Genomic DNA, 66,526 nt, shown 5'->3' on the forward strand with positions numbered 1-66,526 from the left:
GGTTTTTAAAGCTTTTAAAAGTTATACGAGATGAACTATTTTACTTGGTATTAATTATATTATACAGACGTCAGCTCCAATAATGAAGTAGAAATTCCCCCACGCTCTAATTCAGTGGTCTTGTTACCATCTCTATATCCCTTGATGGGTTTCGATGTTTCAAAGGCTTCATAGTTCTCTCTGCTCACTTCAAGCACGAATCAGTTTTGTTACCATGTTTGAACGCTGCAATAAACAATAGTTAATACACTATGTCCAAGCCCAAAACCATATTACTAGCCCAAAAAGCTCCAGCATTTCTGGGCCCTGCAATGGTATTATTGATCCAAAGAGGGCGAATAAAATTGAATATTAAAAAGTTAATGACAATCTCGAAATAGTTCTTTTGAAGTTTTTAAAATAACAAAAATCCCCATATGATAATTTTTAAGTGTTAAAATCAACGGTGGAGAACAATTATATAAATATATATCAACTTATAATATTGTATTTCCCAATGACTCACTAACGGTTTGCTAATGATAAGAACATTTTATTATTAAATAAAACCTTTGGGGGTCAAGTAACCCTAAAAGTACAACCAAAAATTCAATTACCTCTCTAATCTTTGCTAAATAATCACTATAAGTCAATTATTAATATTTTAATCAAATACTTGTAAAAGATTAAAAAATTTATATTGACTATCTCAAGCTTCAACTTTGTTAATTTCTGTTACTTTCAAAACGGTAAGATTTTTATTTTTTGTATTGAGTTTGGGTTTGATGGATTGAGAAGGAGTTTGAATGAAGGATTAGAAGTTTAATAAATTGAATAAGATTTGTTTTTTAGGAACTTAAGATTTTAGGGTTTCTATAGTATTTTAATTTTTTTTGGTCTTAAATTTTAGTTTTTGATTTGATTTGATATAAATATTTTAATTTTTGTGTTGAATTGTTTTAATAATATCTGTAAATACTTGTATACATACTATATGTACATTCTAAATTTATAATATATTTTATGATAATTATAATTTATAATTTATTGATATTTTAAATCTTAAAATTAGTACTTCATTAAATATTTTGTTACATCTTATAAAGGTCTAGGAGAAGTTTGATTAAAATGTGAGTAATTGGCATAAAAGCGTGATTTAACAAAGATCTGGGAGTAAATTGATTTTTGGCCTTAAAAGTATTATGCCAAACCTTATCATCAAGGTCAACCCTCGACACATTGTACGTAGCCTTTCATTTTTTCTAATAGTCACTGTAGACGTAAAAATCTACCCGTACGGAAGGGGGGTCTGATCTTGTGAGGTTGAGGCCACCAGCGATCTGCTGCACCTGCACACATAGAGAAACAAACGCATGAAGCGAACGGGAAACACCAGGATGGTGTTTGTCGTAGGCACTCCGACGCTCAAGTCAGCAAGGCTGAAAGAGGCTAGTATAGTGAGGGCTAGGGAGTAGAGAGGTTGTCGGAAGTCTAGTCGGGGACTGTGACTATGGCAGTAATGTGAGGCTCTCAAGTCAGAGCTTCGGGTGTGAAGGTGTAATGTAATGTGTCCTTTGTGATAGGGTTGGCCTCTATTTATATAGTGACTGTCTGGTCTCTCAATCCTGGTAGGAGTAGGAGTCCGAGTGTAACTCTGATGCAAACCCTAGAAAAGTTAAGGCGGTGGTGAGCTGTCTTACTTGCATCCGAATAGGAAGGTGATTTGAACAAGAAAGTCACTTTGAGTAAGAAAGTGACCAAGAACAGGAAAGTCACTTTGAATAGGAGATTGAACAGGAATAGAAAACGATCAGTGGGGGCCATGGGCTCTGAACTCGCCTATAGGCCCATGAAGTGAGCTGGAACTTGGAGGCTCGTGCCCCGATGGTTTGGGTCGGCCTTCTCTCGTATCAAATGGGACTAATTTGGCTTGGGCCTCTTTAGGACTGAGCCTGGCCTTTTCTTCACTGGTGGTCCTATTTTCCTATTTGGGCCAAGGACGATTTTTGGCCCTAACAGTTTGTCCCCCACTCTCTGAGTTAAGAGTTTCTTAAGTCTGAGAGTAGGTAGCGCTCGAGGCAAGCTCAGTCTTCCTTCGTGGACGAACGATTGTCGGCGTGGATGATCTGACCGTTGCAGGTGATTCTTGGTTGGACGTCGTTCGGTATCCATTCCTGACCTAGAGTATGCCATCATTGCAGTGTGCCTGATCAGTGCGACAAGCCAAAGGGAAAGAGACAACTAGGCCCTGGTGCTCATGTGCTCGTTCGATACGTCCGTCCGACTAGCAAGGTGAGTTGCAATGTTAAACGGGGTGTTCACTCGTCATGCTGAGTCGAATGAGTTAAGAAGTTTATTAAAAATCTTCGCTTGGTCGGGATGCGGGGACGATCAAGTGGATGAGATAAACCTCGACTAATGATTGTCCACTCGTTTGCTACAAAATGATGAACGGGCGAGGCCTCCAGCCTTGTTTTAAAGAGGGCTCGACCCGAGCCGTTCCAAGCTGATCGACCGATCGACCAGGCCTTCCGGGCCGACGGAGCATGGGACACTTGGAGTGCCTCTGGAAATTAAAGGCTGAGTCGATCGGGAGGATCAGGTGACCGAGTGGGTGTGAAATGCGGATCTAGACCAGGGGTTGACCACTCGTCCGTTACAAATAAGCGATGCATCCTGGGTTGGTCGTCTGGAAGAAGAGCGCAGGCCGGGCCATTCGAAGCTGACCAGCCAGTCTGGAGGATCTCTTGGGGTACGAAGATTGGATGCGCGTTGAGCCCATTTCGGAAGACACGAGCTGAGTCGGCCGGGAGAGCTGGGCGGCCGAGCCGCTGCTTCCGTACAGGGCTACGGTTTCCTATGTGATCTAGATCGCTGCCACGTGTATGGTGGCGATCGATCCGTCGTTTCAAGAGCAGGAAAACGAAGAGACTCTGGACCACCGGCCAATCACAAACTGCCACGTGTTCGTTTTTTCCTTACAAAACTGAGGAACATACTGTTCATCTTCCATTTGCGTTTGTCTTGTGTTTTCATCCCAAAATTTTTTTTTTTCTTTCCTTTTTCTTCCTTCTTTTTCATCCCAATTTCTTGAGCGACAGTGGTCTCTTTCTGCAATCTTCCAAGGTAAACATTTTTTCTCTTTAGGCTGATTTTCTGCTTTGTTTTGGTTGTTTGTTGAATCTTTGGAAGGTAGAGTGAAGTTTTTGAACTTTTGAGTGGGTTTTAATTGGATTTCGAAGTGTTTTGGTATTAGGATTTTTAGAATAGGCATAGATTTGGATTTTCCAGTGGATATCCGACGACAATTGGCAGTTTTGGGTATTTTCTGGATTTTTGGATGGGATCAGGAAGACGAAGTCGTGTTTAGTATCGTTTGGTTCGGTCGGTCTATCTTACCGAGTGGTGAGGGAGTACGGAGTGGATTGAATAGTTGGTCGGTCATCCAAACCGAGTGGGTAACATTAAGTGGGTGCATCGGTGAGCAAGGGCGAGTAAACTTAGTGTTGAATCCAAAGGCGAGTCGACCACTTGGGGTGAGCGGAGAAAGGCTTGAATCGAGGTCTGGGTCGGTCGGTAGGGAGGGTCGATCAAGGATTAGGAGTGACCTTGTTGCCGGGTATGTCGATTGGTGTTGAGGGACGATCGATAACTGGGTTTATTATCTTCATTGGGTCGGTACTCAGGGCGAGTGGTTCTTTGATAGTTGAGAATTCCAAATCTAGGACCGAGTCGATCGATCGAGACGGGCGATTGGGCCGTTATGTCAAACACTGAATCAGCAAGCTCGAGTGAAATTGTGGTGGATGCTGGGGATGAGTATGAGCGTGCCCCCACCATAGTGATGATGCCCGAAGAGGGCGTCTCGATGGGGTGCCGACTGGAGTTAGTGTAGCTACCTCAGGCACGAGTACTCCCAGCCCAAGTGGTTCGGGTAGGTATGGGGGAAGTGGGGAAGACTCCAAAGGAGTTGGTAGTCCATCCCCTTCTAGTAGTGGCTCTAAGGAAGACCCGAGCCAACAGGGCAGCGGTATTTTGACCACAGATTATCCGCCCGTGCTGAAAGATAGTGATGTGTGACGCATCCGGACCTTGTATCACATTCTGAGTTCGGTTGATATCTGGATGTCGCGGTCGTATGAGCAGGTTTATTGGGAGGCAAATGGCTGGATCAGTGTTTACGAGAAGTGGTTTCATGATGGGTTAAGGCTACCCGTCCCTCGCCTCATGTGGGAGGTACTGAACCGCTTCATGATTGCCCCGTCTCAGCTTATGCCGAATGCTTGGAGACTGCTAATGGCTTTGAAAGACCTCTGTGTTCAGAACCAAGTGAAGTTCAGGCTGCACGAGCTGATGTATTCGTACTTCTTGAAGGAGAACGATAAGGAGAAGGGTCGATATCTGTTGAACTTGAGGCATGATCGATCTCACTTGGTGACCGACCTACGGTCCAGTGATAAGAACTGGAAGGACTGATACTTCTATCTGAGGGGTCAGGCTATTTTTAGAGAGAAAGGTCAGGACGAGATCCCGATCGGCTGGCGAGCTACTGGTGAGAACTTAGTTGTTTCTTTCGTACTTTTGATTACTAAATCTTGATCGTGTTTTTTATTTGTAGAGCTTGAGTTCAATCGGGCTAGGCTGGGCAGAGCGGAGACGGCTTGGACGTAGTGACCCAGAAAGTCTTAGCCATCCCATTAGAGAAGAGCGATTGGCGAGTAGTGCTAGTAGAGTCCAACCTGAGGACTAGCATTCTTTGGGCCGGAGTAGAGGCGATACAGAGAGGTACTCCCTTCCCTTCGCTAAAGCAGACTTGGGATGTGCTTCTGAGTCGATACTGCAACCATATCATTTTTTGTGAGTCCGAGCTGAACCCACTAACCGTTGGAGAGTTTGCACTTGCAGAGTCACTGATGAAGAAGTTGATCGTCCCAAGCACGAGCGAATCTATCGCCTGATGCCGCGAGAAGAGGAGGAAGGAGTCTTTAGCCAGGGAGGACAGGAGAGCAGAGGATGTGTTAGCGACGCCACCGAGTCAGTAGCCTGCAGCTGGAGCTGGGTCGTCCCAAACCGCGGTCATGGATGAAGAGGCCAGGACGATTATCATCACGATTCCGGCTAATGCATCGACTTACTCTAATGCAACTACCATGAGTAAGCTAGCCGACTCATTTTTGTTCCCGATGGACGAGGCACATCTTAACCAGATGGGTGCAGTTGCTGCGACTGATTGAGGGGTAGCTCGCACCGTTCAGGTATGACAATAGTATTTGATGATTTTGTTCCTGAATCTCGTTCTGATGGCAACATTTTGTTGTGCAAGTACTCACTAGCAGTCTTCATCTGAGGAAGTCTGTCGTGGCGTAGGAGAAACGGATACAGGATGTATCCAAGGCCAACACCAGCCTGTGCCAAAAGGAGACGGCGGCCCAGAAGGCCGAACAAGAGTTTTAGTAGCGTCTGAGGGATAGTGAGCGTGAGTTGGAGCAGTTAAGGCGTGAGTTGGAGCAGTTAAGGCGTGAGTTGGCCGAGAAGACCGCAGAGATTGAGTCTCTGAGGGAGCAGTGTATTTCCATTGCCGATGACGCTATCATCAAGGCCCGCGGTGAACTCATGCTTGAGTTCAAGGAAGGGAAGACTTCTCACTGGGATCCAGACGAAGACATCCAGCTCATGCGGTAGTTGCTGGAAGAGGGAGTCGGTCATCCAGGTTTCCAAGACAAGGAACTAATGCTTGACCTTGCTAGTCAGTCGGGGCCATCGGATGTTGGGGATGTGAGCGACCGGGCTGCTAGGATGGGTACTGGTGGTGCAGACATTATGACTGAGTCGGAGATGGAGGAGGCGACTCGTACTGAGGATAGTTAGCCTAGTTTCTTCCTGTATTTTGGGGCTTGCGATGCCTTTTTTCTTGGCATGTGCCGTTCTTTTGTATTTTGAACTGAGCCCTTTGAGGCCATCTGTTATTATATTCGGTTGTTCTAACTGCTGATGCTTTCTTTATGGATGAATGACTTCATTGTTTCTTTTCTTGTAGATGCACCAGGTTGTGTTTGTTTCTTCAGTGTGACCTAGCGGCTAAGGCATGTAAGCCTTATGTTGGGCTAGGTTGGTGTTTCGCTTATTGCTGGTGTAAGAACCATTCATTCGGTTTGGCCGACCGAGTATTAAGCCTTGGATTGGATGAAGTGAACCCGGAGGTATGAGTTCTTGGGTCGGACGGGTCTGACTCGAAGGTGCGAATCATAGGTCGGGCTGAGCCGATTTGATGGCATCTCTTTGTGGATTGGGCTGGGCCGATCGAAGATGATCCCGTGAACCAAGCGAGGTCGATTTGAAGATGTTTTCGTGAACCAAGCGAGGTAGATTCGAATGTGTTTTCGTGAACCAAACGGGGTCGGTTCGAAGGTGTTTTCATGAACCGAGCTAGGTCGATTCAAAGGTGTTTTTGTGAACTGAATGGGGTCGATTCGAAGGTGTTGAACCGAGCTGGGTTGATTCGAAAGTGTATTCGTGAACCGAACGGGGTCGATTCGAAGGTGTTTTCATGAACCGAACGGGGTCGATTCGAAGGTGCGAAATCGTGGATCGGACAGGGCCGATTTGAAGGTGTTTTCGTGACCCGAGCTGAGTCGATTCGAAGGTGTAAAATCATGGATCGGACAGGGCTGATTTGAAGGTGTAAACAATAATCGATCGATCGGAGTCGATTTGGAGATGTAAGATTTCTGAATAGTACTTTATTAATATTTGGCCATGAGGCTGACTGTCGAAGAGGAGGTGGATAGGCCCACTCATCCCTTTAAAAATAAACAAGGAAAAAATAGAAAAAAGATTAAGTTCACCTAGAAGTAGTAGCACTTGAGGTGAATGGCATTCCAACTATTACCGATGCCTTTGCCCTCGGGGGTCTGGAGTTTGTAGGCGCCCTTCCCTGCTTCTTTAGTTATCTTATACGGGCCTTCCCAAGTGGGGCCGAGTTTGCCAGAGTTGACCTCCTCAGTGTTTTGAAAGACCTTGCGGAGGACCTAGTTGCCTATCTTGAAAGTCCAGATCCTCACGTTGCGGTTGTAATGTCTGGCGGCCTGTTGCTAATAGACTGCATTACGGATGCTAGCCCATTTGCGTAGCTCGTCGATGGTGTCTAGGTTCTGGCAAAGGTTCTGGTCGTTTGATTCCTCGTCCGCTCACTGGAGCCTGGTGGACGGGACTGACACTTCAGCTGGGATTACTGCTTCCGAACAGTATATGAGGGAGAATGGGGTCTTACCTGTTGACGAGCAAGCTGTGGTTCGGTATGACCAGAGGACTCTGGGTAGCTCATCTGCCCATGCACCCTTGGCTTTCTGTAACTGCTTCTTTAGTGTCTGAATGATGGTCTTGTTTGACGACTCGGCTTGGCTGTTAGACGGGTGGTTGCAAGGGGTTAAGAAGCTCAACTTTATCCCCTACATGTCACAGAAATCCCTGAAGCTTGAGCTGATGAACTGGGATCCATTATCGGTGACGATCTCCTTCGGTATCCCGAACCTGCAAATGACATTCTTCCAGAAGAAGGCTTTTACCTCTCGGTCTCTAACTTGTGCAAAGGCTTCGGCTTCAATCCACTTCGTAAAGTAGTCTGTCACAGCTAACATGAAGACTCGCTGTCCAGGTGCAGTAGGTAGTTTTCCCACGATGTCCATTCCCCACTTCATAAAGGGCCAGGGTGTGAGGATGGAATGTAGTCGCTCTGGTAGGAGGTGTGAGATATAAGCAAACCTCTAACAACTGTCACACTTCTTCACATAAGCGGCCGAATCGGCGTGCATGGTCGGCCAGTAAGTTCCAGCAGTGATCACTCGGTGTACAAGGTTGCGTCCCCCAACATGGTTTCCATATTCGCCTTCATGTAACTCAGCAAGGACACGTTGGGCCTCCTCTGGGCTTATGCACTTGAGGTAGGGGCCCGACAATGATTTTCTAAGGAGTTGGCCCTCATGTATGGTGAATCTGGCGGCTCTTGTTTTTAGTCATCGTGCCTCGTTCTTTTCAGTAGGGAGTTCGTCATGTTCCAAGTATCTCACTATCGGAGTCCTCCAGTAGTCAGCTAGTTCAACTCCCATGGGTTCCTCGGGCAGCTTGTCTGGCTGTTGTCCCTCCCAGTTGGCAGGCCACTGCATGATTAATAGAGGAATGACGAGGGGGAAGAGCATTTGAGGGCTGAACCGAGATTGGCAAGAGCATCAGCGTGGGAGTTCTCTGCTCTTGGGATTTGGACGATGGAGAACTCATCGAATTGTGCCTGCAGCTCCTTGACCATGCTCAAGTAGGATGTCATCTTCGAGTCGCGTGCTTGATACGTGCCATGTAGTTGATTGACCACGAGCTGGGAGTCAGCCTTCACTTCTAGTTTCTTTGCTCCAATTTCTTTGGCTAAGGAAAGTCCAACTATGAGGGCCTCATATTCGGCTTTGTTGTTCGTGCACTTGAACCCACACCATATTGCCTGCTGGATGATGTCTCCCTCTAGCGTGACCAGTACCACTCCAAGTCCGCTTCCATTTACGTTACTCGAGCCATCTACTAAGAGGGTCCACTTCAATGGTGATCCACCGTTCATGCATAATAACTCACTTTCTGCTTGGGTGGTGGTATTCGGGGTGAAATCAGCAATGAAGTTGGCCAAGGCTTGGGATTTGACGGTGGTGCAAGGCTAGTATGTTATGTCAAACTCACTGAGCTCTACTATCCATTGCAAGAGTCGGCCTGATAGTTCAAGTTTGTGCAGTATCTTCTTGAGTGGGAAGGAGGTGAGTACAACTATTAAGTGGCACTGAAATTACGGCTTGAGCTTCCTGGATGCATGGATGAGGGCGAGAACTAACTTTTCCAGCTGACTATATCGCGTTTCCGCGTCAAGGAGTGACTTACTTACATAGTAGACCGGCAACTGCTTCGTTTCTTCTTCCCAAACTAGTACTGCTGAGATAGTTGTCTTTGAGACTGTTAGGTAAGAGTAGAGCTTCTCCCCGTCCACAGGTTTGGAGAGGAGAGGAGCGGAGGGGAGGTTAGGTACCTTTTCAACTGTTGCAAGGCTTTTTCGCAGGAGGCAGTCCACTCGAACTTCTTGGACTTCTTGGGGGCATGGAAGAAGAGATGGCACTTGTCGGCTGACCTAGAGATGAAGCGGCTCAAGGCGGTTACACGTCCTGCGAGACACTGGACGTCTTTGATGCAAGTTGGAGACGGTATACCAAGGATTGCTCTGATTTGGTTGGGGTTGGCTTCTATCCCTCGCTGAGTCACCATGAGCCTAAGAACTTTCCTGACGAGACCTCGAATGAGCACTTAGCTTTATGTTGTACTTCCTGAGGATGGTAAATGCCAGGCTAAGGTGGTTGAGGTGTTGTTCGGCCATCAGTGACTTGACAAGCATGTCGTTGATGTATACCTCCATGGTGTCTCCTAGGTACTCGGCGAACATCTTGTTGACTAGCCGCTGGTAAGTGGCCCTGGCATTCTTCAGGCCGAATGGCATCACCTTATAGCAATAGGTTCCCCTTTCCATGATGAAGGCTGTCTTCTCTAGGTCGTCCAGGTGCATCAAGATCTGGTTGTACCCTGAGAAAGCATCCATGAAACTAAGGAGCTCGTGACCTATGGTTGCATCGACCATCATGTCGATATGTGGGAGCGGGAAGGAATCCTTGGGACAGGCTTTGTTTAAGTCTGTGAAGTCGATGCATACTCTCCATTTCCCGTTCTTTTTCTTTATGACAACGACATTCGCCAACCATTCGGGGTAATGGACTTCTTTGATCATACCATTGCTTAAGAGCTTCTCGACCTCTTCGTTGACGATTCGGTTACGCTCTAGTGCGAATTTCCTTCTCTTCCGCTTCACTGGTAGGTGATCTGGGTCTATCTTAAGCTGGTGGACCATTGCTTTCGGACTAACTCTGGTCATGTCGGCGTGGGACCAGGCGAAACAGTCTTAGTTCTGTTTGAGGAATTCTATCAGCTTTTCTCTTGTCTCGGGCTTGAGACGAGACCCTATGTGTGTCTTTCTCTCTGGATCGTTCAGATGTATCTGTACTTCATCCAACTCTTCCATAGATGGTTGATCTGGATCAGTTGGTAGGGTTGGATGAGATTGTAATTGCTACAAAGAGTTACCCTTACCTTTGAAGGCATTTTTGTAGCAATCCTTGGAAGTTTTGGGGTCACCCTTGATCTCTTGTACCCCCCACTTGGTAGGAAATCTGATCGTCTGGTGGAAGGTAGATGGGACTGCCCGCATGTCGTGGATCCAAGGTCAGCCCAAGATGATGTTGTATGACGAGGGGCTGTCGATTACCAGAAAAATGGTTTGTTTATTAACTCCGTCGGCGTAGATAGGGAGGATGATCTCCCCGATAGTATACTTCTGCTCAGAGCTGAAAACAACTAGCAGCGTCGGCCGCCTGCTGATGTTTGTCTCTTCAAATCCCATAGCCGTCACTGTTTTGAGAAATAGGATGTTTACTGAAGAGCCTCCATCTGCGAATACTCTTTTTACTAGGATGTTGGTGACCTGCAGGGAGATGACTAGGGCATCGTGATGAGGAGCGGCCAAGACAATCGACTCTTCATCTTCAAACTGAATTACCTGATGAGTGTGTGACCGCGAGATCGTATGGATGGACTGGACTTCATGGTGGTGGTTGGCTTTGGCATATCGCTTGGCCGATGAGTAGCTTACTCCACTGATCTCTGATCCTCCAGAGATGAGCGAATAGAAACCTTTTGGTGTAGGTTCTCGCGGAGGTGGTGATGGTTCTTTTGAACTCTTATGGCTAATGGTGTTCTTCCCCTTATCGGTTAGCAAATCCCGGAGATGTCCCCTCTTTAGAAGTGCAGCGACCTCTAGCCGTAAGGTGATGCAGTCTGCGATATTGTGCCCATGATTGTCGTGGAACTCGCACCATTTGGTCTTATCTCTCCTTGCCTTGGGATTGAGCTTGCCTGGCCACTTAACAATGGATCACATTCCCTTCATAATAGCGACGACCTGGGTTGGCTCGACATTGAGGCTGTATTCCGATATCTTGTACCGGTTCGATCCGAATTGTCTGCTCTCGGTTCTTGTTGGTTGACGATCATATGGTTTCCTTGCTCTATTCGAATTACATGCTGGGGGTTTGTAGCGGTGCTCCACTGGCCTGTGTTCTGGCTTCATGTCATTCCACCTTGAATCGTATCTGGAGTAAATCGTTTGGTTTATCTCATCCTCCTCCCACCTTATTTGGATCACTGCCCGGGCCAGGGCATCTTTCATTGTGGTGTAACCCAGCTTTGTAAGTTCTTTGTATAGCTCTCCGTCCGGGAGGAGACCCTTCTTGAAGACATCTACGGTTGTCTCAAGGTTACATGCAGGGATGGAGATCTTCTCTTTGTTAAACCTGCTAACATACTCTCTCAGTGGCTCTCCCCTTCTCTGGTATACTCTGTATAGGTCAACCAACAGCTTCTCGAGTTTCTTGCTACTGGCGAACTGTTCAACAAATGTGTCGGTGAGTTGAGCGAATGAATTGATGGATCCGTTCGGGAGATTCGTGTACCATTGGAGTGTTGGGCCAGATAAGCTCGAACAGAAACTTTTGCACATGCAGGCTTCCCTAAGTGGTCAGGGTATTGAGACGGTGAACATCTGCTGCTTGTACGAGGCTATGTGATCATTCGGATCGGTTTCGCCGTCGTACAGTTTCATGTTGGGGATAGTAAACTTCTGAGGCATGTCGGCTAGGGTGATCTCATCCACGAATGGTGAATCTGCATAACAATGGGGCCTGCTCTTCTTAGTTGGGATCGGCATTCCTGGAATGCGTCGCATCACTGCTTCCACATCGGCTAATCTCTTAGCTAATACATGTTCCATAGGAGAAGGGGACACCACTAGGTCATCCCGCATGACCGGGTCAGCCTTTGCAATTGACTTTGGTACATTCTGTTGGGTCATCCCTCGTGGGATAGTCTAACAAGTTGTTCCTTCATGCGTTCCCTAGTAACATAGATCTTCGGTCATTCCTTCTGGTTGGATGACTCCCATGGTAACTGTTCTAGTGTTTCGCCCTACATGGATGGTCAGGGGAGTCCTCTGATAGTCATTCGGTTGGTCAGGATGGATGGGCTCTGGTGCTGTTTGTTTAGTTTGGCCATTCATCCCGTGAGGATGAGCCGAGCCGAGCCGAGTATATGTTGGGATGGTCAACTGGATGTAAGGTGGGATGGTTAGATTGGGCTGGTCTTGTGGATGAGGGCTTTCTGCCACCGGATCGTCTTGATCTTGATGTTGGGATGAATTGGCTAAATGATGTTCTATAGGCATATCTTTATCTCCATGAATCAGGACAGAGTCGTCGACCGTAGAAGGGTTTAGCAGATGCGGCCTTTTGCTGAAGATCGAGGGTCGGTGCTTTGGCGTAAGGAGAGGTTGCATGGACGGAACATGGGTGTGGAACCGATTGGGGGGTGCTTGGCCAGACAGGAACTCTAGATCGTAGAATTGACTAACCTTCTCCTTAAGAGACTTGTTTTCTGACCTGATGGACGCGTTTTCTGTCCAGATCGCATTGTTCTTGGCTTCCAATACGGCTACCTTGTCCGAGTTCTATTGCATGAGAGCGGTTAGAGCTTCCAGTTTGGCCTCGAGGCCGGGATTAGCGTTGTTGGAATTGTCAGCCATGGAAAGTTCCTCTACGTAGCAGGGTTCGTTGAGTCGAATGATTGCTAGAGGCCCCACGGTGGGCACCAAACTGTAGATGAAAAAATCTACCCGTACGGAAGGGGAGTCTGATCCCGTGAGGTTGAGGCCACCAGCAATCCGCTGCACCTGCACACGTAGAGAAACAAACGCGTGAAGCGAACGGGAAACACCAGGATGGTGTTTGCCATAGGCACTCCGACGCTCAAGTCAACAAGGCTGAAAGAGGTTAGTATAGTGAGGGCTAGAGAGTAGAGATGTTACCGGAAGTCTAGTCGGGGACTATGACTACGGCAGTGATGTGAGGCTCTCAAGTCAGAGCTTCAGGTGTGAAGGTGATATGTAATGTGTCTTTTGTGAGACGGTTGACCTCTATTTATATAGTGACTATCTGGTCTCTCAATCCTAGTAGGAGTAGGAGTCCGAGTGTAACTCTGATGCAAACCCTAGAAAAGTTAAGGCAATGGTGAGCTGTCTTACCTGCATCCGAATAGGAAGGTGATCTGAACAGGAAAGTTACTTTGAGTAGGAAAGTGACCAGGAACAGGAAAGTCACTTTGAATAGGAGATTGAACAGGAATAGGAAAATGATCAGTGAGGGCCATGGGCTCTGAACTCGCCTACAGGCCCATGAAGTGAGCTAGAATTGGGAGGCCCGTGCCCGATGGTTTGGGTCGGCCTTCTCTCGTATCAAATGGGACTAATTTGGCTTGGGCCTCTTTAGGACTGGTTCTAGCCTTTTCTTCACTGGTGGTCCTGTTTTCCTATTTAGGCCAAGGACGATTTTTGGCCCTAACAGTCACTAGCTTTATTAAACAACTAACTTGATTCCGTTCTACTAAAAAAATTTATATATCTCCTGATTTATTTTTTTATACTTGTAAATAATCTTGTATATCAATTCACCCAAGATAAATCTCAAGGCCCATTACACACTTCTAATAAAATTTAGAAAAATTTTATTAAACCCCCATGCGTTTGAAGAATTTGAAAGCACCCATTGGTTTCGGAAATTGGACTCTAGCCTCCATTCCATTAAAAATTTCGGTTAACTTAACTAGAAGTTAGATAAACTTGTTATTTTGAATTTAAAGTAAGGGCATTCATGACTTTTCATGTCCCTAACCAAACCCTATTTTTTTCTCACCTTTTCTCCCTTTTTTTTCTTCTTCTTCTTCTTCTTCTTCTTATGTTTCTCCCTTATTCTTTCTTTTCTCTCCCTCCCTCCCTCCCTCCCTCTTCTTCCTCCCTTCTCACCACCAGCAAAGCCCTAACGAGCTTTCCCAAGGCCAGATGAGGCATTTTTGGAAACCCTAAAAGCCCATCAATTTTTCATCTAGATGTGTATTGGTGGTCCAGATTCCACATCAATTTTTCATCTAGATGTGTATTGGTGGTACAGATTCCACATCAATTTTCCATCCTAGGCATTTTTGGAAACCTTAAAAACCCAAGAGTTGAATTTTCAATTCTACTTTCTCGGGAAAGTTAGGTGAGGTTAGCAAGCGGATGATGGATTAGAAGAAAAATGACAAAAGTATCCTTGTTTATATTTTAAACATACATTTTGTGCTTGGCCGAATATGGCCTTTAATTAACGATACCAGGTTGGCCGAATACGACCTCTCACGATGTCAGCAAGCCAGATTTGGCCTCACTTATGCCAAGACTTTATCTGGCTTCTCGACCTCAGAAAAGGCTAGATCCAGCCTCTATGGCTCTAGAAAGTGCCATATTGAGCTTTTGCCAATGTCGAAAGGCCATTCCAAACCTTTTCGCGGCTCTCGCGAATCTCCATGCCTTTATTAGTTGCCCCAAGGCTTATGGTGGCCTCCAGCTGCTTCCCCAAGGCCTAAAAGGTCTTTAACGACAGCCCGAAGGTTTTGAGAGTCACCATGAACAACAGCCACAATGGCTATGTAATGAAAATTTTGTGTATAGGACCAAAGTGTCATTTTTTAAAGTATTGGGGGTTGGGGTTTGGGTTGGAAAAGGTTAAAATTGTCGTTTCTATTGAGCAATGGATGTTCACTATCAGACTTGGACAAAATAGGGGTTGGGTTCCTATTTCTAGAACTAGTTAGCGGTTAGTGAATTCATTAAACACATGGGGGTTTATAGAAATTTCCCTAAAACTTGTTCAACAAAGATTGACTGATAACCTAATCCCACAAATTTTCTCTCACAACCCCTACGTGGCAGCTTGCAATTGGACAGGTGGAACCCTCAATTGGGTAAGCAAGATCTACTGCAAACTAACTAATTATGAGTTGCCACGTCGGGGTTGTGAGAGAAAGTTTATGAGATTGAGTTGTAAGTGTTGTATTGCCCAAACTTACTAAGTTAACTCATTCTGATGCATTTATTGTTTTATTTCTTATGTCATCTTTGTATTTATATTTAAGAATATGAACAAAATAATTGTATAGTAAACAAGATATAATCTAATCACTTAAATTATTTCCATGAAGAGTGTTGATGCTTGATTTTGACACCAAAGACTCACACATGCAAAGTGTTAAACAGGCTTAGAAGTTACATGTGATATGAAAAATGGAGCAAGAGAATAAATAAAAGATGGTTTTTAAAGTGGTTCGGATGCTCAAAAGAGAATCCTACGTCCACTGTAGTTGTATTAATAGATGGTTACAGTCAGGTCGCATGTAGCGAGTTGAGTTACAATCTAGAGAGAATATATATATATATATATATATATATATGGAGAGAGAGAGAGAGAGAGAGAGAGAGAGAGAGAGAGAGAGAGAGAGAGTGTGTGTGTGTGTGTGTGTGTGTGTGTGTGTGTGTGTGTGCTGTTTAAGACTAAAGGTAAGTCAATCCCATAAATAAAAGAGAAGCCCTTTATTTATAGTAGGAGGACTCAAGGTAATAATCATGAGTCTGCAATCCGGCAGGTGTGGTACAATTCCGAACCCGCTTCCCATTGGTTGTCTGCACAAGAGACATCATTAAATTCCGTAGGGCTTGGGCAGGTGGACGATTCCTAGCCACTTGCAAGTCTGGCATTCACCTGCTGCACTGATGAGAACCATACCTCTTTCGTCATTGCGCGACATGGCAACGTCTTGACAGCACAAAGCCTTCCTGAATTCTGATTGGGTCTTGCTGATGAGGGTCCACGTCAGCCTTGACTTTTTAGGCATAACAAAAGCCCCCTAGTTTTTAAGGTTTAAGGATTGAACCTTGAGAACTTCATGATTATGCCGCAACTTGACTTGTCCCAAATGACGTTTGGTCAAGCGAATCGAGCCACAAGGAGGTTGCAGAATAGGTCTCTAAGAATAGCATAAGCGACCTGAGTCGGCCTTCTCCTATAGGTTCAACAACCTGGGTCAGACCCTACTCAGTGCCATACCAACGTGCTTTGAATCTCATCCGCAGCTTGCGACCTGAGAATACTTAGCACATTTTTACCGAAAGCAAGGAATCACATGGTCTCGAAACCGATACACAGTGAAGAGTATTTTACTTGAACGACCTTTTCAGATGTTATCCGTTGCGCTTGACAGCTAGTCTGGTCAATAAAATAATCTTTATTTTGACAGACATGTCTATTGCGCAATAAGTGCTAGCCATGCGCATTAAATGTAAGTCATGCTGAAACGACATTCTCTTTTAGAGCATTAAATGCGGATGAGAGCACATTTAATGTGGAGGAGATAACCGCGCAGATGCTTGGTAGCTCCAATGGAGGGAAGCGTCGATTGGCATTCACGAAGCGTGGAGGTTACTTTTTCTCGTAGATTAACGACACATGGTCACAATCAATGGCAAGAAATATATCTCGCCCAAGATCGCTTGCCTAAGGAAACCAATCGTCGTTTTCCCCCCTATAAAACCCCAGGCTCGCTTCAAGTTTTATCATAGAGCTCATATTTTCAGAGAAAAAACAAAACTCTCACGAAATCAGTCCGTCCTTCTTCCAGTTGATGCGCACTCTCCGTTACGACAGGAAGTTCATTCCCAGAAGCTAAGACATAAAGAGGATTTCTCCTTCATTTTCTTTTATTATTTTGTTAATTGCTTGACTTTTGCAGTAATTGTGGGTATGAACTGTCTGGCAATCTTTTATGGTGCGTATTTTCGGACAGTGGCTTTTTTCTTCGTAAAGAGTGAGAACTTAGGGCACGAATCCTTTGGGATTCATTCCCAAGGGTTTTTAGGGTTTTTCTAGGGGTTCAGGAAGGCACATTAGGGTTTCTTTTGCTCTTTCACGTCATCGTATGAAACACTATATGGAGACTGAGTTATCTCTGCATGTCGTCCCTTTTTCAGACTTTAAGAGTATTGGATACCTCTGCGAGCAGGGCAGCCGAAGGGACAAGGTCACAGGCGTCGGGCACACCACCAGGTCCCGTGTAAGAGACCTTGTCAGTGGCCACCCGAGACGAGATATAGAAAGCAGTAGACCAGTAGGCACTTAGCATGGATGTCTACCAGTATAAGACATATACAACTTGGAATCTCTTAAAGGGAATGGTCGCGATCTCTGAGGCTATCTTTAAATGCGGGGCATTGATACATTTTCACCCCTTCATTAGATCAATCCTCGACCACTTCGAGGTTGCGCCATTACAATTGACATCTAATGTGTATATGATAAATGTCGCTATGTATATCGCATGTGGCGAAAATGGCTTTGGTGAGTTGACAGCGCTGGAGCTCACATGCGCTTATTATCTGAAGAAGAGCAAGGATAAAGACTCTTTTTACCTCTCGAAACGATCTACGATCAAGGGAAAAATATTTGGTTACCCCAATAACATTTGGGCTTATGAGACCAAATTTTTCTTTTTTGAGTATGATGGTGTTTGCCAGTTTAGAGAGCCGAATAAGTTTTCCTTTCCTTTAATTTATGAACTGTTCCTTTTTCTTCATCTTTCATTTCTAACGAACTTTTTTGTCTCATTGCAAGAAATAAGACGACCAGATTAATGGCTCTAACAGATTTCAACCGAATTGTGGCATTCGGTAATCTACCCGAGCAGAGTCGCGATAGAAACTGCTCATGACTACTGCCAACCTAAGAAAGTACAGTTTTTTCATTCCGAAAACATCTCTGAAACCTTTAGTCTATAAGTATCCTCACACTTAGAACTGCTTTCTTTTGTTTGTGGTGACCTTTTCACTAACATGCTTTCATGGCACGCAGCGACCATGCCACACAGGGTTCCAAGGCCGACGACAAGGACCAGAGGGTTCATATTTCCCTAGGTCGCCCCAACTGAGCCAACTGAGGCTATCCCTAGCGATATCTCCACAAGAAGGATACAGATTGGCACGCGAACACCCATAGAGCGACATGGGGAAGCTTCTTGGCCTGTGGTTGCTTGCGCCGCTAAGCAAAAACCCATGGATCAGAAAACTAAGAAAAGAAAGCAGTTGCAGGCTGATGAATGGGGGTCCGAGCTGGAGGGCTTAGGGGTGCAGCCTGGGGGATCGCAGCCTTACCAGGCTTTTCGCTCGGGGATGCCCATGAGGAGCGCACCAGGCACCTCTATGGCCCCTGAAAGCTCGCGCAGAGGAGCGGGGAAGGTAGTGGTTACCCAAAGGAGAGTAGGCAAACAGCGAGTCGATGAGATGCCAATTCCTCCGGGGTCAGACACACCCGTGCTGGATTCCATAGGGCAATTTTCGAAGCACCTACAACCGGTGGTGTATACCTTACTAGAGTGCTAATTGGCTACGACCTTTGAGGAGTTCGTGGCTTCCCTACCCATGGACTTGGTGGCCACTATGCTCTAGCTACAAAGCTGGGAAAAACAACTTTCTTTTACCAAGGATTTTCTAACTTTTATGATTCTCAGGAAAATAGAAGTTAACTCTTGTTTCTTTTCTTATGCAGTCCCTGCTCGCCTTGCATATGGCCCAACAGAAGATCGATCTAGACTCCGCCGGAGGGTTCCATGAGCTTAGGGAAGAGAATACAAAGCTGAAACAGGACTTCACAGCTCCGGACGCAGAGGCGAAGATGATCCATATTCAGGCGAACTAGTATTTGGTAGAGAGAAATTATGCCCTTTGCACAGTGGACTTCCAGAAGGCTGAGCTCGAGAAGAGAGACAAGGAGAACAAAGAGCTTCAAAGGACAGTGGCCAAACTCACCAAAGAGTGTGGCGAGAGAGAGAATGAGCAGAAGGTAAACTTTGAGCGTGCCATAAAGGCAGAAGATGATAGAGCTCAACTGTGGGAAAATTCTGAGAAGTAGAAGAGAGCTTTGGAAATAGACCTCGAGCTGTCCCAAAGGCGGGTTGCTTCATTAACTGATCAGATGAAGCAGCAAAACCTTGAACTCTAGAGGAAGGTCACTGACTGGGCAATACAGGCCATCTACATCGTGCAACCAAGGAATTTGGGGATGGACCTCTCCGACCTCCCGATTGAATATCGGGATATCCTTGCTTCCATGGCCCAGGCTGATGATGCCAAGAAAGAAGAGGGACAAGAGCCTCCTCTAGAGGATGACCAACCAGAGGCATACATCCCCGAGCACCCAGAAGTTGGTTGGATGGTCAACAACCAATCTGAGGGATATATAGGTCACGCTGGCAAAGCTTGGAGGTGGGGACCAGTGATCGCTCTTTCCGTTTTTGTTAGACCGATCGTCACAGTCTAAAAATTAAACCTAAATACCGTAGTAGCAGTAAGCAAGATCGAATCCACAGGGAGCAAGACTAACAACCTAATGTATTTTAAGTAGCGGAAATGAAATTGGCAAAATGATTGATGAAACTAAATAGACTAAATGCAAATAATGAAATAGTGAAATTAAAACAAATAAAGACTTTATAATAAAAATGTTGCCGTTACGGTTTTGGTTCGACACGAGACTAACTCACACAATTCTCCTCACCCTCTACAATCCCCTAAACCTACAAGGCAAGAAAATCAATGAAATGGTTTCGACACTCTAGGTATAATCTATCCTGTCTCACCCGATCACTCAAGTTCGATTGGTTTAAGACATCATTGAACATCGATAAACGCTACAAGGCAATACCACTAGTTGGTACGCAATTAACAAATACAATCTGTCAACACGTAATATCCAATCAACAAATACAATAAACGCAACAATAGTAGAAATTAAATTAAATCCGACACAAACTCAATTACAATCGATGCGAAGTAATGAAAAGCAATATTTATCATTTAATTATTCCAAACCAACGTTTATCATTCAGCAGTTCTATGAAAACATTAAATCATAATGGACAACAATATTCATCACAAGTTATGCCAAATCATATTAAAGTATCGAAATCAATCATGAAACAAAAACAAATATAATCCGAAGCACAATACTACCAAATGTCCTATAAACGGGCTCATCCAACTGTCGAGAGCTGATGAGGAGAGTCGTGGAGTCAATCCAATCTCGCCTATGCCGTAACAGACAACCGGGAGCTTAGTCACTCATGGTGGTGATGACGGAGGCCGAAACGGTGGAAACAGAGCTGACCATGGCAGAGAGGAGGTAACGACAGCGATATGATGTGAAGAAGGGGCGAAAAAACCAAGGACAGCCCAGAATACGAACAGCGCACTTCGCTAGAAAACGTTAATTCGACGGGTCTTCCGGAAAATGGGGCGGAAATGGGATCCGAAGGTACCGATGGAAAGCTCTGGTGATGGGGAGTTCATATCAGGTCTGGGGAGGTGAGAAGTCGCAGAAATGAGCAGGATCGTGTAACAACTACTTTCTTTCTACCAGATTCGTAATATCGATTAATAAAAAGATAGCAATTATCAAAACAAGTTGGGCCCAAAAATTTCCTTTACTTAGTAATCACATTCGTTACAAAACAAAACATCATATGTACAAGGACTTTTGAAAACAAACGAAACAAGGGACAGTGCAGCCAAATTCCCCGCTTGCCGACGTCCATCCAACCAAGTCTTCATATTTCCTGTACAACAAAGAAAACAATGGAGTGAGCACAAAGATGCCCAGTAAGTAAAACAGTCTCTTACGCTATCATCCCCGTACATACTCATCAATTCTCTTTGTATTCTATCAAATTTTAATTCAAATTCCATTTTTCTTTCTTTTCTTTTCTTTCTATTCTTTTCTTTTTCTCAATCTCATACCGCCTTCTCATGGCGAAACGCGCCCTCTCTCTCATAGCGGTTTATGTGTATTCCGCTCTCTCATGGCGGAGTCCGTCTTTCTCATAACGGATCACATGCATTCCGCTCTCTCATGGCGGAGATCGCTCCTTATCATAGCGATTTACACGCATCCGCTCTCTCATGGCGGAGACCGTTCTTTCTCATAACGGTTTACATGAGGGTAACTCTATACTCACGAGTTCCCCATCACACAACCTAGTTTCTTTTCTTTTCTATAGCACTTAAGAATTATTTTTTTTCTAGTGCTAGTTCTTTCTTCTCTTTACTCTAAGAGAATTGTTCTTTTCTTTATCTCTATTCATAGAGTGTTTCTTTCTCATTTCTCATATTTCTTTCTTATGTAATTACTCAATTAAACATATGCATATGGATGACATGCCTAAAATCTTCCGTATATGCATTCATGACATGCAAATATGCCACGTTGCATAAGGTAAGGTTCTCTAATTCTACTTATGTTCTTTTAGGCATTTCATCAAACAATATGGTGCATTATAAAATCTACTATAGCAATGATTCTAAAACTTTTTCTAACCATCCAAAATAGGGAGAAAACCCCTTCACATAACCATAAAACCTGCCAAAGAAAGCATCCCAAAAAGGGATCCACAATACCCCTTCAATTCCTTTCCAACCCAACAACTCATTTCTCATATTTGCAAAGAATAAACAATCACAAGGCATAGAAATCTCTATTTAAGCCTTCATACATGGCATATCACATGTATATCACATACATACATCATTTCTATCAAAACCCTAATCAAGAAAATCCTTAAATCTCAACTTGGGTTGGGGTTTACTTACCTTGTTATGGAGAGACTTCACAACTCTTCCTTTCACTTGTTTGCTTGACTTTTTCTCTACTCTTAACCAAAAGAACAAAAACCCTCAAACTTCAATATAAACTAAAACACAAATCACACAACTTAAGTAGGAATCCTTACCTTAGGAAGCCTTAGGTTGATTTTCTACCCCAAATCACTTCAAAAACCCTTGGAACCTCTTGATCAAAAGAAAGAAAAGTTGAGAGGAGCAAGGATGGAGAGTTGCGTTTTTGAGAAGAAGAATGAGGGGTTTGCTTACTCTTAATTCCTTTTAATGAAATTATACCAAAGCATTCCCATTTTGCCTACTCTTCTTTGGAATTCCTATATATCCTTTGATTCATTACAAAACTCACCCCATATCAACATATTCTCCATGAAAAATCCTTACAATTAACCCCACTTTTCCTGCTAATTAGGGGTAGAATGGTCAAATTGCCAGGGAAAATATCTAAAACTTAACAAACATTTTAATCGGCCTGTCGCCGCGGCAAAGAAACTTCTGTCGCCGCGGCGAAACTGTCCAGAGAGTTTCCCCGTGGTTTCAACACATCTCGCCGCGGCGAAGATATCCTTCGCCCCGGCGAAGTTTGGCACACTAAACTTCTTCTATTTTCAACCAATTTCAGGGCAAGCATTCAACACAACACTCAATCAAACAATATTACCAAAACCCAACTCAAATAAGAGCGAAAGAGGAAACAATAACGACGTACCTCATGTGGGGCGTTACAATCTGGCCTGGAAGATGAAGAGTCGCGGCGGTGAAATCGCGGATTCCGACGGTTTTCGCTGCGGCTGAAGCTAGGGAAGTGTAGATCTGGCTATGGGGAAGGGAGATCGACCCTTGGGGAGCTAGAACGTCATCGAAAAACAGCCAAAACTGGCCGGGAAGATGAAGAGTCTCGGTGGGAAGATGAAACGCCGCGGTGGGAAGCTTGGTTCACAGTGGTGATGGAGGGATGATGGTGACCGGAGCAAGGGGGAGCCGAATCGTCGCCGGAAAAGGAGATGAATCGTCACCGGAGCTTGATCGGAGAAGGCGAAGGGTCACCGAAAAATGATGATGAACAGCCCCCTAGAAAACGCGATCTGCACTTTTCTTTTATAGAACAATTTGTAAAATATCAGTTTAGTCCCTACACAATTGAAAAGTGACAAAATCAGCCCCTTAAAACATGACATTTTACCCCCTAAACAGCATAAATGAGACAAAATCACCCTTAATCCATAAACCACAACCTAATATCAACTCATATACTTTCCAAAATCATTCCAAACACGTTAAATTCATAAGAAAAGTATTAGGAAGCGATTTTCGTGAATAAATTCATAAATTCTTTAATTATCTCAATATACTTCAATTTAATCACACATGGGGTATTTTTATCACCAAAATAGAGTCACTTTCATGACTCTAACAGTTTTTGCACAACTTTTCTTTTCTCTTCCTCTTTGATTACTTTTTCTGTTTTTGCACAGCTTTTCTTTTCTCTTACTCTTTCTTTTTAGTATTTATTTCTTTTTTGGCTACCCACTATACTTATTCGAATCACATATATATAAAAGAAGTATTTTCAGCCATTTGTGATAGCACTTCTATAATTCAAGCACTTCACAAGACTAATGTTACATATCTAAACAGGAAACTTGTAAAATATTGTAACGAACAAGATCATACAAGACAAATATTTGTTCAAGATAAAGCAGGACGTTCTTATTCATAAAGGTTACAAGGAAAACTTTGCAAGCAAAAGAAATGGAAAATTAAGAGCGAGTTCAAAATTACTGGTAATAGGGGGGAAGATGCTCAACATTCCAAGCTCGCGGTACTTCGGAACCATTAAGCCTCTTAAGGTGATACGTTCCAAGTCATATTACCTTGGCGATGCGGTATGGACCTTCCTAGTTAGGTCCCAATACCCCTACAGTCGGTTCCCTTTTATCGAGAAAGACTTCTTTCAGAACCAGGTCGCCAACCTAAAAGTCTCTTCTCCTAACCTTAGAGTTGAAGAACCTTTTCACACGCTGCTGGTAGGATGTTGTCCTTAACCGAGCCTTGTCGCGGTGTTTTTCAACTAGGTCCAGACTTGCACGTAGAAGTGATTCATTATTTGTTTCATTGAATAGGTCTCTCTGGAACAAACCAAACCCTACTTCCACTAGCATCATAGCCTCGCAGCCATATGCTAGCGAGAAGGACATTTCTAAAGTAGAGGTTCTCGAAGTTGTTCTATATACCCATCGAACTTCTAGGAGATCATTGACCCAAGTACCCTTGGCAGCACCAAGCGTGGCCTTCAGAGTGTGCTTGATGTTTTGTTGACAGCTTCAACCTGACCATTGGCTTGTGCTCTTGCGACTGAGACAAAATTTTTATGGATCCCTAGCTCATCGTAAAACTACTTGAATTCCTCATTGTCGAATTGCTTCCCATTATTAGAGATGAGTGTATGAGGAATCCCGTAGTGACACACTATATTCTTAAAGACGAAGTCTTTGAGCTTCCTAGTAGTGATCGCGGCCAAGGGCTCAGCTTCAACCCATTTGGTGAAGTAATCTACCGCGACCAAAACATACTTGACACCCCCTTTTCCAGCTGGCATGGGCCCAATAAGGTCAATACCCCACATGAAGAATGGCCAAGGGTTGTTCATTGTCGTCAGCTGGTGGGAAGGAGCTCGCGGGATGTTCGCGAACTGTTGGCACTTGTCACACTTTTTCAAAAAAATGAAAGTGTCTTCTTGAAGTATAGGCCAATAGTACCCTTGGCAGACAATTTTATTGGCGAGGGATCGTGCAGCAGTGTGATTACCGTAGATCCCTTCATGTATCTCCTTCACAATATAGTTTGCTTCTTCGCCGGTTACACATCGGAGGAGAGGGGCGCTAAACCCTCGCTTGTATAACTGATCTCTGACGAGAGTGTAACGAGCAGCTCTGGTGCGTAGGATTTTTACCTCAGTCTTGTCACTGGGCAGAGTTCCATCTCGGAGATACTGAATGATTGGAGTCATCCAGGAAATTGACTCTATTGCAGCTATGGTCTGCTCGGGTGAGCTGATAGTAGGAGTCTCTATGTACTGAGCTGGAATACTTTCTGGCACATCTGAGTCTAGCGACGAGGCTATTCTTGCCATGGCATCCACGACAGAGTTACTATCTCTCAGGATTGTCTTGATCATGAAGTGCTTGAAAGGCTTGAATGTGGCATTAGCTTTCTTCAGATAGCTGATCATGTTCTCTTCCTTGGCTTGATATTCTCCTAAAATCTTATTAACAACCAGCTGGGAATCGCAGTGAATACTAATTGCACTTGATCCCATTTCTCTCACTAATCGTGGACCAGTGAGTAGCGCTTCATATTCGGCCTCGTTCTTTGTAGCTTGGAACCTAAATCGAAGAATTCCATGGATGCGAGTCCCCTCGGGAATGAGGAGGAGAAGACCTAACCCGACTCTTTTCCTATTTGAGGAACCATCAACATAGAGGCTTCAAGTCGATAAGTTCTGAACAGTTTCCTAGATGACTTCGCTGGCTTGCTGCTCAAATTCCTGATTCGGCTGGTACAAGAATTCCAAAATGAAATCGACAATAGTTGCCCTTTGATGGTTGCTTTCGGTCTGTAATGCAGATCGAACTGACTTAGTTCCATTTCCCATTTGAGTAACTTACCCTAAGCTTCTGGCTTCTAAATAACTTGCCTAAGCAGGTAGTTGGTCAAAACATGGATTATGTGGGCATGGAAATAGGGTCGCAGCTTCCTGGAGGCGATCAGTAGGGCATAAGCTAATCGCTCCATTTCTGGATACCGCATCTCGATGTCCAGCAGTTGCTTGCTCGTGTAATATACTAGTCATTGAACTCTGCCCTCTTCCCGAATGAGAGTTATGCTAATCGCATGCTGAGAGACGGACAGGTACAAGAGTAGAATTTCCTTGGGAAGAGGCTTGGACATGAGAGATGGCTTTCCAAGGTGTTCTTTTATACTTTGAAAAGCCTACTCGCACTCTGGAGTCCACTCGAACTTCTTGTTGGCCCTGAGTATATTAAAAAATGGCAAGCAACGATCAGTTGCTCTCGACATGAAGCGATTGAGGCCACTATTCTCCTATTTAGGCTTTGAACCTGTTTTTGGTTGGTCGAGCTTTTCGTATCAAGAAGTGTCTAGATCTTCTCGGGGTTGATTTCGATTCCCCTTTGGTTAACCATATACCCTAGAAACTTTCCTGAGGATACTCCGAATAAGCATTTAAGAGGATTAAGCTTCATTCTATACCTTCGGAGTACGTCGAACATCTCAGCGAGATGCGCTATGTGATCTGAAGCGACATGCGACTTGACCAGTTTGTCATCAACATAAACTTCCATCGACTTTCCGATATGCTCGAAAAACATATAGTTAACTAGCCGCTGGTAAGTTGCCCCAACATTTTTTAGGCCGAAGAGCATGACCTTGTAACAATACAGTCTCCGATCTGTAACGAATGAGATATGCTCTTCGTCCGGCTCATACATCGGGATCTGATATATCCCAATTAGACGTCTATAAAACTCAGCAGCTCATGCCCGGAGGTGGCATTGACGAGCTAGTTGATCCTTGGCAAGAAAAAATTGTCCTTCAGACAGGCTTTGTTGAGGTCGGTGAAGTCGACATAGGTTCACCACTTGCCATTGGGCTTCTTTACCAAGACCGGATTGGTAACCCAGCTCGGGTAAAGTGCTTCTCGAATGGACCCATTCAAAAGGAGCTTATCTACCTTAGTTTTCAAGGCAACATAGCGCTCAGGGTCTATGGCTCTTCTCTTCTGGCAAATCAGCTTGACTGCACTGTCAATGTCAAGTGCATGAGTCCATGCAAAAACATCGACATTCTCTCTAAGGAAGCTTGTCAGGATTTTGGTGAGCTGGGGGTTGAGATTACTCCCGATTCTTAACACTCCGGTCGGCTCATTTTGATCGACTAACACCTTAGATAGGTCCTCAACTGACCCACTGTGAGGGCACTCTTGGATGCAAGGATCCATGTTATCCTCTACTAGGCCAGGCTGTGGGTCGATTCTGCTGATCGCCATAGCCTGCTCGGGGATGCCTATTGGCCATCCTTTTCCCTTGCACGCCATATGCACTGCTCTTATGTAGCAGTCGTGAGATTAGCGTTGAGATCCTTTTACTTCCCCAATCCCCATCGGGGTTGGGAACTTCATTTTCAGATGGTAGATGGAGGTGACTGCCTTGAAATTTCGTAGTAGAGGTCGTCCTAGAATGCCATTGAAGGCGGATGGACAGTCTACCACCAAAATCTCTATCATTTTGGTCATTTCGTTGGTTTCACCTCACGTGACCGAGAGTGAGATCATTCCCCTAAGAATCAGATGATCCCTAGTAAAACCATAGAGAGAGATAGAGGCAGGCTTCAGGTCTGCCTCGTCCAATTGCATTTTTTTGAAAGCTTGCTGAAACAGGATATCCACAGCGCTTCCATTGTCCATCAACATTATGTGGACTTTGCACCGACTTATTTCAGGCGCGATGACAAGTGCATCCTCATGGGGATGATGCAGTTGCACCGCGTCTTTCTTAGAGAATGTGATCTCCTCTTCCCTATGAATCTTAGTAGGTTGTGGCACTATGCTCATTACACTCACGGGGTCATGCCGAGCTTCCCGAGCATACCTCTATTGGGCACCTCAAGAATTCTCCGCAAGGTGCAGTCCTCTAAAGATGATCCCTACATAGTAGAGACCCTTGCGACGATTGCGCTTCTTCCCTTGTTCCTCTTGATCCTTTTCCCAAATGGGAGTCGGACCATCAACATACTCTTTAAAGTGTCCCTACTTGATGAGGTCTTCGATTGCTTGCTTGAGAGCCCGATAGTCATTGGTGTGATGCTTATTATCCTGATGATAGCGGCAGTATTTTTTGTTGTTTCTGGCTAAGGGGGGATTCTTCATGGGCTCTGGCTTTCCGAGTAGGCTGACCTCCTCTAACTTATCCAAAATAGTAGACACTGAAGCATTCAAAGGAGTGTATTAACTTTTGTCGCGATCGCAACAAGGAATTAAGGCATAAGATTTTTTGGGCTCAAATCGCTGCTTCTTTCCTTTCTGTTGATCATCATTGGCCCATCTGCGATCAGCCCTTCTATTATTCTCCCCCCGGTCGGGAACACTAGTCGAGGGACTAGAGTTGTGGCGATTAAGAGCGGCCACAGAATTTTCGATTCGGAGATATTTCTCAATGAGTTTATAGAAGCGAGTGAGGGAAACATCATCCTCGGATTGCAATTCCTTCCACAAGTCAGTCTGTGGGCGAACCCTCGCAATAATGAGAGTATGAACATGCTCCTCGGGAGTATGAGCCACTTTGTGGAGTTCCCTATGGAATCTGTCTATGTAAGACTGGAGAGATTCATTCATCTCCTATCGTATGTTGCTCAGGTAGCTTAATGACATCGAGAACTTCTTGTTTGCCTGGAAGTGTCTCAAGAATGATGAGCTCATTTGATGCCATGAGATAATTAATCCCACGGGAAGCAACCTGAACTAGCGCTTGGCATAGGCAGTTAGGGTTACTACTAAGTAGTAACATTTGGCCAAGTTGGAGACTTTGTGGAGTTTCATGAGATCGTTGAACTCGTAAAGGTGATCCTGAGAATCTGAATTCCCATCAAATGCCCGCATGTTAGGCATTCTGAATCTCGATGGGAGAGGAGCACCTAAAGCTACTGGAGAAAAAGGAGACGCCTCTACGACCTTCCCACACCCATTCTGCTAAGCCTTAAGCTGATCCAAAGCTCGTTGTAGTTCCTTAATATTAGACAGCGGAGCTGCCTGTGGATCACTTTCCGCAACGTGGGTTTGACCCTCATGATTGCAATTGAGGAAAGACCGCAAATCAGGCTCTTCCTCAACTCAGTCGGAAGCTCTAGCAAACCTTGACACACGCTAGTTGGGGCCGTGTAAAGGCATTGAAAGGCTCGGGGAGTTTTCCCGATCTCCGCGGTGGTCAAATTTGACCCGCAGACTATAGGGGTTTCCCGCATGATGACAGTCGAGGTCATCGTTTTGACGATATTGGGAATCTCCTTGCCTTGCACTTTTGTGGGAGTGCCCATGCGATGTGGCGTGGGACGGCTCATGCTGCGACATGTTGCTGAGTCGCAATGCCACGAGTATTCTACCCGTTGCACGATCGGTGTTCGCTAGTCCCTCGGAGCCCTTCGGTCCACTGCTCGCCACTTGTTTTCCCTTACTTTTGCGCACTACAGTGCTCGCGGTATAGGCTTTTGTCCTTTTCCGCGCTTTTGCGCAACTTGTAGGCGTCTTTGGCGCTGGCACCGCTTCATTGGACTCTGGTGGTACGACTCGATCCAAACGGTCTAGACTTTGGCTAACCGTTTGAAGAGTATTATTGAACCTCTCTAGGTAACTCATCACAGTTGGGTTGAGCTGTGAGCTTGAAGGAATATCCGCCATGATACTCTGTTGGACTGGCGGCACTTCAGGACAAGTGTCATCCTGTACCCAGGGGATTTCCTCATTGTCAAGGTCGATTCGCTCAGTTTCAAAACTGCGAGCTATTTGTTGATGGGTATGACCGATTGATCAGAGGTTTTTGATGAAGAGCAGATACTAAATCAAGCCCTCCTTCTAGCGCCAAACTATTGATGCTTAATTTTGACACCAACGACTCACACGTGCAAAGTGCTAAACAGACTTAGAAATTACACATGATATGGAAATATGTAGCAAGAGAATAAATAAAAGACGGTTTTTAAAGTGGTTCGGATGCTTAAAAGCGAATCCTACGTCCACTGTAGTTGTATTAATAGACGGTTACAATCAGGTCGCATGTAGTGAGCTAAGTTACAATCTAGAGAGAATAGATATATTATATTATCTATATATTATATATATATAGATATATATATATAGAGAGGAGAGAGAGAGAGAGAGAGAGAGAGAGAGAGTGTGTTGTTAAAGACTAAAATAAGTCAACCCCGTAAATGAAAAGAGAAGCCCTCTATTTAATGCGAGGATTCGATAATAATCTGATTCTGCAGTCTGACAGTGTGGTACAATTCCTAACCTGCTTTCCATTAGTTGTCTGCACAGAGACGTCTTTAAATTGCGTAGGACTTGGGCATGTGACGATTCAGCCACTCGCAAGCCTGACATTCACCTGCTGCACGGATGAAACTATACCTCTTTCGTCATTGTGCGACGTGGCAACATCTTGACGGTACAAAACCTCTCTGAATTCTGATTGGGCATAACAAAGAGTAACTTCTATAAAGAAATCTCTCATAATTCTTATTATGTCATATAAATATATGACCCATATATTTACCATCCATATTTATTCAATTGGAATAATTTTTTCGTGTTCTAAACATAAATTAAAAAAAATCAAAATTCTTATTTTCCTTTAGCAAATACAAAATTAAAATAAATAAATAAGTGTAGCCTCACGGTTTTCGGACCAGTTCGAGTAAAGAAACCTTTGGGCTTCGTTTGGTTGGATTTTGGGATACTACTTTTAGTATTTCCAAAAAAGTTAAACAGTAAATACCCAAAAACTCACAATATTATTCAACATTTTTTAAACCCCCTAAATTTGTTAATTCAATTAAATACCCCTAAATATTTTTAATGTTTTTGTTACGGTGACTCCGGTCACCCTCCGAGGGGTGGCTGGCTGCCCGTATTTGAGGGTGGATTAGGGGTGTTTTTGTAACTTTTAATATTTTATTATAAGGGTGTTTGTAAAAAAACAAACATAAGGGGTATTTTATGAATTTGTAAATCCTACAATCGTATACCCACCTAATTCAACTTTTTTTTTTAACTTTTTTCAAAAAACTTTTCCCAAAACAAAAATTGTGAACCAAACGGAGCCTTGAACTTTTGAACAGGTATTGAATTCCTTTTATACAAAATAATAATAAATAAAATTAAAAAGAATTAATTTTCTCTCTTTATTTGCGTTTTACTTTTATTTTCTTTTTCATATTACATCGACGGACCAAAAGCAGAGTAATCAATAATGGCGACTCAGCTCGTGAGACGGTCCTCGGTAGCCAATCGAACCAGATCCTCTCCGCTACAAACCCCAACCCAAGCTCAATTTTACCCATAGCTAGATACTTTTCTGCCGACACTACTCCGATCCGAGCCACTCTCTCTCCCCGGCGACGGAATCGCCCCGAATAGCCGAGTCCGTTAAACAGGTCTACTCCGTTTCAAAACTGCTTTGCTTCTCTTCTTTTTATGCTGTGTTTGTTCTTTTAAATTTCTCCTTTTGATAAATATTGAAGATTATTTACTTTTTCTTGGCTGAACTAAATGCAATTTCGCAATTGGATGACTTCTATGGTCCATCTTGTAACTTAATTATTCGCTGTGTATTTTGTGTTAGGAAAAATCTTTTTCATATCTCTGGCAAAAATAGCAAAGAACTTACTTGAATATGTCATAAACCTCTTATGAAATTCATCAGAGATGTTAATTGAAGTTCAATAAATCTATCAGAACTTCCCTTTTGTGGAAGGCCTTCTGTAATTAAGTTGTCGCTTATGGAGATAATAAAATTCACATTTCTATGTATATTCTTTTGCTCTTCTGCTTGAACGCTTTTCATAAGTTGAAGGTAAAGAATGCATGGTAAATATTCAATATTACAATGGCAGTGTGGATTTGGTTGAATGGAGAGAATTTACTTTATTGTTGAAAAGAAGTGAAAATAAGTGTGAGATTGAATGCTTTTTTGAAAAATTGCATTAATTGTTCATTATAATATGGGTTTTTTTATTTTTATTTATTTTATTTTATTTTTTGTAGTTAAGGTTTTGTTGATGCTCATTTAAATTAGAGGTATAAGGTAAGATTTGACCTTGTTTTGTCGATGGGAATATGTTGTATTCTTTTTTGTGTTGAATTTTTCTTTATATATTTTTGTTTTTCTTTCCTTGCGTCCTATTTTGTAGATTGTTATTGGGGAAGAATTTTCTGCTGCTTTGCTCTTTGCCATTTGTAGACATAGTATCTTAATACTCTTTTCCTATTCACTCATAGCTTTTTTATGTCAATAGAAAGTGGATCATGTTACTGATGACTCTAGCTGCAAACTTCAAGCATTTGTAGTAACATTCTTTGTCAGAGCAACTTAATAGTTGTGACAAATGTTGTCATTTGTACTCATGTAGGTGTTGAACAGCTGAAGTGCCAATTGAATGGGAGGAGCACTATGTCGGAACTGAAGTTGATCCCAGAACTCAAAGTTTCTGACATGGGAAAGTTTAGAATCAGTACGCGAAATGGGGTAGGCTTGAAAGGGCTATGGCACACCAATCGAAAGGTCATCGTTCTTTGAACCTTACTTTGAGGAAAGAGCTTAATTTGTATGCCAATGTTAGGCCTTGCTACAGCCTTCCTGGCTATAAACCGGTATGATGATGTAATCTTATCACTATCCGAAAATACTGAAGGGGAGTACAGTGGTCTGGAACATCAAGTGAGTTCGCTTCTGCAAGAACAGATTTTCTCACTAACAAACATACAGAATATAGTATAAATCTAAAGGAGTTTTTTATTTCTTATGATAGGTGGTAAGGTGTGGTTGAGAGTCTCAAATTATTACCCGTCGGCTAGTTTGAGGGTGGCTGAATATGCTTTTCACTATGCCAAGGCCCATGGAAGAGAAAGAGTGTCTGCAATACACAAAGCTAATATTATGCAGAGAACGGATGGTCCTCTCCTAAGGTCTTGCATTTTTAAGTCATTAATTATAGATTCCTCTCCCGCAATACTATGTATCTGTTTATGAAATATGATTAATTTTTACTTGCAGTGTTGTCGTAGTTGCAGAAAGTACCCTGAGATAGTATATAGAGGAAGTTGTTATTGACAATTGCTGCTGAGATTTTACAATTCCTTATTACTTGTACTCTGTTATGTGAAGATATTTTAGATTTATAATTGATGGAGTAATAAAGAACTGCATGGATGGAACTTTGTTCTTTTTCTGATTATAGTAATAAACAAAATTAGGGGCCACAACTGACTACTTGTTTTCCATGTACAGCTTGTGAAAAATCCAGCACTATTTTGATGTATTGGTGATGCCCAACCCTCTATGGCGACATTATCATTGATTTATGTGCTGGTTTGATTGGTGATTGGGCCTAACACCAAGGTAACTGGGATCTTCTGTCTTCTCCAGTAACATAGTCTAGGTCATCTAACAGCATTTAATTTTGTGCAGTTGCAATATTGGAGAGGGAGGAATTGCCCTTGCTGAAGCTGTTCATGGTTCAGCACCTGATATTGCTGGAAAGGTTGGCCTTCAAACCTGCATCATGATTTCTATCTTGCATTGATCTTATAACTTGCTATTTAACTTTGCCATATGCATATTCATGTCTGCTTGGTTTTCTAATGGTTTTCTAATTGCTTTGGAGTTTCCTTTTTTCTCCTGCCTGTTGTCAAACAAGGAGGTGTAAACATCTATTGAAGCTATTTCATATGGCCTCAGCCTCACTTGGGGTGTTAGCATAAAATTATAATGATTTAGTGTAGCACTCTAAAGTTCTTTCTTAACCTTTATCAATTAATGTAATTCTTTAGTTATCTTGATGTATCAGAAAATTAACTTGCCGAAGCAACATCTAACTTTATTTGGTATGGTATTTAATGTTATGCTATAATGACGAAACAAGCTCCAATCATTGTATATGATAAGATAATAATAGCGTTTGTTTAGTTATTATAGATAGAATTGTTCTTCAGAATTGAGTATGGGAAGGAGGGGGCTCATGAAAGCTTCGGAAGAAGTACTGGTGGCCTTAAGTTGTGGGTTTCTATCGTGTCCTTTTAGAAACATAAAGAAAGCCTGAATAGATCTGGATATTCTCTCCATAGGTTGACAGCTATTTTGATGTGTGATCATGCTTGATAATTGTTTTTTCCAAATTAAGATAGGCATATATACTAGATAATAGTGAGGTGAATAGACATGTATATGAGATATTAGTGAGGTGAATGTGTTGTGTTAGTATTCATGGTTTCTCCTCTGTAAACTTCTCAATTGCTTTAAAGTGGGTGAGCTTGGTGCTCACCAAGTTCCTTTGGATCACATTATATTTTCTACTGGTTGTCGTAATGAAGCACACTTTCATGTCCTATGTCACTATTTATTTACTACTTATTTTTTTATGTGTTTTGACTTGCCCCAGAATTTGGCAAATCCAACTGCCTTGCTGCTGAGTGCTGTGACAATGTTGCGGCATTTAGAGCTCCATGATAAGGCTGATAGGATCCAGAATGCTATCCTCAACACAATCGCAGAGGGGAAGTACCGAACTGCTGATCTTGGTGGCTCTTCAACAACCACCGATTTTACAAAGGCTATTTGTGATCATCTTTGAAGATATGTTGCTACATAGGATTGAGGTCATGTTGAATTGCCAGCTCTGATTTTTTTGAGCCATGTGTCAGATGTTCATTTCTTTAACCAAAGTTTTTTTCTTTAAGGGGAATAAGACCCATCACCTTGATGACTATTTAAAAGTTGCTCTGTTGTCACTGTTCACCCTGGGGGAATATGAGCGTCCTTGAGAAGGTAAATACAGCATAAATAATGTGCGCGATGTCATGTGAAATTTCAAATAATTTTTACTAAAAGATTGTTTAGAGAAAATTGCTCGGCTCTCAGTATTGTTTGTTTTCTTTTTGGTATTCTGATCATTAATATTATAAACGAAATAAAAGCATCATGATGTACTCGAGATGAAAGATGTTTTTATCTTCAGTTAAAGAGTAAGTTTATATGAATTTCTTTGTTTGCCTTATTGCATGTCATTGTCATCTCTTGTATTATAAATGTCGGCAAGCTTTTCCATGTTTCGGTTGGTGTAAGATTGAGTTTTTAATTTTTTATAGTTGATTGCGAAGGTGAACTTGTGCACATGTTTTGCCGACGTACAGGCTGGTGGGGTTGGTTCAGTTATTAAAATCAGGACGGCCGAAAAATATAGCCGACATGCATTTGCAATTCGATGTTTCTTTCAATATAATCGTCATCTTATATGTTTAATTTAGTAGTGGAATATCATTTTAGTAAATGATGTTATTTCTATGCTATCAACCTGGCCACAAATCGTCATCACCCTTTTGATAATATTGTTGTAGATCCTTACCTTGAGTATAATAACTTGTTAATTTCTTTTCCAAAATTAAAAACAAACAAATGGATGAGTTAATTGTATTTATCCTAAGGTTCGGCTTTTAAAATTAGGACAATATCATTTATTTGGGATATTTTGGTTTGTAATCAGAGAAACCTTTCTAATTAATTGATTTTTAATTTTTTTAAACATTGGTTAAATTTTAAGGGAATGAATCTATTATTTTAAAATGTAGGATATAAAGATAGTCAATCGAAACTTTAGGGTGCACAAAGTCTTTCTCTCACAAATGGACTCATAAAACTATCCTCTTTTATCTCCACGCATCTCATCTCATGCCATAGACTGTTAGTTGATTCTGAAACTCATATAAGTTAATAATATCACGTCAATAATGGTTATCAAAAGCATAATAAGATAATGCAAAAATATTAGAAAGTTTTTCATAGAAGACGACGATATTAACCACAATTCTCTCGTTAAAGTTAACAAAGACTTCACGGCGAAATTAGTTAAATGAGCAATAAGCCAATAACATAATTTCTTACCTACCCAAATAGCGGCAAGCAACAAAACAGGAAGCAGTGCCACACTTCCGCCGGCTGAGATTTTCTCAGCCTACGAATGGCCGACTGAATCGCTGAGATTGAGGCACACAGCACTAACACATCCCCTTTTAATTACATCTTCGCTCAAACTCAAATCTTGCTCCTTTAGACCGTTGACTAGACACTCTCTCTCTTTCATCAACCAATGGCTGACTCTGGTGTTCTTTTGGGCATGGGCAATCCCCTGTTGGACATCTCTGCCGTAGTAGATGATGACTTCTTGAATAAGTATCTCACTTCTTCATTTCTACTCAGTTCTAAGAATTACTTTTGACTTTCTTTTTATATTTATAGTGTATTAGTATTGTGACATTTAATGATCTTGCTTGTTATGTTACTAAATTATGTCACAACTTATCAAATTGTCATTAGGCGTGGTGAGAATACTGAGACTGTAGCATTGCCCTTGTTTCAATTCACATTTTTCTTCTGATTATCTGGACTACTGCAGTACAGTAATGGCAAAAATTTGGTGTTTTCTCTGTTGCTGATTATTTGTATCTGCTTAGCTTAATGTTTTGAATGAGAATATGTAGATGTTTTATTGGCTTTCAGAATGTGTTAGGATGCTTCGCTTTGAAATTTAAAGTGGTTGTTTTTGGGTGACAGATACGACATCAAGTTGAACGATGCAATTCTTGCTGAGGAGAAGCATTTAACTATGTAAGCATTCTTTTTCTTTTTTTCTTTAGAGCAGCTTGATCTCTTGTTTTGGTCTCTTGTTCTAATTAGGTTGTTGAAGTTTTTATGCTGATCAAATATGCATTTGTTGCAGCTTTTTTATGTGTAAAAAGATTTCCTTCACTTTACATTTGTTGTAGATAGCATGGAATAGAATAGCATTAATATTGATTCATAAATGTTTATTAAGTTACAATATTACTACTTCTTGTTTTCATACCCATGATGTTACATGAAAATTGAAAATGATTGTGTTATTTGACGTAACCCAAGTTCAATTTGGTAAGCCATGAATTTGAAGTCTTTTATAAAGTTTTCAAGCTCAAACTGACATTTGCGGTTAGTCATTGTCTTGCTGTCTTAACATAGTCTTATAAACTTTCAAGAGTTGTTAAGGCTTACACTGCTACAACAATATGAAAGTTTGATGGTGACTTTTTGAGGCTGAAAACATTGGAAAGAGGAGAGAGGCAGGAAAATATCCTCAACTGGTATATGGAAAATAAAATTTGAATGGTTTGCCACATATGCTATTTACTATTGAATAAACATGTTGATACCTTGTGTTAAAATGCATTCTTGCTTATTTATTTTGGAAATCTGCTCCCATTGGCTTATTATGGTAATGGTTGAGGAAGCTGAAGTTCTGACTATCCCAACTCATCTCCTAAAACGTGTATTTTCACCTTGTTAATATTCGACAATTTCAATGTATTATCTTGTTAGACAATAACATGGTTGGTGTGACACATCTTCTGGGCTAACTGAAATATGGGCCAATCTTACATGGATTTTGTCTCAGGTATGATGAAATGTCTTCGAAATACACTGTGGAGTTCATTGCCGGAGGTAATGCGTTTGAAATTTAAAGAAATTGGTTTGAAAGAAAAATGTGCTATGTACTTTAGTTAGCACCTAACAGTTTATGATGAGTTCTTTGTGATTTTATTATGTGCAGGAGCTACTCAAAATTCAATTAGAGTTGCCCAGGTATTTTTGTGGATTTATTTTGATGGCACTAGAGGAAGCCAGATAGATTTTATCTGATTACTAAAGTGGAGTGAGTTTCCTTTTATGTCTTCCAGTGGATGCTTCAAATTCCTGGTGCAACAAGCTTCATTGGTTGCATCGGAAAGGACAAGTTTGGTGAGGAGATGAAGAAAAGCTCAAATTTTGCTGGGGTTAATGTAAGTTTCTTTATTTTTGTCTCAGAGTTAATTATTTTCCTGTTATTTTCCTTGATGAAACTTCTGCATTTATATTGACATATTTGTTGTTGATGTTAAAAATCAGGTTCAGTATTATGAGGATGAGGCTGCACCTACTGGAACTTGTGCTGTCTGTATTGTGGGTGGCGAAAGGTTAGTTTGATACCGAGCTTCCTTCATGATTTTCATTTTACTGTTCAACATTTGCTATTGCAGTTCCTATATATATATATATATATATATTAAAAAAAATCATTTGCTATTGCAGTCTTTTAGTGTTTCTACGAGTACTGTCAAGAAAGGCAATCTTAATATTCATCTACTGTATTCTGTGTTGGTGGATGTATAGGTCACTAGTTGCAAATTTGTCAGCTGCAAATTGTTACAAATCTGACCATCTGAAAAAACCAGAAAATTGGGCACTAGGTACCCTTTTCACTTCTCCATTCTTCGTTTGCATCTTTCTTATGTGCGATTGTACGTTCTTTAAACTGATTTTTTTTAACCCTTTTCTGGCAGTTGAGAAGGCCAAGTACTTCTATATTGCCGGGTTCTTTCTCCCTGTATCCCAGGAGTCCGTACAATTTGTTGCTGAACATGCAGCTGCGAATAACAAGGTATATCACGTGACAAAATCTCCTCCTGTATGCTGCATATGGTAGCTTTTGAATTTGAATGAAACCAATTTGACATATATATCTGCAGGTCTTCATAACAAACCTTTCTGCTCCGTATCTCTGCGAGTTCTTCAAGGATGTGCAGGATAAATTTATGCCGTAAGAATTTTTTACAAAATATGTTGCTGTATAAGATAATCTATACACATTGGCTTGAAGATTCTGGTTTCGGGTTCAGGTACACGGATTTTGTCTTTGGAAATGAGACAGAAGCAAAAACCTTTTCAAGAGTTCATGGTTGGGAGGTAATTGTTGCCTGATACCAGATACTTTGAGATTCCAAGCTTTTGTTTTATAAATGGTAACCAGTTTGGATCGTTTCCATTGTGCAGACAGATGATGTTGAGGAGATAGCTCTGAAGATTTCCCAGTGGCCCAAAGCATCAGGAGCACACAAAAGGATTACTGTTATTACTCAGGGTGCTGATCCTGTTGTTGTGGCTGAGGATGGGAAATTGGGGAAGTTCCCTGTGGTATTGTTACCAAAAGAAAAACTGGTTGATACAAATGGAGCAGGTATGCATGTATTTACAAATGCTAAATAAGATTATTGTACACCAAATTACTTGTAAATCGAAATCCATACATAAGAATTCTTATGGAATGTTTGCAGGGGATGCGTTTGTTGGAGGATTTTTATCACAGTTGGTTCAAGAGAAGTCCATAGAAGAATGTGTGAGGGCTGGTTCTTATGCATCCAATGTTATCATTCAAAGGTGTGGCTGCACTTTCCCTGAAACTCCTGATTTCAAATGAGCAATGTTGCCGCCTGCCGGCACTGACTAGCCAGAAAATAATTTTGGGCGGGCTAATATTAATAAGACAAGAATTATACACTTTCAACTTAAGGGTCCCGAATGATTAATTGAGGTGTGAACAAGCTGGCTCAAATACTCCAAGGTCCCGAATAATTAATTGAGGTGTAAACAAGTTGGCTCAAATATTCCTGATCACCAAAAAAAAAAAAAAAAAAAAAAAATTGTATACTTGNATTGTTACAAATCTGACCATCTGAAAAAACCAGAAAATTGGGCACTAGGTACCCTTTTCACTTCTCCATTCTTCGTTTGCATCTTTCTTATGTGCGATTGTACGTTCTTTAAACTGATTTTTTTTAACCCTTTTCTGGCAGTTGAGAAGGCCAAGTACTTCTATATTGCCGGGTTCTTTCTCCCTGTATCCCCGGAGTCCGTACAATTTGTTGCTGAACATGCAGCTGCGAATAACAAGGTATATCACGTGACAAAATCTCCTCCTGTATGCTGCATATGGTAGCTTTTGAATTTGAATGAAACCAATTTGACATATATATCTGCAGGTCTTCATAACAAACCTTTCTGCTCCGTATCTCTGCGAGTTCTTCAAGGATGTGCAGGATAAATTTATGCCGTAAGAATTTTTTACAAAATATGTTGCTGTATAAGATAATCTATACACATTGGCTTGAAGATTCTGGTTTCGGGTTCAGGTACACGGATTTTGTCTTTGGAAATGAGACAGAAGCAAAAACCTTTTCAAGAGTTCATGGTTGGGAGGTAATTGTTGCCTGATACCAGATACTTTGAGATTCCAAGCTTTTGTTTTATAAATGGTAACCAGTTTGGATCGTTTCCATTGTGCAGACAGATGATGTTGAGGAGATAGCTCTGAAGATTTCCCAGTGGCCCAAAGCATCAGGAGCACACAAAAGGATTACTGTTATTACTCAGGGTGCTGATCCTGTTGTTGTGGCTGAGGATGGGAAATTGGGGAAGTTCCCTGTGGTATTGTTACCAAAAGAAAAACTGGTTGATACAAATGGAGCAGGTATGCAAGTATTTACAAATGCTAAATAAGATTATTGTACACCAAATTACTTGTAAATCGAAATCCATACATAAGAATTCTTATGGAATGTTTGCAGGGGATGCGTTTGTTGGAGGATTTTTATCACAGTTGGTTCAAGAGAAGTCCATAGAAGAATGTGTGAGGGCTGGTTCTTATGCATCCAATGTTATCATTCAAAGGTGTGGCTGCACTTTCCCTGAAACTCCTGATTTCAAATGAGCAATGTTGCCGCCTGCCGGCACTGACTAGCCAGAAAATAATTTTGGGCGGGCTAATATTAATAAGACAAGAATTATACACTTTCAACTTAAGGGTCCCGAATGATTAATTGAGGTGTGAACAAGCTGGCTCAAATACTCCAAGGTCCCGAATAATTAATTGAGGTGTAAACAAGTTGGCTCAAATATTCCTGATCACCAAAAAAAAAAAAAAAAAAAAAAAATTGTATACTTGATCGCGCGACATTGTGATGAATAGATGAAAATTCTAAATTTTAATTTATTTAATTTATATTTCTTTAGTAATAATATATGAGAAATTGTATAAATAAAACATTAGTATATAGCTCATAATTGAGTCAATTGTTTACAACAATTGCAGTTGTGACATTAAAGATTAAAAGTAGTTACATATCTTTTTTATTTATCTAATTGATGAGGATGCCGTTGAATTCAAAGTATTCTTATTCTAAATCTAAATCAATATTCCAAATCCCACACCATTTACTTTACAACTCAAAACAATTATCAAGTCATGTTGACTTCTACTTCAACACAACCTAAATTTCCAAATTAATTGGAAAAAAATTATTATCATAAATTTTATGGCAATTTTTTTTTCAATTAATTCGTTATTGATGTAATATCTATGATATTGATTACACAATCTTTATAATTTATTATATATTTATAACAAATATATAGTATACTTTTTTTTTTTTTAATGATTAGAGTTGTTCGGGTCAGTTTATATGCATCTTAACTAATTCTTTAAAACTTTGGAACTATCAATTGAATAAGAGCTTCAGTAGTTACTCTTATTAGCAACCGAGGAAGGACTCAAATACAAATCTCCTTGAATAATATACCCAAGAGTCTCTATCGAACAACAACTCAATCACCCAATGATAGTTATATAGTATACTCTTATAATAAGAATGCATTTAAATATAACTAATTAAAATGAAGTGAGATGTTAGTCTCACCAATCAGACCGACATTATCTGGATATCTAATCAAACTCTATCTTTCTTTATTTTCTGTAAAAGCTTTAAATAAAATACCAAAAATTTCTATATAAAGTTTCTCAATACAAATTATGAAAGTTTCCTCTTACTAATCCTGATTTATATCCAACACAATTCACGTCGCGCGTACTATTAACGCTTTGAGAAGCGCGTCATGGGAGATCCCTACTTTCAACCCCCTTTGAAGCTCACACCGCCTCCACCACCACTCTCCATCAAACAAACTCCCCAAAAGCATTGAAAACCAAAACAAAAAACAAAAAACAAAAAACGAAAACGAAAACGAAAACGAAAACACACAAAAAAGTCTACTCCACCACCACCACCACCGCGCGCGCGATGACCGATCAGCCACGGCTGCGCCACATCCGCAGCACCAGCCAATTAATCAAACAAACCACCGCTACCTTCACTGCCAATCTCCACACATTTCTCTTCCTTTCTCTCCTCTTATTCTCATTCCGCTCCCTCGTCGAGAGTGGGTCGTACCTACTCACCTCCTTCATCGACCGCGACGCCTCTCTCAAGTCTCTCCTCTCCCGTCTCGACTTCTCCGATCACCACTCCTCCACGCGCCGTCTCCATCTTCACCATCCTCACCACCACCACCGTCGCCGCCCCTTTTTACATCTGACGCGCGTTGGCACTTTGGACGATGATTTCTTCTCCGGAGATGATGACTTAGATCGCCCAATGTTCAATCCTCTCCTCAAAAAGCCTGTGAATGGCACTTTGGTAATTTTTTCTAATTTCGATCCCAATTTAGGGTTTTCATATGAAATCGTTGATAATGGAATTAAAATTTCGGAAATGGTTCGTCACGGTGTCACATTTAAAATGAGTGGTAGTTTAGAGAAATCTTTTGATAAAGAAGAATTAAGGTATGATGATGATAGTGAACAAGAAGGGGCTCAAAATGGTAAAGAAATGGAGAGAATTTTAGATTTTCAAATGCTTATAAAGGGACTAGAGCTGGGTCGTCGTGATGTGACAGCATTGTTTTTCCTCGTGAGTTTCTTGTCGGCTGCTTATGGTTGGGTAATTTTAGGGTTTACCGCAATTTATTCTTGGGTTTTGGGGATTGTGTTTGTTACAGTCGTAAATGATTTGGTTGGGAGATTTAGTTCATTAGTTGGTGTTGTGTGGGATGGGTCAAGATTGGGGATAAAAAGGCTTACTGGTTTTATTTTAATGAGATGGGCAGTTAGAGATGCATTGACTCAGCTTCTTGGCTTGTGGTTTTTCGGGGAAATTGAGGATCAGTACTCATTTTTTAAGCTTTTTGTGAGGTTAAAATTGATGCCGTTTTCTGTTATGTCACCGTGGATACAAGGGTTTGAGAAAGAGATTTCAGGGTTCTTGTTTACATGGTCTTTGGCAGATACTTTTGTGGCATTTATATTTGCCGTTGATGCCTGGGTTGCCATTGTTGATTCGAGGAGGACTGGAAGAGAGATAGTTAAAGAAGGTTGTTATTTGTTATTGACAATGATGAATCAGGCTATACAGATTAAATGTCTGGAGGCTATACTCTGTGGATCATTTGCAAGGTGGGCTTTGGCTCACTTGTTTGGCAAATCTTTTGCAATGATTTTACAGTCAATTGCGGAGGTTTACTTTATGGTGGCTTGGCTGATATTTTACTTTGCTGCACGGTCTAGGGATGCTAATATGGAGGGAAGGAGGTTCGGGCGGAGGGAATTGGAGGGCTTGGTTGACGGACATAGATGATATTTAGTAGATAATGGCATGATAGTCTCCCTTGCTGTTGCAGGCTTCAATTGAACGCTAAAAATAGCGGTTATCTCTTCAGTGCTCTGTGTCTTCCTGTTTTGCAGTCCCATTGATATAGCACTGCCCCCGTTTGGTGTAATCACCAGCAATATGTTGTATGTACTTTACAACAAGATGATATATTACTTGTGTATATTTTCCACGAGGATGCTTCCTGTGAATATTTTGTTGCAATTATTGTTTTAAATCCACTGCAGTACCTGTTTCTGGTGATGGCAATATAATTGAGAATGGTAATTGATTTACCCCAGTTCTGATATGCTGCTGAGCTTAAGAATTTTTTTTTTGTTTTTTTTTTTTCCTTAAAATTCCATTGATCAGTGATTTGCTGAGATGTATCTATGGTTCCAAATTGATGCAATTATCAACACAGTCAAGCAGGGATATTGCTTACTGCATTATTATGAAAAAAAAAAAAAAAATTCTTTTTTCAGATTGTGTATGTAATCCATGTTATGTGTTTTTATGGTTTATGAGCTTTTAACCAGCAGGTCTTACTTTTCCTTTGGAATTATCTTGATATGTTACTTCGGCGGTAGGTTGAAATTAATAAGTGAGAAATGAGTAAAATAAAGTACTTGGGCTAGAGAAGCTTAGGGAGTGAGTCAATGTACTATGATAATTTAGTGACTTATGGAAAATTACGTTCTTAGGAAGTTGCTAACAAGGGCAGTTATAATACTGCTTTGATGAGTGGAAGATTGTATCACATATAAGTTTGCTATTGGTAGGCACGCTTTAGAGTTCATCATTAATATCCTATCCTTTTCCATTGATAATGGGTTTTAGTGTCCACATGAGGCTGGAAGTGACTTCCAAGATACAACGGAGGAAAGGAGGTGGGAGACAAAAAATTAGAGGAACTTGAAGATATTATATTTATAATATGCATTATGCTTGATCATACTTTATCTATTTTTGCAACTTATTTAGGCTGAATATATTCGTGGATTAATGCCTGGAGATGTCATCAGACTGAACTTAAATTGGACGAAACTTTAGTGTCCAGAGTAGTAACAGTTCTAGACAATTAAAGTCTTTGGGTGTTGATGGTTTGCTGCCTATGATGGGTTTAAATTTCGATTTTTATTCAACATTAGATAAATCCATTTGGAAACCTAAATTAACAGAAAATGGCAGGAATACAATCAGTCACGGATGCCGGTAGTTGTTCCAGCCTATATCTTCAATGTTAAAGTTATTAAGCAGTCAGCCTCCAATCAAATTTGTAAAAGGTCATTTTCTTTTACTCGATATAAAGAGATACTACCAGTCCTGTCATAGATTCCATTGCCATGTGCATCTGGTTCAGAGGGGTTTATGGTCAATTGTGGAAATAGTGGAGATTGTTTATATGAGGATGTCTACATTGGACTATTTGAATGTGCTTTTCAAAATTGAACCCTTTTGATAATTTATAGTGATATGCTTGTGTGTTTTAAAGTTGGTTTGGACTTGTTATAGGAATTAAATTCTCTAAGTCATCTTTCTTGCACTTCTATTTAGATTTATGTGCATCTCCTCTTTTAAGAAATTCTTTTCTGGCGATCGTATCTTCTGCTGATGGTGTTTGTTTGGCTGCTGCTATCTTTTGGGCTCATAGTATCTAAAAATACCTTATTCTACTTCAAGCATACTAGCTCCCCATAGAGATATCTTTTGGCTGGTTTGGCTGAGCTCTTTACTTCGGGATATATCGAGGTGAAGTTTGCTTATATCATATTCTCTTATGCCACCCTGGTATTTTGACATAGATGTCATTTTATTTGCTGTTTTATGCTAACTACTTGTATATTTTCTCTTTGGTTTGGGGTTTGTCATTAGAGCAATTATAGCAATATTCTCTTCGGATTGTTGATACAGATGAATGGTGTGTATAATATGAGCAGCATCGACAACTGAGGGATGTCTTGAATAAGTTAAAGAGCGATTCAGTGCAGTGAGATGGTGCACAAGTTCAGAATGTAGTCAAGACTTAGTGACATAATCGGCAGATTAGGTCTTTCCAGATTTCAGTCAGAGTGCTTACGTTGAAGTTTGAAGTTGGCTGCCTCAACAGACAATGAGTATCTTTACTGAAACAAAATTTCTCAGCCTGGCCTGGCAAATTTAAGGCTTTTGGTGGATGACCCATTTTGTTGTCGTCCAGGTAAACAGATTTAGCGTGTATCCTATCAATCAGCAGCCCTGGTGTTATCTGATTACATTAGCTTTTCCACTGCCTTAAGTTTTTGGTTCATTGGTTCTGTTCGGGCCTTGGGAGTGTGATGAAGTTTTCTTGAATTTTTTTGTTTCTAGTTCACTAGGGCCAAGCTTTCCCTTGCAAATTAGAGCAATTCCGAAACCTCTTATGAGTGGTAATGCAGCCCACTGACTATAAGAAACTATCCAGAGTTTTTTTTTTTTTTTTTTTTTTTAGAGATAAAAAATTGTTTCTGCATCACAATGGGTCAAAGGAAACCCTTTAGGCAGTGCACTGAGTTTCTGACTTCAATTTTAGGGCAATCCAATGGTTGGGAAGGAGGGTAATGTTGGGTGGCATTTTATTAAAAGGTCAAATCAAGTTCAAATTTAATTAAAAGGTTATGTAGTTTGAAAGTGTTAAGTAAATAGTCTTATTATTGATTAAGGTTAATTAAACATGATTAGTGGTTAAATAGGATTAATGAAGTATTGTGTAATCTTTTAAAAATTACAATATATCCCCAAAGAGTCGAAATTCTTGCAAACAAACCCAAACACCTTCTTCTTCTTCCTCTCGCCATTAATGCATTCCTCCCTTGGTTGTTATTTCTTCTAAGCTTTGTCTACATCTTCTTCTTCTTTTGCATCTTCTTCTTCCTGTACATCTTCTTCTTCCTCCTTCCTGTACATCTTCTTCTTTCCGTCATTAACACTATCGTTTTCCTCCGCCTTTAACATCTTCTCCACCACAGATCCTCCTCCTCTTGACAATTTGTTCAAGTATGTGCATCTCCCCTTTCCATTTTATATTTTGATTTACAAAGATTTAATGATGGATTGGGTTTGGGTTTGGGTTATGATTTTTATTTAGCTGTTTAGGTTGTTGGGTTATGTTTGATGTAATGCAAGTTAAAAGGAGTGAAATTTGTTGAATATTTTCTTGCATTGTGGGTAGTTGGGGGTAGTAGCACCGATTGTAGGTGGAGATGACTGAAAATGTGTTCTAGATATGATGGATCGCTTAAGCGATCTGGTATATCTGGTATAATGCAGCAGATCATAGATCGCTTAAGCGATCAGGAATATGGCAGAAGATCACTTAAGCGATCTGCTATAAATCTAGTGTATGGCAGCAGATCGCTTAAGCGACTAGGTAAATGGCAAAAGATCACTTAAGTGATTAGGATTATTTATATCAGATCATTAAGCGATCCAGTAAGCGATGTACTAGATCGCTTAAGCAATACACCAGATCGCTCTAGTGACTCTGTAGATGTTTTTTAAAATCTTTCAACCCTTAATATATCAGTTAATAATTTTTTTTTTTCTTGCAGTATAGGTATTTGGCTATTATTAGNTTTTGTTTCTAGTTCACTAGGGCCAAGCTTTCCCTTGCAAATTAGAGCAATTCCGAAACCTCTTATGAGTGGTAATGCAGCCCACTGACTATAAGAAACTATCCAGAGTTTTTTTTTTTTTTTTTTTTTTTAGAGATAAAAAATTGTTTCTGCATCACAATGGGTCAAAGGTAACCCTTTAGGCAGTGCACTGAGTTTCTGACTTCAATTTTAGGGCAATCCAATGGTTGGGAAGGAGGGTAATGTTGGGTGGCATTTTATTAAAAGGTCAAATCAAGTTCAAATTTAATTAAAAGGCCAAATCAAGTTCAAATTTAATTAAAAGGTTACGTAGTTTGAAAGTGTTATGTAAATAGTCTTATTATTGATTAAGGTTAATTAAACATGATTAGTGGTTAAGTAGGATTAATGAAGTATTGTGTAATCTTTTAAAAATTACAATATATCCCGAAAGAGCCGAAATTCTTACAAAAAACCCAAACACCTTCTTCTTCTTCCTCCCGTCATTAATGCAATCCTCCCTTGGTTGTTATTTCTTCTAAGCTTTGTCTACATCTTCTTTTTCCTGTACATCTTCTTCTTCCTCCTTCCTATACATCTTCTTCTTCCCGTCATTAACACTATCATTTTCCTCCGCCATTAACATCTTCTCCGCCACAGATCCTCCTCCTCTTGACAATTTGTTCAAGTATGTGTATCTTCCCTTTCCATTTTATATTTTGATTTACAAAGGTTTAATGATGGATTGGATTTGGGTTATGGTTTTTATTTAGTTGTTTAGGTTGTTGGGTTGTGTTTGATGTAATGCAAGTTAAAAGAAGTGAAATTTATTGAATATTTTCTTGCATTGTGGGTAGTTGGGGGTGGTAGCACCAATTGTAGGTGGAGATGATTGAAAATATGTTCTGGATATGATGGATCGCTTAAGCGATCTAGTATATCTGGTATAATGCAGCAGATCGTAGATCGCTTAAGCGATCAGGAATATGGTAGAAGATCGCTTAAGCGATCTGCTATAAATCTAGTGTATGGCAGCAGATCGATTAAGCGACTAGGTAAATGGCAAAAGATCGCTTAAGCGATCAGGATTATTTATATCAAATCGCTTAAGCGATCCATTGTATCGCTTAAGCGATCCAGTAAGCGATGTACTAGATCGCTTAAGCAATACACCAGATCGCTCTAGCGACTCTGTAGATGCTTTTTAAAATCTTTCAACCCTTAATATATCAATTAATAATATTTTTTTTTTTCTTACAGTATAGGTATTTGGCTATTATTAGACATGGGACAAGTTGTTTTGGGTGTTAAATATTTTGGTGAGTGGGTGGAGGAAGAAAGTTGTTGGAAGTGAATTGGGAAAAGCAAAGAAGTTATATACCAATTGCTGTGAGCACAGATGTTAGTTTTGATGAATTGATTGATGAAATAATTAGAAAAGGTGATTTGAGTTGCTCACGTAGTGATATAGTTGTGAAGTATGTTTTAAGTAGAGTTCTTGAACATTATAAGGTACCTCCTGCTATATTAAAGTCGGATGAAGGTGTAAAGTTATATATGATTGATGTGGGCAATAATGGTTCAAGGCCGATTTTAAGGGTTTCTTTTGTAGATAAACTGTTGAAAGTTGGTTCAAAAGAAGGGGATAACGAGGAAGTTGGCAGAGAGAATGCTGGTTTTAATTTGCACTACGAGGGCATTGATTTCTTAGTTGAAAAATCAAGAGTAGGCGATGATTTGGGTAGTGAGGAGGACACTGTATAAGAGGTTGGTCATCTGCAGCAGAATGAAAATGTTGAGGAGGAAGCCATCGTACTCCCGCATATGTAGAGATTCCTTTAAATACAGATTATGCAGAAATTGTAGTTTGTGAGGAAGAGAACACTATGGTCCTTTATGCAGGTTTAGAGGGGACAATTGCAGGTAGTAGTGAATCAACTCATGTTTTTACAGATGGATCGGAGTTGCGCATAGGGTATTTATTTGACAACAAAGAGGAAGTGGTAAGGAAGCTAAAACTTGTTGCCATGAGAGGTAATTTTGAGTTCATCACCAAAAAGTCTAATTCATCGGTTGTGACAGTTGCATGTCGTGACCAAAAGTGCAAGTGGCGGGTTTATTTTAAAAGGTTGGCGGAGTTCAAAACATTTATTGTTAACACATATACCCCTGAGCACACTTATGGTTTAGGACATATTTCAGGTGAGAATCGACAAGCCTCCGCTGATGTTGTTGGACAATTTGTCAAAAGTTGGTTCGTTGAAGGGAAAGGTTCATCTCCTAAAGACATTCAGAGACTTGTGCGCACAGAGTTAGGATGTGCTGTTAGTTACTGGAAATGCTGGAAAGAGAGACAACAAGCACAAGATTTTGTGAGGGGCACGCCGGAGCACGAGTACGCAGTATTAGAAGCGTACCATTATATACTTGAGTTGACAAACCAATGTAGCAAGACGACTTTGAAGTGGGACAATAATATGAGGTTTAAATATTTTTTGTTGCTTACGGTTCTACTATAAGGGGTTTTGTAAACATGAGAAAGGTGTTGGCTGTTCATGGTTGTTTTTTTACGGGAAAGTATGGAGGTACATTGTTGGTGGCCACTGCACAAAACAACGAGAATCACATATATCCCGTTGCACGGTGTGTGGTTGACTCTGAGAACGACAAGTCATGGACTTGGTTTTTTCAGTAATTACGTACGATAGTACCTGATTGTGACGAGTTGTGCATAATATCCGATAGGCACAACTCTTTAAAGAAAGGGATTGTCACTATTTACCCTCAAGCACATCACAAATTCTGTATGAGGCACCTTGGTGAGAACATAAAACAAAAGTTTAAGTGTGCTGGCCTCCTTCAGATATACTACATGACAGCAAAAGCTTATCGAGTTGATGAGTTCGAGGAGCACTTCCGGCAAATCTGAATCAAGATGATAGAATTGCTAAGTATCTTGAGCATGATGTTGGTTTCGAGCGATGGAGTAGAGCTTACTTTCCTAGAAGAAGGTTTGATGTCATGACCACGAACATAGCCGAGTCCATAAATTCAAAGTTGTTAATAGAAAGAGAGTTTCCAATAGTTTCCCTTTTTGATGCAATCTAGATGACATTGTCACAGTGGTTCCATGAGTGTCGTACAAGGTCAAATAATTTTACCACAACCCTTGTTCCGTCAGCTGAAAAATTATTGCAAGAACGTATGGAGCTGTCAAATGCACTGTTTGTCTATCGTATTAATGCTCAAGAGTTCACCATGCACGGCTATGTTCCGGATGCCCTAGTTAACCTTGTTAGTAAAACTTACAGCTGTAAAGTGCTTGACATTCAACATTTACCTTGTCCTCATGCACTAGCAGCACTGAAACACCAACGGAAGCCGGATTTTGCTTCAAGAATTTACATGGAACTTTGATCCCCTCTCTATATGGCAAATCACTATATGTTGACTTATTCAGAAACGATATATCTAGTTCCTCCAGAAGAGCAGTGGGTGATGCCGCCAGAGTTAGTTCACATTATCATCCATCCTCCATTCAAGAAGACAGAAAAAGGGAGAAAAAGAGTTAAGCGTATTCCATCAGCTTGTGAGGTTCCCCGGAGGATGAATAAATGCTCAATTTGCAAGCAACCTAGCCACAAGAGAAGCAGTTGCCAGAATCAATCACATGCAGATCTAGAAAATTAGGTTCGAATTGACCAGTAGTAAGAAAGCAAGCAATCTGCAGATAAGATCGGATCGCTTAAGTGACATAAGATCGCTTAAGCGATCAGCTATTATCTACAGCCTTGAATAGCAGATCGTTTAAGCGATCTGATGTTCATATCCGTAGATAACAACTGATCGCTTAAGTGATCCTTGGTAGCTTAAGCAATCTACGCTTATCTGCATATCTGAACATCAGATTGCTTAAGCGACCTGAGATCGCTTAAACGATCTGCTACTCAGATCAGATCTAAACACCAGATCGCTTAAGCGATCCTTGATCAGATCAGATCTAGTGACAACTAGATCGCTTAAGCGACGTAAGGTCGCTTAAGCGATCTTTTCTTATATGCAGATCTGACTAACAAATCGCTTAGGCGACCTCAGAACCCTTAGCGATCTAATGAAGTTATTATGTTTCTCTTTTGTGGTGCATTAAACTGATTTTATGTCCCTGTATTTCTAGCTAAGTCATCAAAAAGAATGATGAAATCGAGAGAGTTGCCAAGGCCAACCGTTCAAGAGTTATTGTTTTCAATTTTTTATGTTTTAAATTTAATTGTTACCTTGAATAAATCATCCTTTACAATGTATTAAATTAAATTAATTATTTTTCATTTTCATCCATTTTACAAAACGTTTAAGTAAGTAAAATTTTGTATATTATCTCTGTACGGCACTGATTGCTGCCCAAAGAAGTAAGACAAACAAAATAAATATTATCAACATAATTGTCGTATAAAGATAATCGATCAATCAGTCAATTTACTGAATTAGTCATGAGTGTGTCAAGTTAGTAGAAACGTACCTCATTTCTCACTCAAACGTGCACAATATCAAAAGACCGGCGAGAAAAGAAGCAAATGGCCTTCGTTGCTTAAACGATCATGAATCGCTTAAGCGACCAATGCCAAAAGTTAAGAATCGCTCAAGCAATCTTGATTTTGCCTTACACTTGATCGCTTAAGCGATCCTATGTTGCTTAGGAACGCTTAAATGACCAAGGGTAAAAGAGAAGAATCACTTAAGCGAGACCTTAAATCGGTTAAGCGATCCTTCACTAGGGTAATTATATACAGCCTTGGATGTGATTGTTTAAGCGATCACATATCGCTTCAACGACTAAGGGTAAAAAAGAAGCATCGCTTAAGTTATCTTGATCCTTACTTGTACGTGATCGCTTAAGCAACTAAGGCTCAACATACATGATCACTTAAGAGAGAGAAAATATCGCTTAAGCGATCCACTATAGCCGAATGACCTTTATTCTGCCTTTGACAAGATTGCGTAAGCGATTTATTATCGTTTAAGCAACCAAAGCTAAATAGACAGCATCGCTTAAGTGACCAAGGATAAATAGGCAATATCACTTAAGTGAAACAATATATCACTTAAGAAAAACAATATATCACTTAGGTGGTTAAGGGTAATTTACTTTGGTATTTCAAAACATTAAAATTTGTATTATATAGAATCATTCTATACTTTAATATTTCTTTTTCATGTTTATTTACCATGTTTATGTCCAGACTTAAAAGAATTAATTTAATTAAAATATAATTTTGACACAAGACAGATCATGGTCCACTGAACTAATCGTACAGTCAAAATTGAAGCTTATTTCAATCTAATTGTTCTCAAATACATCATCCATATTTATGAAATTAGATACCTTGCTACTAGCGTGTCACGCTAGTGCGCTATGACATTTATCCATATATCATACGATTGTAACATTAATATGTGTTAATAGAATTATATTACAAATAATCCTTCTTAATTGGCCTTAATAAGTGTTACTAACCGATATCGCTTAACATTAACATTAACAATCATGTGATGTTGTGAATGTCCGAAATTCACACTAACGTCACTTAATATGGGGTTAATAACATACTCCAAAAAAAAAAAAAAAAAAAAAAAGGAATCTCTTTAGCGATCAAGTGTTTATAAGCTTTCATCGCTTAAGCGATCTTGTGAAAGTCAATAAAAGTAATCAGAATACACTGGATCGCTTAAGTTATTTCATTTCTCGCTTAAGCGATCCTGTGTATTTAGCCTTAGTCGCTTAAGCGATCACGCACAAGCAACAATTAAGACCACTTAAGCGATGTTTCATATTTACCCTTGGTCACTTAAGCGATGTTTCATATTTACCCTTGGTCACTTAAGCGATCACTGATCACTTAAGCGATACTTGACTTTTACCTCCCATCGCTTAAGCGATCACGTACAAGGCAAAATCAATATCTGCCCAGATGCACGATCGCTTAAGCGATTTATGGACTCGTTTAAGCGATACTTCGCTTTTACCCTTGATCGCTTAAGCGACTTGTAATCGCTTAAGCGATCATGTCCATGGCAAAAACAAGTTCTGCCCAGATGCATGATCGCTTAAGCGATAAATGTATCGTTTAAGCAATTCCCTGCTTTTTCCCTTGGTCACTTAAACGATTTGGTATCGCTTAAGCGATCATGTCCATGGCAGAATCAAGATTTGCCCAGATGATTGATCGCTTAAGCGATTACTCTCTTTTGCCCTTGGTCGCTTAAGCGATTTGGTATTGCTTAAACGATCTGGTATCGCTTAAACGATCATGTCCATGGCAGAACCAAATTCTTCCCAGATGCACGATCACTTAAGCCTCACTTTTGCCCTTCGTCGCTTTAGCGATTTGGTATCGCTTAAGTGATCATGTCCATGGCAAAACCAAGTTCTGTCCAGATGCACGATCGCTTATGCGATTAACGAATCGCTTAAACGATTCCTCGCTTTTGCACTTGGTCGCTTAAGCGAGTTGGTATCGCTTAAGCAATCATGTTCATGGCAAAATCAAGATCTGCCCAGATGAACAATTGCTTAAGCAATTTATAGTCTCTTTTAAGCGATTCCTCTCTTTTGCCCTTAGTCGCTTAAGCGATTTTAGTCGCTTAAACGATTTTGCTATCGCTCAAGCGATCAAGTTTGAGGCATAATCAAGATCTTCCCAGATGCACAATCGCTTAAGCGATTTATTGTCTTGCTTAAGCAATTCTTTACTTTTACCCTTGGTGGCTTAAGCGATCATATGTAAGGCATAATAAAGATTTGCCCAAATGCACGATCGCTTAAGCGATTTATTGTCTCGCTTAAGCAATCCTGTATGGAAAACCTTTTGTCGCTTAAGCGATAATTTAGTCACTTTTGGATCGCTTAAGTGATCATGGACAATATATATTTTTTGCATCTTTTCTCTTGAATTTTAACAAACTAAAATCACCAACAAATATTAATTCCATATTTTCTCCTGAATTTGACAACCTAATTGCATCAACACATCAATTCTATGTAACAAGAATACTAAATAAACTCAAACTCAAAAGAGGGAAAGAAACACTCAATTGCTTTTGTACAAATGTGAAATGTATCAATTACATTAAATTACAATATTATATACAACAAATGAATGTCTTATATTTACCCAAAACAAAAGCAGAGCCGCCAGCCTCTATCCCCCCTCTTCATCATTCTCTTTAGCCACTTCCCCATCCTCCAAAATTATCCAACACATCTTCAGCATCAGTAGCAACATCAACAGCCTCTTCGTCTTCTTCTACAGCACCCCTTCCAACATTATCCAGCATTGGCCTTGGCCACAAAGCATACTAACACCACAACCCAAGTATCAACAGCCTCATGCCTAACAAGAACAGTCGATCCAATTGTATAAGACAACCCAATAAGATAGTATCATATAAACTAGTCCAACTTCCATACCTTTTGATAACAGCATCAACAATGACTTGGATTGGGTTTTGGTCACTCAAAAGGGATCCATATGCCCAACGAAGCACTCAATAGCCCAACGCTCCCGATAGTTGCTCATTGTTTCATCGTTCAACCCGTCCATCGTGATGTTGGTCATGTCGAACTCAATAAATTTTAATGCATATGCCCCGCAATCAGCACTACATTAGGAGGAAGACATTAGCATTAGAATCAGCTTATAGAACAATTGTATTCTGTAAGTTTTATATAAAATTTACCTTGACTCATTTGTCGGGACGGGAAGGAGCTTGAGTGGCCACTTTCCCGTCAGTACTTCATCATCGAAGTACCAAAACATCCCACTGTCGTGCAACAGCCGCGAGAACAATATGCACAGTGGCTCTAACTCGGTCTCCAACTGCCTCTGTCGACAAATACTTGGGTTACAGTCAAGGATTTGTAGCAAGCCCTCCTCCAGAAGTGCGACGACAGTTATCCAATGTATATCCTTGATGTTGATGATGTAGTATACTCTTTTATAGGGGTGTTCGGTTTCAGGTACCCTACATTTTTGGAAGGAACCAGAACCAACGATTCCTTGAATTTTGGAACCAGAACCGAAACCGACGATTCTGGTTCCTAGACACCCAAAACCAAAACCTGTAACAACGGTTCCGGTTCTGGTTTGGGTACCCTGTAAAATTCATTACCCTATTCCCCCCCCAAGTCCATATAAAAACTTTTTCTTGAGCATTATATCGAACACATTACGTCTGCATATTACTGAAACTGAGAAATTCAATGTTAAGAGTTTAAATATATTTAAGAAATGCCAACAATGCAATGCCTGAACATAATCTTCGTTGCCACAAAATTAACTTAAAAAGTTGTAATTACAAAATTAAAATAGCACAAGCGGCAAGATCAACAATGGCAGACAAAACAATTCCCTACAATTTCAAGAACAAAAAATCAACAGAACCACACTCCAAGATAATGTTAAAACCACATTTTTGTTTCCAAAAACAAACCAACTTCAACTTCAAACACTGACAACCCTCACTTCCCATTTCAGCATCAACATCTCCAAAGGAAGAAACTTTCTACTCATTAGCCATAAAGAACAAAAACCCACTAAGAAAATACAAAAACAAAACAAAAAAAGAATTAAAAAAAAAAAAACTGACCTGAGTATGTGAGTAAAAGAGGTGAAAATTGAATTGAAGTAAAGTTTGAGAATAGTGTGGAAGTGGGTAAGTGCGGGGTTAGGGTTTTGAGTTAAAAGGGAAAATTTTTGAAGGTGAGTTGAGTTGGGAGTTGAGTTTGAGAGGAGTCTTTTGCTTGTGCGTGAATGTTGTTTGTGCATGAGAAATAGCGACATAGACGTGAGTGAATAAAGAGAAAGAGCAACATAGACGAAGAGAACTGTGAAGGGAAGAAAGAAACAATGAAATTTTTTGCCCTAATCTGAAGTTTTTATATGTGGCAAGTAAATCACAAGAAACCCCCCACTCCTTAATAATATTTCATTTCAGTTCTGGTTCTCGGTTCTCGGTTCCAGTTCTTGACTGTAGGAACCGAAACCGGACAATGTCGGTTCTAGATTTTTGGAACCATAACCCACCGGTTGACGATCAATTCTGGGTAGGAACTAGAACCAAACCCTAGGTACCCAACGGTTCCGGTTCTAGTTCCGAATGGTTCTTTTGAACACCCCTACTCTTTTAACTTTGCCCAACTATGGCCATGTTTGGGCCTTTCCCCCCGTACATACTGCATCATCCTGTCATCAAACTGAAAATCATCAAGGACACCGTCGAAGTCATCTGTGGCCAATCTTTTTCGCTTACCTCCTCTTACTACGCCTCTACCAATGGTCTTTTTCATTAAAGTGTCATATGTCATTACTAGCATTTGGTCAAAGGCCACATCGATGATGGCACAATTAGGATACAATATATCACTATTACTACTCTATCGTTGCCTTATGAGTGCCAATACCTCATTGATGTGCTGCATCAAATAAAAACAACATGATAAGTATACAATACTTCATGGAAAACATAAGCAAAAATAAGGAAAAATAAGGGAAAATAACTCACCGAGTCGTCAAGCCACCTGTCCATCGTCAACATCTTTTCAAACCACTCCCGAGGATAATCCACAGTCTTGCACTTCACATGGGCATCAGTTCCAGATTCATTGTAATAGGCATGGAAGAGTTTTTTTCTTTTCCTCCTCTATTGGCCCATACAAATTGACCTTTAACTCCTCCGTTTTTGCTTGCCCACTTCCTCCCCTTTCCTCCATTTGCACATCCCCACTTCCTTCGCATCCCGCCTCACCCTCCTCTAGTATCACTTCCCCACTTCGTCCACCAACCTGCTTAACCTCCTCTATTTTTGCTTCTCCACTTTCTTGGACTTCCTCAATTTTTTTTTTCATTTTCCTCTTCTTTCCATACGTTACTACGGTGTAAGGAGATTTGACATACTTACTCTTTCGGCTCTCTCTTTTTAGCTCAGGTTGCTCTTCAACTACTTTCAATACTCCACCAACTTCCTCCTCCACCCTACCAACTTTCTCTACCACCTTATCAACTTTCTCCTCCACCCTTGTCAAACCTCTCATAAACAACTGTTCTAAAACTCTCAAACAGACTATTTATGAGGTCAACAACCTCATTCTCCAGACCTCGATGCCTTGTCTAAGCAGTACTTGTTGTACCAGTTTGCCAATTAGGTGGAGGCATCCAAACCACTTCATCCTTCTCCTCCTCCTTCTCCTCTTCCTCCTCCTCTCTCCCGTTGACTGGAGCTTTATCATCCTCGGCGTCAACAACATTCTCAAGCAGTGGCCCTGCAACTGCCCTCACATGCGTGACCCCTTCTTGATCCCGCATTAGCCGTTTTATCCCTTCATCTGCTACATTGTCCAATGCATCGAACGATGTAACATACTCCTCTCCTGCTTCACCTCTACTAGGGGTGAGGAAGGGACGGACCACTCACTGCAATAAGAAAAAAAATAATCAAATTTAAGCACATTTAAAAGCAACTGCATATTCAAAAGATTGATCCTTTAATCTTACCTGAGCTGCTTGAATTTCTATGTCTATTTTGTCGTAATCCCAATGGGTACACTTTTCAATGTGTCACCGCAACATCCTAGGAAATTGTGGTCGCTCATCAGAATTCTTCATCCTCCCCCTACCTTAGCCAGGATAAGGACGGCCTCATACATCCAAGCCTACATTGTAAAGAAACAATCAATATCATCATTAAAACACATATAATACAAAACTATAACAAAAACCTATTAATATTTACCTACATGGCCCATGGGAAGCCAAATAAATTGCACATGCTCGGTCTATTCTTCTCAATAGATTGGCGATACTTTAACACCATGTCTTTTCCTTGTAGGGAGTCCATGGTTAGCTGAAATGATACTCGTCCCTACGAATAAGCATTAAAGAAGTCCATGTTGCTTGCAAACTTCACCCAATCCATATTAACAGCTTTTGTTGAGTCTGAAGTCATTAGCATCGAATGAATGAACCATACCAAGCACATCTTGAACCTCTCTGAAGAGTTAAACCCAACTTCTCCTAGCCTTTCCTCTAAATCGTGTCCCATAATAAACGCCCTCTCCCCAAAACCTTTTTAGCCAAGTTATCGGCTGCCCTACTCTTTTTTTTTTTTTTTTGCTTTTTACTGAGTGTAGAAACATATAATGCACTCCTTGCCCCCAGAAAGCCTTTTTCCAATTTTCTCCAATGTTCACAAAATGACCAAAGCAACTCTCTTTAAATCGGTTCATACCCTTCTTCTGTTCCTTTAAAATCTCCATTATTCTCATAAAAACTTGCCAACTTGACCTAACTGCCACCCTTACAAGGAAGTACAGTACCTTATCACTTACAATCTCCAACCCATAGTCTTTATAATTTATGCTTCGCAAAATTTGCACAAACGATATTAAAAAAAAAAAAAGCAAGAGACCAAAACAACCAATAGGCTGACAATTTGGGGGATATGGCCTTCAAGGGCATCGGGGAGTGGGTGATTTTGGCCTCGACAGGACTGGGGAAGCCAATGCAAGCCCTATAGAGCCTGATGTGGTAGGTTCCATGAGGTTGGAGGGCTAAGGATGGCAGGAGGTGGTAGAATAGGGGGTCCCAACCCTCCAACCTCCCACAAACAACCTCCCTACAGCCTCCCTTGCCTTTCCCGATCCTCTGGAACCCAAACAAAGCCACTCCCCCCATGCCCGCCAACTACTCGACAAAATGCCACAACCATCATAATAATAAAACCAACTACATATCCCCCAAATTCGCACAAATCAATCAAATTTCTCATCAAATTCAAAACAAAAAGTAAAAAAGGTACCATTTCTTCACCGCCGTCCTCTTCCTTGCCTGAATTCTGGCCGGCGACCTCCTCTTTAGAACCATTTCCCGATTCTTCTCTCTTTTCTTGTGCTGTCATTGTCTCCCTTACCTCTAGACCACCTTGACTCGTCGGATGATCTACTGGAGCATCTTCTTCGAAAGCCTTTGAACTACTGGCACCGTCGAAGTCTAGGGTTCAGGGTGGGGTTGGGTTTTTCTCCTCTTTGTGAATGTCAGCCATGGTTTTGTGTAAGGAAACTTTAGGATCGAATATTTGTCGGAACTAAGGCACTGTCTTCGCCGGAAATTGTAGAGAAACGAAATGTGTTCGTCAGTCGTTTTTTGGGTATATGGCTCGATTAAGCGATTTTGAAGTGTGGGGGCTCGTTTTCAAATTTTAAAATTTAAACAAACTTCCGTTAATTATGATTTTACCCACATATGTTTAAATCTTTTCAGTTTAACTCATTTTACATGTTTAATGAATCCTAAGTGTGTCACGCCAGCTTTTCTAAAGTAAAAAAAAAAATCAAAAATATTTTCAGGGTCATTTTTTTAAATGTAAATTTGGGAGGTTTAGCCAGTTAAATTTTCTCTAATGTTAGCCCTCTAACATTGCCATTCCAATGTAACTGTTGTGCATTTATTTGGCTATTGGGCAACATGAATTAACTAGGATTTTAGCCCATTTGATTGATTAGTTTGGTTGGTTCAGCTTTCCTGACGAGGGACATTAATTTCCAACGCGGTAATGGGCCAGTATTTTGTTCTCATCCAGACACATCACACATTCATGCACAATATAGGAACATTGAGAAGTTGCCTTGAACTCCAGAAAGCGATAGTTTTCTTATTGCTTCCTAAAAAATAAGAGGACCACACGACTTTGGCTATTCATTTTGGTCCTCAGCGGGTGCCCGGGTGGGGGTTTTTTCCAACCAAAACAGACTCCATTTTTAGATATCCGAATAACACACATTATCGAAGTTTTGATTTCTGTATGTCTCTAGTTATTTTGCTATAGTAATAATTAATAAAACAGAAATATGACAATGAATTGAACCCAAAGGAAAATCACTTTCTTAGCTCCAATTATTGCCAGGTTACAGAAAGGATGTCAGAAGAACTTAAGTTTTTTGAACTTTTTCGCTGTCCTCGCCCCAATTTATATGGCCAGAAGACTTTCATATAAGCCACTAAAATTCTGGCAGAGCCGCAGAGGTAGAACTTCAGTTAATGGTTTGAATTATTTGGTCAAAATTTCTGGTTAAGCTCCCTTTCCCAGTCTTGTCTTAAAAAATTAATTGCCATTTCCTTTCTCTCATAAAGCTGAAGAAGAAACACCTATCGTCTTTTTCAAGGTTTTTTCTTTACCCTGGAAAAAGGATACCCAAAACTATATATATAGCTTATAAGAACCTGAAATACCGTGAATTCATCAGACCGTTCTCAGCCTGGTCAACTAGAAGTGTATCCATAGAAATTCAAAGACATTCATCTCTTCAGATGGAGTGCTGAGAATAGTATGGCAGGAAACTACTGTGTCAAAAATACGGAAATACCCGGTTCCTTAATTTATATATATGTTCTTACAAACTAGTAAATCACTGTCGGCAATTTGCTATGAGTTGTCTAATTTGTTCCTTCTGGCAGGTTCTTTTTAGATACATGGTGAACCGGTTCCACTTCCAAATCCAGTCGAAAACTTTTTCCCTTTTTTTTTTTTTTTCAATCAAAATGCTGTCAGGCTTCAGCGGGTGGGTCTAGTTTTTGCAGTTGTCCACCCTTCAGTGTTAAGTTGTGATCTGACATAGAGCCAGCTTGCAAACAAGATGAATTTAAGAAGCAAAATAAGCAATTTTTTATGAATTGAATTACATTAATAATTACCATCATCAACTAGAACGAATATGTTACAAAATTCTACACATTATACAACATATTATAGCCACTTGATTAAACCGCGTGTATGCATCAATTAAATTCTCAAAAAGGCTTGCAAATATAGATGAATTGGTTAATTAATTAAAGACACAAAAACATGCTTCGATCCTGACTGGCACAACGAACAACATCAAGGAAAGTATTTTCTTCACAAGGAATGCAGAGTTTTGCGTCAGTGGTGAAATCATATTCATCCCGAGCTTGATCCAGCAATGCCATGAAAAGTGGGTGCTTGAGCAAAGTGATTTTGATCACATAACGCTTGCAATTCTCTCCAACATAAACTACTAAATGACCCTTCGGCACATCTCTGGGAATGGCGTCTCCCTCGCGATGCATGGAAGGCCACAAACTCCACTGACAACAATACTCACAACCTCCAGCGGCACAAGGAATGACTCGACTCCCCATTTTCCTCCACTTGTTTAGGTACGCCTTAAGGAACTTCTTTTTCATTATCTTAATGTGTAACTAAATTCCTGGAGACGCAGAAAGATAAAGGGGATTCTAAACCCTAAAGTAAAGAAGAAAATGAATGGTGTAGTACCAAAAGTGTAAAAAGAGAAGTTTATATAGGCGCTGGAAGGGAAAGAAGACACAATTTTGGAGCATTAAATGTTTGATATGACATGTATAGCTAAGAGAAAATGAGCCCAGTAGTGATATTTCTAAACTTGAAATATACGATAGTTGCTTTTAGGGAGAACAACATTTTCCCACCCAAGGTTTGACGAAATAACCTTTTCTCACCCATCAAGTTTTAAAATGATACTTTCCCACCCTTCGTTAGGTTCTATTATATTTTTCATTAATATTTTACTTTATAAATTTTATATTATTTTTTAATTAGCTAAAAAGTCAAATATTAAAAAATCAAAAAAGAAAAAATAGTTAACCCCATCTTAAAAGTTATGAGTAATGTTATAAAAAATTTTAAAGTTAAATAATCTTAATATTTATTTATAATGTCATCAATATCCCATCACTATTATTTATAATATTTTTTATTTTTACTGATTAACATAAAAAATTAATATTCTTTATTAATTAAATAAACAAAGAAAAAAAATAATTTTACACTTGGACTAATAAATAATCGAATAAAGACTTAACTTAACTAAATTTTAATTTATAATAAACTAATTAAGAAATAAACTATTTAAGAATATTTTTGTTTTTTTTTGTCAAATATTAACATAAAACACTAACAGAACCTAACAAAGGGTTGAAAAGTGTCATTTTAAAACTTGACAGGTGGGAAAGGTCGTTTCATCAAACCTTGGGTGGGAAAATGTCGTTCTCCCTTGCTTTTACTTAAACTTTGCCGTGCCCGTGCCCGTGCTGTACTCGACTTAGCTTTATATATGATTATATATAGTAGAGAAAATCTTTGATACGAAAATGTACGAACATGCATCTGATTCTGATCTGATGATTATTTATATAAATAATTAGTGGAAAGGTCACGTAGGAAGGCAAAGTTTTAAGAGGGCATGGTGCTCGATCAGTGATCTTTCGAAGTTCTCGAAGTTAAGACCCCACTAGTTGAGAGTGAGTATGGAAAAGATAAGATATGAAGAGAGGCATGGGATAAGTTTCTTGGGCAAAGTGCGATCTCCGCTTCTTTTGTAAATATGTTCTATTGGATATTGTATAATATTTATCAGTTTGCTGCAATAAAAGAGAGAGTTATATATATTATTTTTACTTTCTAAACTAAGTTTTGCAAATGTCACAGTACTATATACTCTTGATTTTGTGGAAAAAAAAATGGGGTTTAATTATTTCCCTTTGATTAAGGATTAAAGATATTGATTTAAGGCAACTAGTTAATCAATTAACTATTTTGATTTGATGCTGACTATCTCAGCTGGATATCACAATTAGGGATTGATAACACTATATTTGATTAGCTTAGCAATCACTTTCATAAAATCACCAGCATCTTTGTTGATAACAGCACCATTTTGTTGCTTTTTTTGCTCCCTTATCTAATTGGATCAGCTCTTTCAGCACACAAAAACTATATTAAAACCTTGATAACCAGCTCTTTGATGTGATCGTAGAGCTATATACACGAATTATTATTCTCCATAAAATGTGACAACTGGGGGTGCAGTCAAACCGAGTAGCTCATAAGTTACTTGGGCTCGACTCGTCACGAACTCAGACTTAGCTCATCAAAAGATGAGTAGTTCACGAGTTCGAGTTCACCTTCAAGCTCGCGAAAGGTGTCAAGCTTTTCTGGGTTCAATTCTAACTGCTCGCGATCTTCAAATTGCTAGCGTCGTCATTCGAGTTAATTATGAAGCTCGTGAGCTTGATCGATCGTTTCAGCTTGCATAAGATCATATTTGCCCTAAAATCTAAAACAAAGACACTCGGCCACAAAATCCCTAAAACAGAGACATTTTCCCTTCAAGCTTATTTCACCTCCACCACCGTCATCTTCACTTCTTTACACCGCAAAGTCTGAGACACCACCCTTCATTGAGCAACCACTAGATGGCTTCTTCTTTGTTTGCTTGTTGTTATGTTTTGTGTGCAGGTGGTTGGAGAGGGACAGTAGGCTAGGTGGTTTTGGTGGTGTTGGTGGGTTTTGTGTGGAGTTGATGTCAACCTCTTGGGAGCCTGGGGGTTTTGGTGGGGCTGGTGGGTTTTGTGTGGAGCTGGTTTTTGTTTACTTGTTGTGCTTGTTTTCTAGGCTGGTTTTGTTTTTCTGTTGGCTGGTGTTTAGGGGTTTTTGTATAGAGTTTTGCCTTTTGTGCTCCTAGTGTGGACTGTCTATAAAGAATTTTGTTGAAGTTGATATAACAGCTTGGTTTTTGGATTGCTTTGAATGATTTTAGAGCTTGTTTTTTGGATGAAGGTTTGCACCCTAAGTGTTTGAGTTTTTGCCTGAGTGAACAGCAGGAGACAGAAGCAGTTGGTTTTTGCAGGTTTAACCGAGCTTGGCTCGGCTCAGCTCAGCTCGTACTTAGATCGAGTTGAGCCGAGACGAGCTCGAGCTAAGCTTTTTCCTTATTGAGCCGAGCTCGAGCTCGTGGGCTTGAGCTCGAGCTCGAGCCACTGCCTAACTAATTCGAGCCGAGCTCGAGCCAGCCACTACTCGGCTCGTATGCATGGATGCAAAATTATTATTTATAAGAGTAAACAACATGTTCCCACGCAAGATATAGCAAAATGGTAAGTTCCTACCCTTGGTTCCATAAATTTCAGATTCTTACCCTTAAAGTAACACCGTTAGTAACTGTTGGATTTTGAGTCTTTGACACAAATGCAGAAGGTGCTATTACCAAACTACCCGCCCATCTTTTTCTTCTTCATTTCCCCTCCTCCACTATTACCAAAGTGTTCTTCTTCTTCACTGTCGTTGGCCTTTTGGTTGCCTCCCAAGTAGTTTTCTTCACCAATCACAGCAAGAACTCTTCCCCAACATTGATTACATCTTCCCCAACCCAAACCCCAACTTTCTCGACCTTTTGAACCCATCATCATCGGTTATCGCCCTCCTATTTATGTCGTGCGAACATTCCCCTTTTTCAGTTGATTCCATCGCAAAAAACCTTGAGACCACCATTGTGTTCATCAGCCAATCCCCCATCATCCTCGACCACGATAGCTCACCGTTCGCCAACCTCCACCCCACTTAGGAATCCGCGGTTTTGCCGCTTTTTAGGTAAAATAGGAGGTCGATTTGTTGTTAATTGGTGTTGGTGTTGATTGATCTTGGAAGAGTGTTGATTGTTTGATTGATTTGTTGTGATTTTGAGTTGTAATTGGTTTTTCCGACCACCACCACAACTTTTTTCCCCCAACCCTCCACCTTACCCACTAGTTGTTTGTTAAATTTCCCTAAACAAAAACCCCTCTCAATCTTCACCCAAAATCACGCAGCCTTCTCTGCTTGGGAGCTAGTTGTAGCACGAACAGACTGGAAATGATGAGGAGAATGGCCAGGAGGTGAACCAAAGCAAGTGAGCTACGATTTGATGTCAGAGATCGCACCAAGGATTGCCAATCGCACCAGCTAAAGACCCAAAGTTGAGAGACATGTTTTTGTAGAAATTTAAAATATAATAAATGACCATTTTAGCCTTTAATTGTTAAAATAAACGAAACAGTGTTAATTTAAAGGTGAGAATCTGGAATTTATGAAACCAAGGGTGGAAACTTGCCATTTCACTAAACCTTGGGTGAGAACAATAGTTTACTCCATTTATAATTATAAATAGGTTGAACGACATGCACCCACCCATAGTTTGCCGTAAAGACAATTTGGTACCTAAAAAGTTTGGAAATGAAAAACACCCACTTTTCGCTAATATTTGTTCGTTAAATTTAAATGAAGAAAGGTATGATAGTAAATTCAAAAACAAATAAAGGGTAATTATGTCATTTTAACCTTTTCTTCTTCAGTTAAAATCACATTTCTTCCACCTTTCTTCTTCAAAGTAGTTGCAACCGGCATTCTTGCCAGCTTTCTTTCATTTTTCCTTCACCTTTTTAGTTGATCTCACCTCCCATCACCATCCTCCTCCATCCCTACCCAGATTTGACCCATTTTTGGCCAAAATTTCCTATTTCCTGTGACCCATCTTCACCCTAGCGACCATCGGATCAAGCCAAAACTAGCTGAATTTCAGTGTCAATGGACGTCGCCCTCACTCCCATCTGAATCCCCACATCACCTTCTCCAAAACCCATGCCCCTCTCACCTCAGTGCACCCTTAAATCGCCAACTGACGACCACTGCACTTTTGTGCATTTTCTTAGCTTTTCGGCTAGATCTCGTCCGTTTCTAACACCAAAAACCACCCCTGTCACCACCGTTCGACTCCTCATCCTCTCCTTTTCAAAACCCATCCCTCCACTACCCTTCCACACTCACCATTTTCCACCCGTGACCTGCATCTGCGACCATGATATAATCACATTTTACGGCCTTTTCTTTCGTGTTTTGTTGGTTTTTTGGTGTTTGATCGGTGGATTGTCGTTTAGAAGTGTTTGTGTCACTATTGTGGTGTTTTTTTCTAGTCATCGACCGCTCCCCCATCACTCCAACCTATCTGCTTCATCATCACCCACCACCTATTCGACCTTTTGTCGTATCTAGCTCCCAATCTGGCAAGAAACCAACTATTGGAGTTTTTTTTTGGTTGGTGACTGATTGTAAGATTTCCCTAGTCATTTCCCTACCGCCAGCGACCAAAAATTTCCTTGTTTTGAAAATGTCCACCACTTGTTTGCTTTTTTTTTTTTCAACTAAATAAAAAATTACCAAATTGTCCTTCAGCAGACGGAATTCAGCAACAAAACCTGACGGAAAATGAGTGTTTTTCATTTTCAAACTTTTTGGGTATCAACTTGTCTTTACGGCAAACTATGGGTGGGTGCATGTCATTCGGCCTTATAAATATGGGTAAGTTTGTAAGATTCATCAATATATATACTTCAAGAGAGTACAAATATTTCGATTAATTTCTATCTAAATTTTAATCGAAATATTGTCTTTAATTTCTTAAGTTATGAACATTACATTTGAGAAAACTTATATGGATAACAGTGTTGATTTAAAACTGATTCAACTGCCTCCCTGCAGAATGCAGATAGATTCGGGATAAGTTTTGCGTATCTCTGCACTGTGCCTACCGCCTGACCATGCATGCAAGTGATGGGCCATCGACTGCAAAATGGATATAGAGAAATATCTTCAGTTGCAGAGAAAAGCATTAGATTGGAAAGTCATGTTTTTGAAACTTTCAAAGACCATTCAAACCTATGTGTTTCTTTAATGAACATTCCATGTTAAATTCATTAATTTTGAGTACTCCAGTTTATGTTACCAACCAATTCCAAGCTTCTTCTATTATTTTAGCTTCTATTCATCCATAGTGACAGTAATGCATAGATTAAGAAAATATCTCAAAATATCTTTAGTATGAAATCTCATTCTTCGTTGTATCCTAAATCCTCTCGTACATAGCAATATAAACAAACACTTGAGTTAAACATTTATAGAATTCCCTTGTCTTACCTTCAAAATTTGTCGGTCCTCGCAATTTTTTAAATACCCTATTAAAATTTGCAATAGTTTAAGAAATTTTTAGTGATATTTAGCTGAAAATATAAAACCACGAATCTTCAGATAAGCTAACTCTAAAGAGACAATTGTTCGCAAATTTTAGGTGACTAATGCAATTGATAATGAAATGACGATGCATCTTATAACTTATTTAAATGGAACAAGGAGTGCAATATTTTAATAGATTTTGATAAT

General features: G+C 40.5%; 5 protein-coding genes and 1 pseudogene across 5 annotated transcripts; 4 read left to right on the plus strand and 2 right to left on the minus strand.

The window, feature by feature from the left end:
* Positions 1–10,276: 10,276 nt before the first annotated feature.
* Positions 10,277–11,608, minus strand: LOC116114346. The gene is made up of 2 exons (XM_031400492.1): positions 11,131–11,608; positions 10,277–10,965 (listed from the first exon to the last, which is right to left on the minus strand). Exons 1-2 carry the CDS (start codon positions 11,606–11,608, stop codon positions 10,277–10,279), a joined length of 1,167 nt encoding a protein of 388 aa, XP_031256352.1.
* Positions 11,609–30,729: 19,121 nt separating this feature from the next.
* On the plus strand, positions 30,730–34,514 carry LOC116114329 (annotated as a pseudogene).
* A 771-nt stretch (positions 34,515–35,285) lies between these two features.
* On the plus strand, positions 35,286–38,932 carry LOC116114320 (adenosine kinase 2-like). The gene is made up of 12 exons (XM_031400471.1): positions 35,286–35,703; positions 36,085–36,138; positions 36,959–37,005; positions 37,115–37,146; positions 37,242–37,343; positions 37,450–37,517; positions 37,714–37,790; positions 37,884–37,981; positions 38,070–38,140; positions 38,220–38,286; positions 38,374–38,557; positions 38,655–38,932. Exons 1-12 carry the CDS (start codon positions 35,621–35,623, stop codon positions 38,795–38,797), a joined length of 1,026 nt encoding a protein of 341 aa, XP_031256331.1. The 5' UTR covers positions 35,286–35,620; the 3' UTR covers positions 38,798–38,932.
* Positions 38,801–40,310, plus strand: LOC116114353 (adenosine kinase 2-like). The gene is made up of 7 exons (XM_031400497.1): positions 38,801–38,816; positions 38,973–39,080; positions 39,174–39,271; positions 39,360–39,430; positions 39,510–39,576; positions 39,664–39,847; positions 39,945–40,310. The coding sequence occupies exons 1-7, from the start codon at positions 38,801–38,803 to the stop codon at positions 40,085–40,087; spliced, it is 687 nt and encodes a 228-aa protein (XP_031256357.1). The 3' UTR covers positions 40,088–40,310.
* A 1,133-nt stretch (positions 40,311–41,443) lies between these two features.
* Positions 41,444–43,285, plus strand: LOC116114363. Its single transcript, XM_031400503.1, has 2 exons — positions 41,444–42,581; positions 42,687–43,285. The coding sequence occupies exons 1-2, from the start codon at positions 41,454–41,456 to the stop codon at positions 42,843–42,845; spliced, it is 1,287 nt and encodes a 428-aa protein (XP_031256363.1). The 5' UTR covers positions 41,444–41,453; the 3' UTR covers positions 42,846–43,285.
* Positions 43,286–60,255: 16,970 nt separating this feature from the next.
* Positions 60,256–60,741, minus strand: LOC116114311 (indole-3-acetic acid-induced protein ARG7-like). Its single transcript, XM_031400462.1, has one exon. It carries the CDS (start codon positions 60,700–60,702, stop codon positions 60,328–60,330), a length of 375 nt encoding a protein of 124 aa, XP_031256322.1. The 5' UTR covers positions 60,703–60,741; the 3' UTR covers positions 60,256–60,327.
* Between the last annotated feature and the right edge of the window lie 5,785 nt (positions 60,742–66,526).

Source organism: Pistacia vera, unplaced genomic scaffold (genome assembly GCF_008641045.1).
Source record: "Pistacia vera cultivar Batoury unplaced genomic scaffold, PisVer_v2 Contig1218, whole genome shotgun sequence".
In the NCBI taxonomy this organism is placed as follows: Eukaryota; Viridiplantae; Streptophyta; class Magnoliopsida; order Sapindales; family Anacardiaceae; genus Pistacia; species Pistacia vera.

Bases quoted from the DNA above. Each gene is read 5' to 3' on its own strand.
- LOC116114346 (XM_031400492.1), bottom strand. From the start codon at position 11,608: ATGTGCAAAAGTTTCTGTTCGAGCTTATCTGGCCCAACACTCCAATGG. The intron at 10,966-11,130 runs GTAATTCGAATA...TTAAGTGGCCAG, and splicing joins CCGCTACAAACCCCCAGCAT to GCAAGCTCAATCCCAAGGCA.
- LOC116114320 (XM_031400471.1), top strand. From the start codon at position 35,621: ATGGCTGACTCTGGTGTTCTTTTGGGCATGGGCAATCCCCTGTTGGAC. The intron at 36,139-36,958 runs GTAAGCATTCTT...ATTTTGTCTCAG, and splicing joins GAGGAGAAGCATTTAACTAT to GTATGATGAAATGTCTTCGA. The intron at 38,141-38,219 runs GTAAGAATTTTT...TTTCGGGTTCAG, and splicing joins GTGCAGGATAAATTTATGCC to GTACACGGATTTTGTCTTTG.
- LOC116114363 (XM_031400503.1), top strand. From the start codon at position 41,454: ATGACCGATCAGCCACGGCTGCGCCACATCCGCAGCACCAGCCAATTA. The intron at 42,582-42,686 runs GGTTGTTATTTG...GCTCACTTGTTT, and splicing joins GAAGAGAGATAGTTAAAGAA to GGCAAATCTTTTGCAATGAT.
- LOC116114311 (XM_031400462.1), bottom strand. From the start codon at position 60,702: ATGAAAAAGAAGTTCCTTAAGGCGTACCTAAACAAGTGGAGGAAAATG.